At 50.8% G+C, this 70,678-nt stretch overlaps 2 protein-coding genes and 1 pseudogene across 2 annotated transcripts; all 3 read right to left on the minus strand.

Moving 5' to 3' along the window:
- Nucleotides 1-5,466: 5,466 nt before the first annotated feature.
- LOC124226632 (SEC14-like protein 3) lies at nt 5,467-16,473 on the minus strand. Its single transcript, XM_046640117.1, has 12 exons — nt 16,318-16,473; nt 15,267-15,342; nt 14,970-15,013; nt 14,774-14,833; nt 13,560-13,748; nt 12,073-12,168; nt 11,375-11,435; nt 10,102-10,185; nt 8,016-8,122; nt 7,477-7,616; nt 7,211-7,380; nt 5,467-6,386 (listed from the first exon to the last, which is right to left on the minus strand). Exons 1-12 carry the CDS (start codon nt 16,369-16,371, stop codon nt 6,265-6,267), a joined length of 1,203 nt encoding a protein of 400 aa, XP_046496073.1. The 5' UTR covers nt 16,372-16,473; the 3' UTR covers nt 5,467-6,264.
- Nucleotides 16,474-28,578: 12,105 nt separating this feature from the next.
- Nucleotides 28,579-44,081, minus strand: LOC124226834 (SEC14-like protein 4). Its single transcript, XM_046640588.1, is given in 12 exon segments — nt 28,579-30,596; nt 31,733-31,902; nt 31,977-32,116; nt 32,194-32,300; nt 32,620-32,703; nt 33,610-33,670; nt 33,969-34,064; nt 35,502-35,690; nt 35,824-35,883; nt 36,136-36,179; nt 41,340-41,415; nt 43,988-44,081. Coding segments are annotated over 12 exon segments (1,221 nt in total). The 5' UTR covers nt 44,042-44,081; the 3' UTR covers nt 28,579-30,456.
- A 12,485-nt stretch (nt 44,082-56,566) lies between these two features.
- Nucleotides 56,567-63,363, minus strand: LOC124227155 (putative SEC14-like protein 6; annotated as a pseudogene).
- Between the last annotated feature and the right edge of the window lie 7,315 nt (nt 63,364-70,678).

Consider the following 70,678-nt stretch of genomic DNA (forward strand, 5'->3'; position numbering starts at 1 on the left):
TCACACCCAGGGGTCGGGAAGATGCACCTACACCTGAGAGATCTTGATCGATGTGTTTATGGGTGGGGGACCCTGGGCCCCATGGCCTCAGTCCCTCTGGATGCTGAAAGCCTGGGGCTCCTTGAAGCTCCCCTTCTTTGCAGTAAGATACTGTCCTCACAAGAAATACCGACCTATGAAAGATGACTAGCGTGGCTTGGAGATTTTCCCAAGATGGCGCTAGAGTTTCTTAAGCCTGCAGGTCTCTTCATAGGAGCCACATGCTGCACTTGACCCTGCTTCCTTTTAGGAGCTCTTCTCGATGCTCCTTGTTAATTCATGTATAGAACAGAAAGCGAAACTCCTGAAACCCTGAGATCACCAATACTTAGATGCTACGTTAGTGTTTGATAAGCCAGGCTTCTGCGTGTTATCATAGAAGCTGTTTTCCCCCTACTTAATATCAAGCACATTTCTCTGCAGAGGAGAAACTATTTTCCTATGCAAGTTACTAGCTACATAGAACCCACTGTCTGGCCAAGTTGTAACTTCACCAGCGCCCTTTTGCAGACACTACCCAAGGGTTCCAGTCTGTTCCTCTTCTGAACCAGGGTTGCAGTGAGGAAATACTCATGGGTAAGGGAAAATCAGAGTTTTCTCTCCAAGGGCCTAACATGTGCAGGGGCTGGGCTGGCTTCCTCCCTGTGTTGGTGGTAGATAATGAGGCATAATGTAGTTCATTATGGTTCATTATGGTACAACATGGTGGCTGTGTTGGGGGCCCTGGAAGCCCAGGAGGAGCCCTCTCACCTGGGGCTGGGGTCCCAAGGTCTTTCTTGGTCTTTCTTTTCAGGTGTATATCACCTGTTGGACGAGCGTCTCGAGTTGGATGGGACCCTTTAGGCCTGGCCGGAAGTCCTGTTTTTATAACACCTCCTAGTACAGGTAAGCATTTCCTGTTTCAAGTTGTGGAACATGGGGCAAACTCCTTCCCCATTTTGGGCCTCAGGGGCCCCCATCTCTGAAATGAAAACATTGGCCACCGTGATGTGTGGGCCCTGGGTTCTGGAAGCTGGGCAATGGGGACAGGTGAGAGGCCTCAGCTGGCTCTGTCCCAGGATGCTTCACCCACACCACGGGAAGTCCTTATCCCGGAAATGTGGATGGCCTCTCCTTGGTACAGGCAAACTAGGGAAAGGAAGTTCCAGAGAGGCCAAGTGACTGCCCACTGTCACACAGCTAATATGGCCATACTGTGACTGGGATTCGGGGCAGGCCCTCTCCCCCTGGGAAGACTGTGACCCTCTTACCCTCCTGCCTGGCATGTCTTTCCATCTGGGCTGTTGGCAGCTGGCAGCTTGCAGATGATAAGTGGGAAAGCTCGATGTGTGACTGCTGTGACTTTGGCTGTTCCCACCCAAAGACAGGTCGGCACCATGGTCAGGCAGGCAGGACCAGGTCAGGGGGCCACTGGGGGCCTTCGGCGTGTGTGGGCTGATGGATGTCACTGAATCTGTCATGGGCTCAGGCTCTGGGCTGGGAGGTGGGGGCCGTGAAGGGATCATGGCTCGGGTGGAGTCAGCTGTGGGCTGGCCGGTGACCTCCAGCTGCCTCTCCTGTCCCATGGGTGCTTTGAGGAAGAAGCTCTCTCTGCTCAGTGCCGGGGCCTCTGATGGGAGGTGCTAATAACTTATTCCCCCTATAACCATCCCAGACACTTCAGATTCTTCAAAAAGATATAATCCTATAATTCAGACCATCCCTCTCTAACATCTTAGTGTATCATATCCAGATGGCTTTGGTTATTTATACATGTGAGTATAAGGGTCCAGTCTTTGAGATATTCTATGACATGCTTCTATAATACTCTGCGACAACTCTATAGGTCAGATCTCCCTTTTACGTTTATGACGTTGTAATAATCTATGGAATTGGAGGTTCTAGAACTGAACCCATACCGTGTGGCTGGATATTTGTATTCTTCAGTTATTGTCTCTTAAACCCTGCTAGGTTGACCCCTCACTGCTCCCTGTCCCTATTTAGCAGATGAACACACACATGCTTGGGGTGTAGCCCAGCTCTGGGCCTCTGCCCAGAGGGGTTGGGGTTGGGTGGGAGGAAGATGCCAGGGCTAACAGCTTCCCCTCCACAGAGTTCCCGGGGGAAGAGACACCTATATGGTGGTCACGGGGCTGCAGAAAGTCAAGAAGCCACCAGTGTTGTAGTTTACAGGTAAGTGCAGGGCTGGGCCGCAGCCTAGGCCCTAAAAGGACTGGTTCCTCCACCACCATCCAGGTTCATGGACACTTGTTCTTGGTCCTGTCCCCCCTTCCCAGTCCATCCCAAGCCACACCCCGCTTCCCTTCAAGCTTCTGGCTTTTCTTTTTCCACTGCGGTAAGGAACTCTGGGCTCATAATCAGCTCAGGCTAGGCGGCCACACCTCTGGGCAGTCCTGCAGCATCCTTGGCCCCAGCCTCCTGCAGGACACTGAAGGACCTGCTAGTGGTGCTGCTGGCTTTCAGCAGTGTCACCGCTGCTGATCCTGTTCCTGCTGACCCTGAAGGTGCTCAAGACCTTCCAGCTGTCCTCCCGGCTGCCGGGGACCACATTGAGGGAGGCCCTGGCCAATCTGGATGCCCAGGAGATGGGTCCAGTGGTCAGGGCAATGGAAAGATTCTCTTCTGAGGAGGAGATTGACTCGATGTCCCAGTCTGCCGTCGAGGAAAGCTGGGAGGCAGCGGGCCCTTCAGAAAACTAAACAACCCTTTTATGTACGTACAATAAAGTTTTCTATTTCTCTAGGGCTGATCTTGCCTTAACTCTCTCTGGCACTCGTGTGTTGGTACTATGTGTTGGGGGGCAAACGTGACCTCTGAACCGTGTGATGTGGAAGTGGATTCTCTGGAGAGGCTGCCGCAGTGGTGGGTCCCTGGGGAAGGCGGCATCTGGTAGCTAGTTAGCCCCAGCACAGAGCTGGCTTACTCTCCGCCCATGGCTTGCCCTGGCCTGGGGTCTGCATGGTAAGTGGTCCAGACTTTCGGCCTCAGCTGCCAACCTTGACCGCTCTTATGGGAAACGGCCTGCGGCTACCACCTTTGCCTCCCAAGGGCAGCTGAGGCCCTCCTTTCCCCAGCACTTCTGGGGTGTGGGAACTGGAACTTCACTTCACACACAGTGGGGAGTCTGCAGGCCTTGCTCTTCCTGCCCTTATGTTGCTTGCTGACCACTGCTGGAATGGGCGTGCCCATTGGCCAAGGCTGCCAAGTAGGGGTCTCGTTCCCTCCTCCACACCTCCTCCTGGACATTCAGAAATGGAGCTAAGTGTCTGGCCCCTGAGGGAGACTGGAGGCCGGAGGCTGGGAGCCAGGCAGAGCTGCTGCCCCTGACTGTGGGTATCAGGTGGGAAGCTGAAGAAAGGAACCTCACTTGAAATGGAGTCCGGGGGCCAGAACGGGGAGTGCTCCCACCTTACTACCTGTCATCAGTTTCAGACCCCAACAGAACCTAGGCCAGGGCTTCCCAAAGAAGCACACCTTGCATTTTCCAACAGAAAGAGGCCTATCTCACTACCCCAGCAGGAGGAAGGTTTTCTCCTGCCCAGCAACAGCCCAGCCAATGAGAAGCGGCTACACTCTGAACTCCCAGTTTCCTCCAACGGACTCTTGGTTTATAACAGCCTCCCCCAACGCCTCCCTTTTTCCTCTATAAAGGAATGTTTCCCTCCTTTGTTCTTTGGACTTGCCTGAGTTCCCCATGAGTTGCATGTCCTGAATTGCAATTCCTCTGCTATTCTCGAATAAACCCACTTTACTGGTAAAATAGCTGGCTGTCTTATTTTAAAGGTTGACGGGAGTGGGAGCTGGTTTGCCATGGCTGGGCATCAGCAGATGCCAAGGGACACTTTTTGGTTCTTAGCTCCAGCCCTGGCCTAGGCTCTGTGAGCTGCCCCTGCCTCCTGGTAGCAAGTCCCCTGTCTGCTCAAAGTGGGGTCTGTGAGCTGCAGTAGAGGAGCTCAGACAAATGTGGGTGGGTATCCAACAGCACGCCTCACAGCAGCCTTAGTCCCAGGGGCTCAAAGTCCACCATGCTCCAACACTGTTGCAGTGTGAGGGCCTTTCTCTCACTGGGCAAGGCTGAGACCACCCTGTCTCTCTACCTTGCCCCACCAATGCTGAGCCATCCTCTCCCAAGGGCTCTATGACATCCTGGGCCCAAATTGCAGGTGCTGCCACCATGTTCCAAAAGAACGAGCCCATCCCCTTTTTCCCTGCCTCCCATCCCCCCCATTCTCCCTCATCCCTCATTTCTAGGGTGGCCAAATAAAAACAAGATGCCCAGTTATTTTAACTTCAGATAAATAATAAATTTTAAGAATATCCCAAATATTGCTTTTTTTTCTCCTAAATCTGACAACCCCCTCTTATCCTCCTGCCTCCCCTTCCCCAGCCTCCCCCAACACCAAGCTCAGAGGGTTGGCAGACTTGTCCTGTTCTGGCAAGTTGCTACAGTAACGTGAATTAGTGGTGGGAGCGAGCAGGTGGCGGGAGGGCGGTTTTAGCTCCAGTCCTATTCCTGCCACCCACGGGCTAAAGGAAACAAGGCCAGTGCCTTTTGGGAGCTGATTCTCATCTATAAAATGGAGATAAGATCGTGTGCCCGTAAGCGCAGATGGAAAGTGCTAGCCACCGCCGGACGTTTACTTGATCAGTCTTGGAGTCAGGCCGTGGGTGGGCTCCTCCTTTGCCCACGGGTGGGCTCACCCCAGAAGGGCTGGCCCTCAGCTTGTTCCCAAGGAGCCTCTCGTCGCACCAGCCAAGCCCTTTGGTTCCTACTCACCCACATACTCCAGGTAATTTGGCTTCTCCCGGCCAGAGTTTTGTCAGGCCCTGGGGCTCAAGTCAGTGTCTCCATGTCCCTGACTTGGAACAGGAGTGCCTCGGAGCCCGAGAGTCTCCCCGGTCACCCAGGGTCATGGTGGGTGTCAAGGGCTTTCCAGAGGCCCTGTGAGCAGTGGACCAGATGCTCGGCTTTGGAGCACAAGCCCTGCCCGCTCTGCTGTGAGTTTCCTTAGACCAGCCGCTTAAGCATTGTGGGTCTCCATCCTCAGATGCCCAGTGGGCATCACATCTCCGCCCACAAACTGGGATTGGAGAGGGTGACTTCCAGGACACTTTTACTGGAGGATCTAGGACAAACAAGTCATTCCTTCTCTCCTTCTTTGTAAACATGGGGTCTTAGGAGTGATATTACGGGACGATTAAGAGCAACGTCTTGGAGTAAAGAAAAAAAAAAAAAAACCTTGGGTCTTGGATCTGCCACTAAGAGCTGTATGGTGTTGGGTGAATGACTTCACCTCTCCGAGCCTTAGTTTCTTTCTCCATACGGTGGCCATAACAAGTGGCCTCAGGGAAGGCGTGAGAATGAAATGGGCTAAACTCACAGAGCACTTGGCACCGTGTGTGGGACACAGAGAGCACTCACCAAAGGACAGCTGTGGGATTTTTATTATTATCGCCAGGCAGCAGCGAGAGCCAGATGTGACTTCCTTTGCTTCCAGGAAAGTTCCTTCAATTGCTTAAAACGTAAGCCGGGGGTTCCAAGGGAAGGAGATAGGGGTAGGTGTGATGGGTTAGGGAAGCTGTGGACCCTGAGTCAGGCAAAGCATTATGGAGGCATCTCCGACCTCCCCAGTGGGCAGCCACTGCCAGAAATCTGGGGGCTGGATCACCTGGGTCTCCAGGAGAGTCCACCCCCTCCATGGCCCTGTCCAAGGTGTTGAAATCTGCCCCAGGTAGGCTCCTCCTCATCACGCACACCCATGAATCACCTGCTCCCTACCTCCATGCAACTTCACAAGTGTACCCTGAGCATCTACTACATAAGGGGTAGAAGTAAAAAGAATTTAGAGGCATCTCCAACCCAACTGGCTCATAGCTCATAGGGAAGGAACTCAAGCACACAGAAATGCCTTAGGAGCAGAGAGGTCCAAGGCTGGGGGATTCATTTTCCTATTTCTTGGGTTTCAGTGACATCCACCTCTTGCGTCTACCTTTGCTTCTTCCTCTTGTGCAACCTGGGCATCCTCCAAGTCTGTGCCTCTCATACCTTTCCTGATCTGACCACGGCATATGAGTCTTCCCTGAGGCAGCTCTTTCTCTACTCACTAATGTCACAGAGTCAAGAGGACTAATGACCAATTTCTTAGGGGGCAGGGTGGAGAGGAAGGGTAGGATATATAGAGAGAAAGCAGAGGGCCAGGGGTCTCTGTGAAGTGGAGGAGCTGCCTAGACAGGGGTGAGCTCCTTGTCGTATTTCTGCATGCCCTCGTCCGGGAGCAGCACCTCCACTGTGAAGCTGACCTTCTTGGTGTGGACAAAGCTATAGGTGTTGTCGAAGCGCAGGACATCTGGGGAGACAGATGGACAGACGGGTAGTTGGGCCTGGCTTCACGCTCCTTGTGTCCCTGCCCTGGTCACAGGGGAGGACAGGCTATGTTCCCACCTGCTGTGTTTGCCACGCTGGGCCAAGTTCCCACCGCTCCTCTTCCCTTCCCCATGGGAACTGCCACCCCTGAGTGGGGCCTGTAAACAGACACTGACCTCCTCCTGGCACATGCCCAGCTTGGCTTTAGTTGCACCAACTGGCAACGAGAACAATGGCCACTGCATCCCATTGTCTCTACACCTGGATACTCGCACAATGTGGGTGGGAGGGGGCAGTTGGAAACTCAGAGGCCTCACAGCCCCCTTGAATGGACCCTGCCTCCTCACACACCCCCCCCCCCCCCCCCCCGAGAAGCAGGGCTTGTAACCTCGGCTTCACAGGTAACCAAGCCAAGGGCCCAGAGTGGTAAGACTTTTGTCCAGGGTTACACAGCGACGCTTAGGCTGACGTGGGACCCTGGCACCACACTTAGCTATGTGGCTCTGGACAGCTTAACTCACTTCTCAGAGCCCCAGTTTCCTCCTGGGGAAAGTTGTACCTGCCCTATTGTCCCTTGCCTGTGTCCTGTGGCCCGAGTGCTCTCAGCCCCCCAGAGCCTGTGTGTCTCTGGCTCTTGGTGCACAGTAGATGCTCGCGAGTGTAGACTGAATGAGCAACTGTGTGAATGAATGGTGCTAACCTGGGCTGTGTGTCCCTGGGAGGTCACTGCCCCTCTGTTTCCTCCTCTAAACCATTGGACACGTGGCTCCAGCTTTCCAGAGCTGGGGCTGGCCAGAACAAACTTACAGACACCGGCTTCTGAGCAGGTGAGGCTGCCGTCCTCTGGTACCATGTGAGCGTTGTAGCGCTGGCTGGCCACCACCTCCGTCATCTCCCCTGCCCGCTGCCGCTCCCCCATCTTGGTCTTCAGGAAAACCCCAAAGCCGATGTCAGCACCATCAGATGAGAACTGCCACCTGTTAGGGAGGTAGGGGGGCAGGTTGCTCCTCAGTCTGACGGGCCCCCCAGGGGCTGGGGCCCAGCCAGGGGTGGGGTGGTGGCCTGTCCCTTACCTGAGGACACAGCCTGGGAATAGGATCTCATACTCCACCTGGTGCGAGGAGCCGCGGCTGATCTGCACTGAGTGTTCATACTGAGTCTTCACCTGGTCCCGCACGTACATGGACTTGGGGATCTCCCCACCGTAGTTGATCTGCAGTCAGAGGATGGGCTGGGCTTGCTCTCCTCTTCCCGCCGTGGCATTGTTTATGCTGTCGCTCCTGTCTGAGGCGCCTTCACCATCTCCTGGAACTATTCTGCTCATTCTGTTCTCCCTCCCCCCCGACCCCAGAGTGCCTTCCCTGACCCCCAGGCTGGGTCAGGGCCTCCTCTGGGAACTTCCCCTTCCGGTTCATCCCTTTGGGTCAGAATGTCCTCCATCCTTGTTTGATGTCACAGCTGCTGGAAGCCCAGTGGGGACACAGCTGGGACTGTCTAGCCCAACACCTGGCTCCCAGGGGTCTCTCTACAGACATTTGTGGAATGAATGAGCAGATGAGAAAGGAGCCCAGCTCTACTCCTCTCGCCTCCCCTGTCCTGAGGCTCTTCATACCTTAGTTAAACATTTGGGGTTCCCATCAGGGTCGGTCAGGGTCCCCCCAAAATGGGCAGGCAGTTCCTCAGGACTGATGAGTTTCAGCAAACCTTCCTTCCAGTTGTCTGTGGCAGAGGCATTGAAGGGTGGTTATCAGGCATGGAGGGGACCCATCAGCCCCTCATTCCCACCCTGAGCTTGGGGAGAAGCCTTATAGGAGCTGGGCTTCTCCCCAAGGACTAATTCCACAGCCTCTCAGGCCTCCAGCCGCAGGATGTATCTTCCAGTGTCATGTTGCTATGGAAACATGTTTCCCCCTGGCTGATGGGTTCGGACATTTTTGAGGGTCTCTCAGTCATAAGTAGTGAAGACAAGAGTTGTCTGATCGTCTGAAAGAGACTTTAAAGCCTGATGAGGTCAAGGACCTTGTTGGGGGCCCACACAGTGTGTAAGTGGCATATTCAAGTCAGACCTCTCAGTGGGGAATGGACACCCGTGGGCCTTTGAAAGGACCTTCTGCCTCTCCACTCCTTAATCACTGCAACCATAATGCCCATTCCTGTGCTTCATGCCCTTTGCAAAGCTCTAAGTGTTCTAGGTCTTGGGGTGTCACCATGGCTCCGGCCCTGAGACCAATCCAGGCTATCCCCCTGCATGGCCATGAGAGATTCGCTGCCACCAGTGGGAGTAAAGACCACAATGCCTTGCACACCAGGGCCAAATGCACAGAGCCTCATGTGGGACCAAGTGGGCACCACCAAGTGGGACAGAGGCTGGACTTGGGCCTCTGTTCCAGGATTTGGGGGTCCACCCTGCAATCCACCAGCTCCCTATCCCAGTGGAATTGGGCAGAGGCGAAACTCAGGTACCAGGAAGAGAGAGAAAGCAGGAATTTGTAAGATCCCCACCCCCCAACCTCAGCTCTCCTGCTTTGATGATCTGACCACTCTGCCTGTGAGAAGTTATCCTCCAAGTTCAGGGTCATTGGTTTGAGTGTAAGAACCATTTCTCTTCTATCTTTCTTTCTCTTTCCCTATCATTTTAAAAAATAACAATTTTTCCTACTTATAAAAGTAATATATGGGGGCCGGCCTGGTGGTGCAGTGGGTAAGTTCCCGTGCTCCACTTCGGTGGCCTGGGGTTTGTGGGTTTGGATCCTGGGTGCGGACCTGCACACTGCTCATCAGGCCATGCTGTGGTGGCGTCCCATATACAAAGTGGAGGAAGACTGGCACAGATGTTACCTCAGGGACAATCATCCTCAAGCGGAAAGAAGAGGATTGGCAATGGATGTTAGCTCAGGGCCAAACTTCTTCCCGCACACAAAAATTCCATCATGCTAAAGTGGAATTGACTAGTAATTGTAAGGGCAAATACAAATTATAAATAAAAGGCTTAATTCTCCCGTTGAAAATAAAAGAAGAGACTTCCTTCCATTTTTTTAAAAAAAGTAATGTGTTATTATAAAAATTTAGAAAATACAGAAAAATACAAAAAATAAAATTCAAAACCACCTGGTTTCTTGCCATCCACAAATAAACATTTTATTGTATTTCCTTCGAGAAATATTTTTGTTTTCACAAAAAATAAGATCGAACTATCCCTACCACTTTGTAACCTACCTTTTTTTTTTTTTAACTTAATGACATATCCTATGACATCAAATCATTTTTCATGGCTGCCCAATAATTCCTCAAATGGATGCAGTGTTATTTACTTATCCAGTCCCTTCTTGTCGAGCCTCCCTTCATGAACCATGTCTCCTCTCCTGCTCTTCTTCCTCATCCTTGTCAGCCCAAACTGCCTTTAGAAGCACTGAGGTGATGAGTGCTAAAGGAAACTGAGACCCATAGCCCAGGGGTTGACTAGCAACCAAACTGAAATCGATAAGGAGGAAGGTGTGGAGGCCTCAGTCCCCAGCGAGGGATGGCAGGGGATAAGGCAGAGGTAACTGGGTAGACTCTATAGTGTAAGACCTACCACACTTTTGAGAAGGAGGACCCTATGACTCTAGAGGATGTGTGGATCCCTGGTTGGGGGGATGGACCAACCTCATTCCAAACCTCATGCACAGAGCTCACGGGCTGGAGGTGGAATTACTTACTTCCCATCACTACAATTTTTCTGCGAGTCTCCTCACTCAGGAAGGGCTTCATGAGATTGTAGCCCACGGGGAACAATTTGGTGGCTGGAGAGATACAAGCAAGTATAATGGGGAGAAAATAACTCCACTGGACCACTCTCTCCATAAATCATAGCCAGCAATATGGAGGAATCTCAAATTACCTTGGCAAGTTCCAATGTCCTGCACCTGACAAACCATCCAACCAACTGGTCAACCAACCAACAAGCAGCCAACTAACCACCCATCCAATCTATCAAACAGCCAAAAAACCAGCCAACAAATAGCCAATCAATTCACCTTCTAACCAGCATGTCACTCAGCCTACCAACCAATCAGCTAACCTACCATATAGTCAAACAACCAATCAATACATTAGCCAATCAGCAAACCAATCAGACAATTAAACAACCAGCCAACTGCCCAACCAACTACCCTCTCCAGCCAGTCAACCACTCAAACAACCAACAAGCCAACCATTCCAACAACCAGCAGTCAACCATCCAAGATCCAGCCAAATAACAAACCAGCCAGCCAACTAACCAGTCTGCCAACTAGCCGCTCACCCACCCACCCAACCAAAATGCCAAATAGTCACTCAATCAGTCAACTAACAACTATCCAACCAACCAACCAACTATCCCACCAACCACCAGTCAGTCAACTAGCCAGTCAACTACTGGCCAGTCAACTAGACAACCAACTAAACAACTAATCAACCAACGAATCAATCAACCAATCAACTAACCAACCATCAAACATACATCCATCCTTCCATCCACTCCCCCATCCACCCAAACAACAGCCACCCAAACACCCATTGAGCATCCACATGGCCGCAGGCCAGTGAGAGATACAATAGAAGTGGAGAATCATTGGTCCAGGCTTCAAGGAGCAGATAACTGCAAGGAAAACAGGATGAATGCACACAAGACAGCTGACAGGGCTTGGAAGGGAGCAGACAAGAAAGGCCAGACTGGGCTGCACCAGCTGCCAGTGCCAGGGGCAGTTTCGGGAGGGAGACATCAACATGGCCAGAGAAGTGAGGGGATTTCTGGAAGAGCTGGGGTTGGAGCTGCCTCCTCTTGCAGTAAGATCAGCCACAGAAGTTACCATTTATGGAGCACTGACTCTGTTCCAGACAGTCTAAGTAATTTGCACGCAGCCAAGCAACCAACTGCCTCCCTACTGCCCAGGGAAGAAGGCTCAGAAATGGAAATGGAGGCACAGCGAAGTGAAGTCACTTGCCACACACCTTTCACAATGAGCATGAACTTCAGGGTCTCTGGATAATTCTCTTCAAGGAGGCCGAAGAACTGTGGAACCAAGAAAGAAGCCATCAGAGCCCATACCTCCTTCTGCTACCCCATCGCCTTTGCGATCTCCCTCTGGAGGGTTCAGAGGGCTGTGGAGGGTTTCCCTTCTTTCCATCACCTCCTCAGGCCCCTGGAGGGGACCTTCTCAGCTTAGACTATGGCAACCACACCCTGACAATAATTACATAGTAATAAGCATTTTTAGAGTAAATGTTATAGTATAGTAATAATAATGATTACTGTTTATTAAACGTTCACTATTTGCCAAGCATTGTGTATACACCTTACATATCAACTCACTGAAGTAAGCTTGCATCCCTTTGAAATGCAGACTTTTGGTATCCCCATTTTGTAGATGAGGAAACCAGAGCATGGAGGGGTGAAGCAGAGCTGGGGATGACAGGGCTGGGAAGGGTTGGGTGGAAGCTGGTCCCTATGGTTTCAGCATAGTGTTGTCCCTGAAGCCTGTTCTGTGGAATCTTCCAGGAAATATATCTTTGGGTCTTGAGTTGCAGTGATGCGGCCCAGGAAGGCCACTATCTTTTACCAAATCTTGGCTCTGAGTGAGCAGCCAGGTGACAGCAGGCCATGCTGGTCGTTAAAGCAAGCGGGGCGCGCCCAGGGGCCTTCTCCTCACCTCCTGGTACACGTCCACCAGAGGTTTCCAGAAATGCTTCAGTCCCAGGCCCTCACAGTCAAATATCATGATGATGGTTTCAATCTTCCTCCCCAGCTGCGAGGATGAGAGCAAGGCCCAGTTCCAAGGATCAGGGTGCAGGCTCAGAACCTGGGACATGGTGACCCTAACACATGACCCCTCAGGGCTTCTCCCAGCCCCCTACTCTGTCCTCAGAGGAAAGAGTGGACAAAACAGTGAACGCTTCTACCCACCCCTCCCTCCACCACAGCCAGACTTGGTGGTCTAGGGGTTAAGATTCAGCACTTTCACCGCCACAGCCCAGGTTCGTTTCCTGGTCAGGGAACCACACCGCCCATCTGTCAGTTGTCATACTGTGGGGCTGTGTGTTGCTGTGATGCTGAAAGCTATGCCACCGGTATTTCAAATACCAGCAGGGTCATCCATGGTGGACAGGTTTCAGCGGAACTTCCTGACTAAGACAGACTAGGAAGAAGGACCCGGCCCCTCCCTCCAAAAGCACTGGCCATGAAAATTCTGCGTATAGCAGCAGAGCATTGTCTGACACAGCGTTAAAAGATGCGAAGATGGCACAAAAAGACCAGGCAGGGTTCTGCTCTGTTGTACACAGGGCTGCTGGGAGTCGGAATCAACTTAACAGCGCTAAAAACAACCATCCACCACATCCAGCATCCATTATCCAGTCATCATCCGTCCATCCATCTATCCATTAACTGACCCACCCATTCATCTCTTTGCCCATCCATCCATTCCTACTGCCATTCCTTCATCCATCCATCCTTCCATTTGTCCAACTGATATTTATTAAGCACCTATTTTGTGCCAGACACTGAGAGCGTAACATTCTATGTTGTGCTCAACAGTCCACAGTTCTTGTCCTCAAAGACTTCATGGTCTGGCTGGGGAGAGGGACAAGCAACCGGGGCCCTAAGATGAGTCCCGAGATGAGTGTGGTGACAGGACAGCACAGGAGCTGCGGGAACACACGTTAACTGGGATGGGGGTGACATCTAAGTTTGAGACCTGAATGATAGACAGGAGAGAGCCAAGGGAAGTGTGGGTGGTAGGTGGGTCTGCTGGGAACAGGGTTATCCAGACAGACGGAAGAGCAGGGCCATAACAATATGAGAATTGTTGTAACAATACCAATAACAGAAGGAATGACAGTAATTAACAATGTTGAGAAATGTGTATCAGGCCCTGTGTGCTGGGCCACAGACTTGCATTATCTCATTTAATCTTTGCAACCAGTATTTACTATTATCTCCGTTTTGTAGGTGAGGAGACAGACTCAGAGAGGCGAGGTGACTTTCCAAGTTTGCGCAGCTGGGAAGTGGCAGAGCTGGTGTTTGACTCCAGAGCCCTCTGACTGTGACAGTAGAGAGCACAGGGGTGTCCCGGGACTATGTCCCCTGGCAGCCTCACCAGCGCCCCTAGTCGCCCGACCCGCTCAGCCTGGGCCTCACCCGCTCTGTCTGCAGGTCACACTCATGCAGGATGCGCTCACAGTCCCTCATCTTGGTCTTGAGCAGGTCCTGCTTGGTGACCGAGAAGAGCAGGCCCTTGGGGTCAAGCGGCCCTATGATGTCGTACCACACGGGGCAGCCGTCACGGTCATGGCCACACAGGCCGCCAGGCATGTACTTCTGGACCACCTGGGCGTGGAAAGATACGTGGAACTTGGCTTTACGCATCTCCCCCGAGATCCCTGGACCAGGCTGACCTGGTGGCCCACGCCCACACACACCATGGTACAAGCACTGTCCCTCCCCCAGAGGGCAATCCTATTGTCCAAATGAGAAAGCTGAGGGGGCTGCAGGGGAGGGCCTTGCTCACAGTGGGTACACAGCAAAGCCAGGCCTCAAAGCCTGGCTCAAGGGCTTTGGGCTCCTTAGTTCTGCCCCCGCATCTCCCATGTCCCTTTCCATAGAGAGGAGTTGGGCTTAGTGATGGAAAACATGGATTCTGAAGGTCAACAGACCTGGTTCAGATATACTCTACTGCTTCTCTGCTGTGCATCCTTGAGCAAGTGAAGCTACCTCTCTGAGCCCCATTCTACCTACAATGGTTCAGATAATCCCTCCCTCATGGGCCTGTTGGGGAAAGTCCCCAAGATTATGTAGGCAAAGCACAGTGCCTGGCCCTGAGCTCATACTCCACAAATGAAACTACCACCATTGCTTTACTAAGACGCCGGGGGTGGGACTGTTCTCCCCAACTCCTTGGTGGGCTAAGTTTCTTTCCCACCCAGACAGGATGCTTTGAGCAAGGCCCTAGGGGTGAGGCTCAGACGTACAAACTAACTGTGGTGGTGAAGATCCCAGGTTCAGAGGATAGACAGGCCTGAGCTCAAATCCCAGCTCCACCCTGGGGCTGTGGGACCTTGGGCAAGCTGCTTAGCCTCTGCTGGGCCTCAGTTTTCTCAGCTGTAAAATGGGGACAAAAGTACCCACCTCACAGGGTTGTGATGAACTCAGGCAGGTAAACTCTTAACTCAGGCCCAGACGGCATAAGCCCCCAGGAAACAGTCATAATTGTTACAGGAGAGGTGTCTGTAGATCCAGGGGGTTCCACAGGCCTCCCAGCCTTGCTACCCTTCACTCATGGTCCCCAGGGATCCAGAGGCTGCTTGGGAGGTATGTCTGTAAAAGACTGGGGTATGGGGGGCGGTTTGGCTCACCTCTGGGGGCTGCCAATCAAGGATGTGGTCAATGTCCATGGTCTTCCGGAACTCCATGTACTGAAAGGGAGGTGAGTGGTAAGGCCCCACCGGGCTCCCAGCACCCCTGAGGAGGAGGGGATGGAGGTAGGGGCTCGAGGTGTGGATTGCCCCCCACAAAGCCCCTCACCAAATCTCCAGAGGGGATGGGTCTCACCTTGCGGAGCATGGCCTCCGATTTCTGCAGGTCGAAATTCCGAGCTGTGGGAAGATGGGGAAAGGCGTGAGGTGGGAAGGACACTGCCTTGTCCTGGTCCTGGGCAGCAGGGACTATGGAGGGGCCCGAGGGCCTGGGTGGGGCCTTCCTTCCCTGCCCCCTCCCCTCTCTTGGACCTGAACACGTGAAGCAAGATGGTGTGGTCGGGTCCTGAGAGCCATGGGTTGTTCTGGAGCAGTTGGGACCAGGCCCCTCTCACTGCCCCCTCATCCTGACCTCCCCCATCTCTGCCCTCACCTCGGAGCCAGCGCAGAAGGAAATAGTCATCAGGATTGGGCAGGGCAGGCAGCACGTCCTGGACATTTTCTCGGAACTTGGAAGAGAGATGCTTGTTAAAGTGGTTTTCACACTGAGCATTGACCCCCAGACCAGTGATGGTTTTCATCATCCTTCCTTCTCTTCCACATGCAGACTGGCCCACAGTGATGGAAGGATGGGTGGGAAACAGAGAGAGGGAGAGATAGATCATTGAATAGGTGGGTGGACGGATGGACAGGGGAATGGAAGGAAGGATAGATGGGGAGTAAATGGATAAAAAGAAGAATGATTGGATGAATGGAAGGATGGATGAGGGGAGTAGATGGACGGAACAAAAATGGAAGGGGAAATCAATGAAGGGGTGGATGGACAGAAAGAGAGATGGGTGGGTGAATGGATAGAAGAAGAGAGGATAGATGGGTGGGTGGGGTGGGAGGGGGGATGGAAGAAGGATAAATGAGTGGGTGGGTGGGTAAGTGGATTGGAGTATGAATGTATTCTTAGTTCTTTCCAAGTGTTAGCCCACCAAGGCTTCTGCCATTTTTCATCCCATTTTCTGCAAAAACATGGTTAATGATTATGTGTCCTCTTCCCTGTTGACCTTGGGGATGACAACATAGCCTGCTCTTACAGACAGGTCATCTTTCAGGGTCCTGGGGAGGGAGGGGGAACAGAGTCAGAGGGCAGACCATGAGCATCCTTCAGCTCCCACCTAAGGGACCTGGGAGGGTGGGGGGAGGGGGCGGCTGTCAGATAAACTCTCTGGGTCTGGCTCCTGGATGAGAAGAAGGCAGGCTTGATCTGACATCCACACTACTGCCTGGAAGTGGTGCTCTGTCCCTCAACCCTTGCCCTGGACTGGGCTGATGTCGCTGGGCACTGTGGGACCTGACTCCTAGGAGAACTGACAGCCAAGAGACAATGTCAATGACACACTAGGCCAACAGAGCAGGGTAGGGTTCCAGCCACAGCCCCCACCGCCGCCCCTCAGACCTTTTTTCCTGGGGCTCCAGGGGACAGGCTCTCTTACCTTGGCCAGCGTCTCTGCCTGCCTGGGGCTCAGGTCTCCGACTCGGCCACTCATGGTGCTGGGTGAGGCTGGAGGTGTGGAGGCCACTGCAGGCAGAGGCCAAGCCTAGTCGTGTAGCTCTGACCCAGCAGGGGCCTTTTGCCCCCACTCCTGGGTGTGGCTTCAGGCCCCTCCCCCTTGGCTCACTGTTGGATCGCGCATTACATAATTGGGATTAAGTGAGGTCCCGTGTTTGGCTCTGGGACAGGTCTGGGGAGCAGGTGAGCACAGAAGGGCGTGCTAGAGGTCCCCTGCCAGGCGGAGGAGGCTGGGAGGGAATGAGGCGGGCCTCCCATGGCCTGGGAGCCCAGGCTGAGTGCCTGTGGGACCCCCATCGGTGCTCCCAGGCCTCCAGAGAAGGGGGCATTCCAAGGAGAGTGAGGACTGCTCCCTGAGGGACCCTTTCTCTCCGAGCCTCCTTCTCCCCATCTCACTAATGAAGAGACCCCACACCTAGGGTTCTCCAAAGGTCCTCCCACCCCATCTCTGACAGGAGGGGTCAGGGACTGGTCAGTCTAGCAAACACTTCATTTGCTTTGTTGGCTGAGAGGCTCATGTCCTTTCGCAACAAGCATCCATAGTCAAGAAGAGACAGGCTGGGGCAGAAGAACGGAACTCAGAAGTCCTTGCTGCAGGTCTGTTTCCTGCACAGGCCAACACTGCCTTTCCTGTCTTTCGAATCCTCCCTCGCAGTGCTGGCCCTGCACCTTCAGCACGGGGAACGGCTGAGCACCCACACCGGGCTGTCCCCTTCCCATCTCTGAGGTCAGAGGACACAAGGGGCTTTGTCCAGGATCCTGCATCCCCTAGGCCCTAAGGGAGAGTTGGGGTGGGGGGCATGCTGATGGCCTTGGAGTGGTGATAGCGTTTCTTGGGATTTTAAACATCTGATTAGTAAGGGGTGTTCACCATCTATGCAAGGTGATGAGGAAAGCCCAGAAGGTTCCCCTGTCCTTTGATTTCTGTCGTGCTGCCTGATGTTCCACCATCAGACGTGCCACAGGCCCGGCTCTGCTCCTTATGCCCCCATAAGACTCCCTTTTAAGATGACACCTCGGCTTGTCACTTGCCTCATTTACAGAATGGAGCTATGGATGCTTGCCCTGTCCTCCTTACAAGATTGGAAGGAAGATCTAATGAGACGTAGCGATTGTGGAGGGTCAGTGTGTTTAAGGGATTATCCTCCCCCAGCCGTCAGAAACTCTGAGAAGGCAGAGGCCACATTGTCACTGATCGTCTATAAAGAAACCAGGAGCGCCTCTGCTGGAGACCACAGCACAGCCATGTGGCCACATCTTCCAGGTCTTGAGGGGGTCCACATGGGCTGAAACTACCCGTGGGCCAGCCTCGGCCCCAACAGCTGGGCTAGCCCAAGCCACTCTGCCCAGGGCTCTCGCAGGTTCCCTGCCCCTAGGGCACCCTACACTCCACCCCTGGGCTATCTTGAGCCTCTGTTTTGGGCTATCTTGGGATCTTTTTAGCCTAGCTGAAGTGAGCTAGTGCTGTCGCCTCCCTTCTCTGGACTCCTGATAGAATGGGTCCAGAAGGAGAAGGGGGGCCATCTTTGGCCATCTCCCTCTATCTGGGGCGCCTGCCGCAGGCACTCAGCAGCAGTTAGGTAACTTTCCACACCCTAGTCCCACCCCACTTCACATTCTGGCCTTGTTCCGCAAAGGCCCGGTTGCCACCCACACCCACTTCCCGCCGGGCTGGTGGTATGTGGAGATTGGGTTCCTCCACGGCTCTTTCATTAGCCCCTAATCTGGCCCGTTTCTCACCAGTTTCCTTTCTCGCCCTAATCGCTCTAATGTCTTGCACCCCAGTTACTTCTGGGGACATCAGAGGCTGGGCAGGGAGGGCCAGGAGGAGGTGTGGGCCCTCAGAGACACCCCTAAGCACTTTTCCTGACCCGGACCACAAATAGACACAGAGCGCCTACAGTGTGCACATATCATCATTGTCCATAGTGCTGTCCAATAGAACTTTCTGTGATGATGGAAATGTTCTCTGTCTGGGCTGTCCTGTAGGACACGTTTGGTAGTGACTAATGACACGTGACATGTGGTTAGTGAGACTGAGGAACTCAAGTTTTATTTTAAATGAGTTTTGATTAATTGTAGTTCGAATTGGCCCATGTGGCTGTGGCTGCCGTATTGGACAGCTCTACCACATTCGTTGAAGGTTTATTACACGCCAGGCCCCTTTCTAAGCACATTATCTCATGTAAACCTCAGAACACCCCGTGGAGTAGGTGCCACCATTGACCCACTTTACAGACAAGCAAACTGAGGCATAGAGAAGTTAAGTGTCTTGTCCAGAGTTAAGCCCATGCAATTAGCCACTCTACTGTTGCACGGTTAGACTGGCCCACAGTCTCGGCTCCAGGAGCTTCCACCATAGTCTGGGAGAGGACCCGGGCACAGAAGTCACCCCAATGGGATGCAGGTGGCATTTGAGCCAGACCTTGAGGAAAGGGAGGCTGTCAATTAGTGGAGATTGGAGTGGAGGAAACAACCCTGCTAGTGGAGGGGATGGCATGGGTGAAGGTGTGGAGGTGGGAAAGTGAGAAGCGCATGGAGGGAGTGCTGTGGATATTACAGCAAACAAGATGGATTAGGTCCCCACCTGCGTGGAGCTCACAGGCCCCCATTTGTTGAGCATTTCCTCTGTGCTGAGAGCCTTACATCATTATCAAACCATTTGGAAACAGGTAGGGGAAGAAATGGAAGGTCAGAGAGATTAAGATGTTTTTCTGAGGTCACACAGCCAGGAAATGGGGAGCAAGGATTTGAACCCAAGCTGGCCTGACTCTGGAACCTTCACCAGAACCACCGCCCAGCCTTGCCTTCTCTCGGAGGGCCTCACGTTGTGCCTGGGATGTAGTAAGCGCTGAATAAATGGTCTAAATAATCAGTGGTGTTAGGAAGCCTGGACCCACCCCGCTCTGGCTGTGGGGCATCTTGAGGCCAGCAGAATTAACTTCCCTCCCTTGAAAGAAAGGCCCAGGCAAGGGGGAACCCTCAGCCCCACCCACAGTACACGTCTTCTCCAAGTAAGTGCCCAGACTGTGTTTATCTCCTAGTTTGCCAAGCTCTCAGGGGACCATGGCGACAACCAGGACATAAGCAAACAACTTCAAGGAGGTAAACAGGGCTGCCTGCGCCACACCCTGGAACCGCTCCTTCTAGGCCGTTACTAGGAAACGTGAAAGGGCTGTCCCTCTGGCCCCGAGCCGAGCACATGCCTGCTCCCACTCCTAGATGGGTGGTATTAGAACCAGTTGGGTGAGTACAGAGGGGCCCAGGAGGAGCGTCGCCGTGGGGTGAGGTGGACCACAGGGAGGTGAGGTGGGGCGGCCTAGGAAGGGTGGATGGAAAGAGAATCGGGGGTTTCACCGGAGTCCCAGTGGCGCTCTGGGCAGCACCTCAGGACAGTCTGCTTTCCATTTTTACTCTTGGGTAGTTTTGTCTCCTTTTTTAAATTAAAAAAATTTTAAGTGTGATATCATTCACATATCATAAATTCACCGTTCTTAAAGTGTACAATTCGGTGATTTTTAGTATATTCACAAGGTTGTGCAACTATCACCACTATCTAATTGCAGAACATTTTCATCACCCCAAAAACCCTGTACCTGTCAGCGGTCACCCCCCATCTCCTGTTCCCCTGCGCCAGCCTCTGCAACTACTAATCTGCTTTCCATCTCTGTAGATTTCCTTATTCTGGCTATTTCATATGAAGAGAATCATACAGGGTGTGGTCTTTGGCATCTGGCTTCTTTTACTCAGCATAATGTTTTCAAGGTCCATCCACATTGTAGCATGTGTCAGCACTTCATTTCTTTTTACGGCTAAATAATATTCTTTTGTATGGACATACCATATTTCCTTTATCCATTCATCACTTGTTGGAAATTTGGGGTTTCCACTTTTGGGCTATCATGAATAATGCTGCTATGAAATTTTTTTAATAACTAAGATTTTAATAAAGGAAAATATTCTTCATTTTTTCAACTGAAAACCATTATCTAGTTATCCCTAAGTCAATGACAAGATGGTGTTCTTGAATGCTTGGTACATTTGTTTTTTAATTATTTTATTGAGGTCATATTGGCTTATAATATTGTGTAAATTTCAGGTGTACATTATTGTATTTTAGTTTCTGTATGGACTGCATCGTGTTCACCACCAACAGTCTAACTTTTATCCATCACCATACATATGTGCCCCATTACCCCTTTTGCACTCCCTCCACCTCCTTCCCCTCTGGTAAGCACTAATTTGTTCTCCTTATCCATGTGTTTGTTTGTTTATCTTCCACATACGAGTGAAATCATGGGGTGTTTGTCTTTCTCTGACTTGTTTCGCTTAGCATAATACCCTCATGGCACAATTCTATCTTTTTTATGGCTGAGTAGTATTCCATTGCATATACCACATCGTCTTCATCTATTCATCTGTTGATGGGCACTTGGGTTGCTTCCACTTCATGGCTATTGTGAATATGCTGTGCTGAAGAGAGGGATGCATAAATCTCTTTGAATTATTTATTTCATGTTCTTTGGATAAATACCTGGTAGTGGAACAGCTGGATCATTTGGAATTTCTATTTTTAATTTTTTGAGGAATCTCCATATTGTTTTCCATAGTGGCTGCACCAGTTTGCATTCCTACCAGCTGTGTATGAGGGTCCCCTTTTCTCTACATCCTCTCTAACATTTGCTATCTCTTGTCTTGTTAATTATAGCCATTCTGATGGGTGTGAGGTGGTATCTCATTGTAGTTTTGATTTGCATTTCCCTGATAGCTAATGATGTTGAGCATCTTTTCATGTGTCTGTTGGCCACCTGTATATCTTCTTTGGAAAAATGTCTGTGCTATGAACAGTTTTTGTACGAGATTTTGTGGAAACATGTTTTCAAGTCTCTTGGGTATATCCTTAGGAGTGGAGTTGCTGGATCATATAGTAATTCTATGTTAACCTCTTGGGAAACCACCAAACTGTTTTCCATGGCTGCACCATTTTACATTCCCACTAGCAATGTGTGAGGGTTCCAATTTCTTCACACTCTCATGAACATGTATTTTCTGTTTTCTTTTAAAAATTCTTATAGCCGGGGCTGGCCCCGTGGCCGAGCGGTTAAGTTCGCGCGCTCCGCTGCAGGCGGCCCAGTGTTTCGTTGGTTCAAATCCTGGGCGCGGACATGACACTGCTCGTCGAACCACGCTGAGGCAGCGTCCCACATGCCACAACTAGAAGAACCCACAACAAAGAATATACAACTGTGTACTGGGGGGCTTTGGGGAGAAAAAGGAAAAAATAAAAAATCTTAAAAAAAAAAAAATTCCTATAGCCATCCTAGTGGATACCACTCATTGTGGTTTTGAATTGCATTTCTCCAATGACTGAAGATGTTAAGCATCTTTTCATGTGCATATTGGCTATTCGTCCATCTTCTATGGAGAAATGTTTATACAAATTTTAAAAACGTCTACCCGTTTTTAAATTGGGTTCTTTGTCTTTTTATTGCTGACTTGTAAGAATTCTTTATGTATTCTGGATATTAATCCCTTATCAGATACTGGACAACTTGCAAATATTTTCTTCCATAATGTGGGTTGTCTTTTCACTTGCTTTAGTGTCCTTTGATGCACAAAAGTTCTAAATTTTGATGAAGTCTGACTTACCTACTTTTTCTTTTGTTGCTTGTACTTTTGGCATGATAGCCGAGAAAGCACTGCCAAATCCAAGGTCATGAGGATTTACCTCCATGTTTTCTTCTAAGACATTTATATAAGGTTTTAGCTCTTATATTAAGGTCTTTGATCCTTTTTGGGTTTGTTTGTCTAATTTTTTATTGTGTTAAAATATATTTAACAAAATGTATCATTTTTAAGAGTACAGTTCCGTGGCAAAAAGTGCATTCACATTGTTACGCAACCATCACCGCCAAACATCTCCAGAACTTTTTCATCTTCCTCAACTGAAGCTCCGCACCATTAAAAACAAACTCCCCAGCCCCCTCCCCAGCCCCTGGCGACAACCATTCTGCTTTCTGTCTCTATGAATTCGACTACTCTAGGTCCCACATATAAGTGGGAACATACAGGATTTGTCCATTAGTGTCTGGCTTATTTTACTTAGTTTAATGTCTTCTAAAACTAAATGTCTTAGTTTAATGTTGTAGCACGTGTCAGAATTTCATTTCTTTTTAAGACTAAATAATATTCCATTATATATATATACCACATTTTGTTTACCCATTCATCTGTCAATGGACACTTGGGTTGTTTCTACCTTTTGGCTATTATGTATAGCCATGGCTATTATATTTGGCTATTTGAATGCAGTTATGAACACTGGTGTACAAGTATCTGTTCAAGACCCTGCTTTCTATTCTTTTGGGGATATACCCCAAAGTGGAATGGCTGGTAATTCTGTGGTTTATTCTAGCTAATTCTATGTTTAATTTTTTGGGGAGCTGCCATACTGTTTCCCACAGTGGCTGCACCATTTTACATTCCCAGTAACAACGCACAAGGGTTCCAGTTTCTCCTCATCCTCCCCAACACTTGCTATTTTCTGCTGTTTGATAGTAGCCATCCTCGGGGGTGTGAGGTTGTGCCTCATTGTGATTTTGACTTATAGTTCCCCGAGGATTAGTGATATTCAGCATCTTTTCATGTGCTATTGTCCATTTGTATATCTTCTTTGGAGAAATGTCTATTCAAGTCCTTTATCCATTTTTTAATCAGGTTGTTTGGTTTTTCATTATCGAATTGTAGGAGTTCTTTACATATTCAGGATGTTAATCTCTTATCAGATATATGATTTGCAAATTTTCTCTCCCATTCCATGGGTTTCTTTTTCACTCTATTGACAGTGTCCTTTAATGCACAAAAGTCTCAAATTTTGATGAAGTCCAATTCATCTATTGTTTCTTTTGTTACCTGTGCTTTTGGTGTCGTATCCAAGAAATCCTTGCCAAATCCAATATCAGGAAAATTTCCTCTTAGGTTTTCTTCTAAGAGTTTTATAGTTTTAGCTCTTAGGTTTAGGTCTTTCATCCATCTTGAGTTAATTTTTGTAAACTGTATATGGTAAGGGTCCAACTTCATTCTCTGGCATATGGATATCCAGTTTTTCTAGTATCATTTGTTCATGTCCTATCACTTATGGAATGGTCTTGACACTCCGCTCAAAAATCATTTGACCTTATATGCAGGGGTATATTTCTAGGGTCTCCATTCTATTCCATTAGTCTGTATGTCTGTCTTCATGCCAGTACCACACTGTTTTGATTACTGTAGCTTTGTAGTAAGTTTTGAAATCAGGAAACGACAGACCTCTAACTTTGTTCTTCTTTTGCAAGGTTGTTTTGGCTACTTGGGATCCCTGGAGATTCCACATGAATTTTTAAGATGGAGTGTTCTATTTCTACATAAAAGTCATTGGGATTTTGATAGAAAATACATTGAATCTGTAGACAGTGTTGGGTGGTATTGACAACCTAACAATGTTACATCTTCCAATCCTTGAACACGCAATTTCTTTCCAATTATTTATGTCTTCTTTAATTTCTTTCAACAATGTTTTGTAGTTGTAGTTTGGTAGACTTGTAAAAATACTTTTTACAAGTTTTTTGCATCCTTGATTAAGTTTATTCTTAAGTGGTTTTTTTGGTACTATTGTAAATGGAATTCTTTTCTTTTTTTTTTTTAAGATTTTATTTTTTTTCCTTTTTCTCCCCAAAGCCCCCCAGTACATAGTTGTATATTCTTCGTTGTGGGTCCTTCTAGTTGTGGCATGTGGGACGCTGCCTCAGCGTGGTTTGATGAGCAGTGCCATGTCCGCACCCAGGATTCGAACCAACGAAACACTGGGCCGCCTGCAGCGGAGCGCGTGAACTTAACCAGTCAGCCACGGGGTCAGCACCCTGGAATTGTTTTCTTTTTTTTTTTTTAGGTTTCTAGAACATTTTTTTTTCATTGAGTTAATGATAGGTTACAATCTTGTGAAATTTCAGTTGTACATTAATGTTTGTCAGTCGTGTTGCGGGTGCACCACTTCACCCTTTGTGCCCACCCCCCACCCCACCTGGAATTCTTTTCTTAATTTGATTTTCAGATTGTTCATTTTCATTACTGTGTAGAAACGCAGCTGATTTTTGTGTGTTGATTTTGTGTTCTGCAACTTTGCTGAATTCATTAATTCCAAAGCTTTTTGGCAGAATCTTTAGGGTTTTCTTCATTTAAGATCATTACACCTGTAAACAGAGATCATTTTACTTCTTCCTCTCCAATTTGGATGCAATTTATTATTTTCTTTTCTTGCCTAATTGCTCTGGCTAGAACTCCCAATACTACGTTGAATAGAAGTGACAAAAGTGGGCATCCTCATCTTGTTCCTGATTTTAGAGGAAAAACGCTCAGTCTTTCACCATTGAATATGATGTCAGATGTGAGTTTGATCCATCTTTAGTTGCTTTGTATATGATGTGATGTAAAGGTCCAACTTCATTCATTTGCATGTAGATATCCAGTTGTCCCAGCGCTATTTGTTGAAGAGACTGTTCTTTCCCCGTTGAATGGTCTTTGCACCCTTGCTGGATATCAGATGTTTTTGGGCCCGCAATTCTATTCCATTGATCTATATGTCTATCACTATGCCAGCATCACACTGTTTTGATTACAGTAGCTTTGTATTAAACTTTGAAATTGGGAAGTGTGAGTCCTACTTGACTTCATTTTACTTTTGCAGATTGTCTTGGCTATTCTGAGTCCCTTGCATTTCTGTATGAACTTTGGGATCAGCTTGTCCATTTCTGCAAAAAAGACAGTTGGGATTTTGGTAGGAATTGCATCGAATCTGCAGATCACTCTGGGGAGTATTGCCTCTTAACAATATTAAGTCTTCCAAAACATGAACATAGGTGTCTTTTCATTTATTTAAGTCTTTAATTTCATTCAACAATATTTTGTAGTTTTCCGTGTACATGTCTTGTACTTCTTTAAAGTTGTTCCTGAGTATTTTCTTCTTCCTTTTTTTTTTTTTTGAGGAAGATTAGCCCTGAGATAACATCTGCTGCCAATCCTTCTCATTTTGCTGAGGAAGCCTGGCCCTGAGCTAACATCTGTGCCCATCTTCCTCCACTTTATATGTGGGATGCCTGCCACAGCATGGCTTGCCGAGCGGTGCCATGTCTGCACCTGGGATCCAAACCTGCGAATCCCGGGCCGCTGAAGTGGAACGTGTGCACTTAACTGCTGCACCACGGAACCGGCCCCAATTCTTTTTGATGCTATTGTAAATGAAATTGTTTTCTTAATTTCATTTTGTGGGGTGTTCATTGTTACTGTATAGAAATGCAACTGATTTTTTTATATTATTCTTGTCTCCTGCAACCTTGCTGAAATTGTTTGTTAGCTCTAATATTTACCCTCCGTCCCTCGGGTGTGTATCTTCAATGTTTACTTTCATCTCCCTTTGTGATCAGAAAATAAATTCAAGTATGATAACGATGACAGTGATGTTGATTATCTGCTGCATCTGATGTCTGTGCCATGGAGTACCAAAAGCCATCAGGAAATCAAAACTCTCGCTTGAGGAGACCCCAAAGAACTCTGTTGGTGACAAAGCTCTTCCTTTCCTTCTCTCATGTGCTGCGTGCTATAGGAATGGGTTGCTGTGGTGATAGGAGCATAGGGGAGGACAGTGAAGGAGGCTGCAAGGTGGAGGAGCTTAGATACTGTCCAGGGCTGGAGCTGGCACATCCTTCCTATAATCCCTGGGGTCATCCTAAGGGCATGGAGTGTCCCAAGTTCTTCATGCCAAACTGGTCTCTGATTTCATTGCCATGCTTTGGGAACCTGGAGTGCCCAAGACTACTGTCGGGGAGGCTGGGTCTGGCGGTGACCACACGTGAACTGCTCACGCAGTTATACTTTCTCTCCCAACACTGAGGAAATAATTCCAAATAGTTCAGAAATGTCTGGTGCTGAAACATAGAGTTTGAATCGTGGCTTCACCTCCAATGTGCTGTGTGACCTGGAGGCTGTTTTCTTACCTGTAAATTGGGACCATTAACCTCCTCTTCTCATAGGTTTACTGAGATGGTTAGAAGAGGCCAGTAAAGTATCTTACCCACTGCCTGGCACATGGTAAGTGATCAATAGTAGTGGCTTCGATGGTTATTATTGGGCTGGTCACCCAGCCTGTCTTCAACTCCAAGACGAGGGTGCAGCTAGGCGAGCCCATTCTTTCTGGTTCCTATTCCACTGTTCTGTGACTGTCCCGCCCAACCCTCTACTCGGGGTTTTCCACACCGCTGAGTCATGCTGCCAGACTCTGCCCTTTGGCAGTGCTCCTGGTATGACCCAATCTCTGGGGTGGACAGGCGAGGAAGACCCACAGCTCTGGAGTCAGACATCCTGTATTCCAGTCCTGGTGCTACCACTGAGCAAATGACTGTGTCTTGGAGACTTACTTTCTTCCCTTGTACAATGGAGATGACTATATTTATTTCCCAAGGCTGCCATGAAGACTAAACAGGATAGCATAGGGGCAGCAGCCCTCATAGGTGCTCAGTAGATGGTATCTATAATTTTTTGCAAGGCTTTATCGAGCTTCTGGGGAGCACAGCCTGGACTGGTGGCTGGGTGAATAGGAGACAGACACGAGACAGATGGTGACTCTATTGCACGCTGAGCACTGGTTCTGTTGCTCTGAGAGCGTGGAGAAAGGACCATAACTCTGCTGGGGCTGGGCTGGGGAGAGGCCTAGGGAAGGTATTCAGAAAGAAGGCTCTAGGGGTCGTGAGGGTTCACAGAACGAGACTGGGGAGGGAGTCCTGGGCTGAGGGTACGGCATGAGCAGGGAGGCAGGAGGGAGCTCATGAATTGGTGAAGCTGGAACGGAGGTGTTGTGGCCAGGTCACAGAGGGCCTTGTAAGCCACCAGCGAGACTGACCTTTCCTGGGGGAAGTAGGAGCCAGAGAACAGCTTATGCAGGCAGTGATGTGATCAGATTTTCATTTCAGAAAGATTTTTCTGGCTGCCCTGTGGGGTCTGGATGGGAGGTGGTAGGAATGGGCACAGGGAGACTCAAGGACTCCTTTCTGGTAGTCCAAGCAAGAGAAGACAGACCCGACTGGGCCAGCGGCAGAGGGGAGGAAGATGGAGTCCAGAGGATTTAGAAAGCAAGCCCCCTAGTGGCAGAGCCAGGATGCCGACCCAGTGGGGAGAAAGGCTTGGCCCAGCGCCGCCCCCTAGTGGCTGAAGGCGGAGTTCACCATGGGTCACCTGAGTGCCGCTCAACTCAGGCCTGGCGTAGTGGCCTCTTCTGAAGTCACCGTGTGCTCATTAAGCTCCTGCACTGTCTGGACAGATGGATCCGGATTCACATCTTACCGCCTCCTGTTTATGTTGTGTGACAGGACGAGTGACTTCCTGCCCTGAGCCTCGTTCTCCTCAGCTCAGGCCTAGCACACGGTAGGCGTGGAGTGGAGCTGGCACCGTCACATCCCACCAAAAGGCACAAATGTCTGAGCAGTTTTCTCCAGACTCTGGGCCCTCCCCCACCCCAGGAACCCAGTGCCTTGCTCTGTCCACTGTGGGCCCCCTGCCCCAGGCTGGCCCTCCCTGGCAGAGGCCCACCTGCTACCCTGACCCTCTCCTCCCCTGAGAGTTAGGGCAGAGCCACTGCTGACAGCAAACCTGGGTGCTGGTCCACCTCTGCCATTGGATACTGGGCCCTTGGCTGAGGCATTCCACCTCGCTGAGCCTCAGTTTCCTTGCCTGTCAGATGGGGCCACAATCCCTGTCTGCTTCAGGGTTGCATGTGAAAGGGTTGTGCAAACTGTGGAGTGCTGTGCTGTGGGGCTCTGGTGAAGCCCTCTTCTGGGCAGCTGTGCCTATCCCACAGCCCTGTCCCCTCCGGCTGGGGCTGTTGGAAGTTGAGCTGGACTGGGGTGGAGATTTAGGGGGCAGGGGAGCCTTTCCAACTGCCCTCAAAAAGCCCCTATGGGTTGCCACCTGCATGGACCACAGCCCGCCCTGGAAGATTGGAGATGGGCCGGGAAGGGCAGGTCATGCCGCCCTTCCTCTGGACAGGTGAGCCTGGGTATTTCTAACCACCTCATTTTGAGCAAGAATTTTGATCCACAGCCTCTTGCCAAGATTTTTCCATTCTTTCCTGACAAACAACAAGCTCTGTTTTGTAACCTATGTTGTAAAATGGTTTTATTAACCACTAAGTGTACACACTTGCTCACAAAGAAATAGTAAACATCAGTCAACTGTCACCAGTGTCACCGAGAACTCTCCTCTGGCCTCAAACACCCCACGGCCACCCTTACCTGCTTCCTCGGTCTGGAAGGCTCGCCTGCACCTGGTCACCCCACACACGCTTCAGCTCTCCCTCCAGGGGTCATTTCCTCGGGAAAAGCACCTCTGACCCCCATCAGCTTTCTTTGCTGAATGTTCCCTCAGAATTCCGCTCCTCCCCTCCAAGCTCACGTGGTGACATGCCCGCTTGATAAGGGATCATCCAAGTCACTTCTGCCTCCCTCAATACAGGCAAGGTTCCTTCTAGCAGAGCTGGCTCAACTCAGTGGCCGTAGTGTCCCCAAGGCCTGCAGGACCTGGTGCTGGATGAAGAAACAAACTTTGGGAGAGCCAGCCCTTCTCTGGCCTGTTTCCTTTTTCTTTTCTTTTTTTTGAAGAAACTGACAGTATTGAGTCAAGGCCAGGGGTTGCTGAGAATGTGCCCCCTGTCTAGCTCCACAAGTATGCCTGCCCACCTTGCCAGGTAGGAGATTCTGTTGTCACCTCTGCAGGTGGCTGCTGCCCTCTCTGCTTAACACGAGGTGCACTCTGCCAGCTCTGGGATTCAGAGTCCCTGGTGCCACACTGGATGCCCTTGTTCCAGCCTGTATTTGTGTAAATTACCTGTGATCAGAGCCTCGGGAAACCCTGTGCATGGGGCAGAGCAATACTTGCTACCTGCAAGGAAACCAGGAGAGGCTGTGCTCATGGTGGGAAATAGGCTGTGGGCGGTTAGAAAGGCAAAAGTTAGGGTTCACATCCATGAACCCCTTGTTTTTAGGCCGGGGATGTGAAGGCTGAAATGAGGCATCATGAGCCCCTGTCATGACAACAGGTGGGCCCAGCGAAACCTGGCACAGGGTCCTCCTAACCCCAGTCAGCCCTGCCCTCCATAGCCTGCCGAGGGCAGTGGGAAAATGGCACTGGGACCCCTGGGGGCCTCAGGGGACTCCAGATGCTCCTGCATCTGGGGAGGCTGCATGGAGGGTGACCACGCAAGGCAACAGGGGCGGCGGGACAGCCTGTCACGTCTGGGATGCAGGGGCAGTCCTTGGACACAGGGATGTTCTGTGATTTTTGCCTGATGGCCCCAGGCTGTCTCCCGGGTTCTGGCACAGCAGTTTTCTTCCTTGCCAAACAACTCAAACACCGTTGGACCAGGAGCACCTCATGGCACTGGCTTTTGGCATTTCCTTTTGTTTAGTTGGTTTGCTTTTTACAGCAGGAAAGCCCCAGTTCAGACATTGTGTGCTAAACCATGAATGATGCAGCTGCCACAGGTGGAGGGGCTGGGGACCCCAAGGACCTCACATAGCTCACCTGAAGACCCCCCAAGCCTTATCATTTTCTTGCCCCAAACAGATCCTAGGAAATTGAGAAACCTCCTATTAATTGGAGAAAATGAAATCAGAATCTGAAGGTGGAAAGGGCCAGAGCCCGGCCCCTTGCCAGCAAGGCCCTTGGATAGTGTTTGCTAAGGCTTCCAGTCTCTGGGAAAGGCCTTGGCAGCCAGGATGCTGACACTTCACAATGAGGACCCCTTTTACAGGGATGTCTGAGCACTCATTCTCGGGGACATCTCCTGGGTAGACAGCACTCCTTTGCCCAGTGGGACAGCAGTACAGAAGGACAAACCCTAAGGAGCTCGGGGACAGGGATCCAGAGGCAAGGTCTTTGGAGATACGGGTGGCCACTGGCCTGGACCAGCTAGAGGGCAGGGGACAGGGTGGGGGTGCTAAGGGATTGGAGAGCACAGGCACAGAGACGGCCGGGGTCTTCATTGCGCTGGGGTGGGTCTCGTTGCCTCGATACCCTGAATCTTCTCCTCAGAGGCCTTGTCCGGGAGCAGCACCTCCACAGTGTAGCTGACCTTCCTGCTGTGCCTCAGGCTGTGGGTGTTGTCGAAGTGCAGGACGTCTGCGAGGATGGAGGAGCAATCAGGCGAAGCCAGCCCGAGTCCCTGCCTGCCTGCTGCCCTTGGGAATGGGTCGCCCGGGACTGGGGGTGGGGCTATAGGGTCAGGCACTGCCCAGCCCCCGGCCCATTGCTTGTGACCATCTCCTTGGATGGTACTTGTGCGAACTAACGGAATAATAATAGACCCCAGCATGCATCAGCCCCTCCTGTGTGCCAGGCATTACGTCAGCGCTTCACAGCTCGCTGGGTCCTCAGGGCAGCCTCACACGAAGGTACTGTCATCCCCATTTCATGGATGAGGAAACTGAGGCTTAGAGAAGTTGAGATGATTTTCCAACCGTTACAGAGCAAGGAAGGGGAGGGACCAGATTCCCCTCTCCCAATGCTCCCGCCCAGAGAGGAGCCCTGCGTTCCCCGGAGGAGAGGGCTGAGCTCCCTAAGCCACTTTCTCATCGAGCCTTTCATAGAAGACATTTCCTTCAAGGCCAAGGTCCAACGTGAACTCTGCGACATGATGAGTCATCCAGTGGGAAGTCCCCACCTTCCCAACTCTCTCTTTCCATACAGGTGCACTAGGTATTAAAGCATTAGCAGAACTCCTTCTCATTCTCCAGAGGAGTCAACCCTGGGGTCCCCCTATCCTGGCTCTGTTCTCAACAGAGGTGAGAGGGCAACGCTGCTTCTGGTAAAGCTGATCAGATGGCATCTGGCCTGGGCGGTCCGGGAAGGAAAGCTAAACACCTGGAAGAAGCCATCCCTTTGGGGGTCCCAGAGTGGGGTGGTCCATGCATGTGGGCAAGCTGGGATGCCCGAAGCTGAGCCCCTGGCTGTTTTTCCCTGTCTCTTAGACTGTCCAGCCCAGCGTGAGGCTTTCCAGGAGCTGGGGCCATTGTCCCCAGGCTGTATATCCCACTCTCCACAATGTGTCTCTGCTCTTGTACCCAAACCTGGGGCTGCTCATCAGATCCAACACGCTGAAGCCAATTGCCCTGACTCCTGTGGGATCTAGAAACTCACACACACCCCCACGTGCTCCCTGAGAGCTGGAATTAGTGGACAGAGAAGCCAGACTGGCAAGAGACCTCAGATCATTGCTCCCCATGAGGAGGAAAACACCTCCACTGAATGGCTCTTACAGACGCCGGGCTTGTCACAGCTGAGGCTCCCGTCCTGGGGCACCAGGTGGGCATTGTAGCGCTGGGTGGGCAGCACCTCCGTCATCTCCCCGGCCCGCTTCTGCTCTGCCTTCTTGGTCTTCAGAAAAACCCCAAAGCCGATGTCTGCCCCCTCTGATGCAAACTGCCACCTGCAGGGGATGGAGCCCCACTGATGACCACCTGATGGGCTCTGGGCCCCTCCCAGCTGTGCCGCCATCCCTACCTGAGAACACAGCCTGGGAACAGGATCTCAGTCTTCACCTGGACGAAAGAGTCGCGGCCCACGGTCGCTGTGTGCTCGTACTGCGTCCTCACCTGGTTGCGCAGGTAGTAGCTCTTGGGCACCTCGCCCCCGTAGTTGATCTGTGGGGGAGGGGTGGTGAGCGAGCACTGGACCACGGCCGTCTCCCCTCCCTCCCCATCCCCTGGGCACCCAGTACCTTGGTCAAGCACTTGGGGTTGCCGTCGGGGTCGGTCATGGTCCCCCCAAACTCCACGGGCTGCTGGTCGGGGCTGACAAACTTTTGCAGCTCCTGCTTCCAGTCGCCTGTGGAAGCAAGAGAGGGCCTCACGGGGCCTCAGGGAGGCTCGACAGAGGGGGCCAAGCCCAGGGAGGGGACCCGATATATCCTTGGCTTGCTCCCCTGGCGTCTAGTCCTGAGACCACCCAAGATCTTTACGTGGCCACCCAGGCTGGGGTCTAGGACCCAAAGCCTTGTCTGAGTGTGCAAAGGCCGACAAGTGTCAGGCCCAGGTCGGCACCTGAAGATAGAGGACGAACCAGGGAGAAATGGGGCCTTTCACATTGACCTCTGCTCCCCAGGCAGACATGGAGATGGGCACAGCCAGGAGGCCAAATCACTCACCTCCTAGAATCACTATCTTCTTTCTCGTTTCCTGGCTCATGAACAACTTGACCAAGTTGAAGGCCACGGGGAACAGCTTGGGGGCTGAAACGATGAAACTCCGTTGGGAAGCTGGACCAGAGAGGACTTGGATATACAAAGTCACAGCCAAGGGCATGAGCTGGACAACAGTCAGACCCAGGTAGATTCTGCCACTTCCTGCTGTGTGACCTTCACCCTCTCTGAGTCTCAGTGCTATTAACTGTAAAATGGAGATTAAATTAAGGTACGCATGACACTTGGCACAGTGCCTGGCTCTCAATAATTGGTTGCCTGCCCTGCTCAGCTGCAGGACTTTAGCAATGTTGATTCCCCACCGGTGCCTTTTCCTGTTCACACTCAGGCTTTCCCGGGGTTGCTCTGGAATCCTCTCGGGTGCAAGCATGTGCGTTAGACCTCACGTCCCGCCTGAATCGCTGATGCTCCCTGGGTACGTTCTGTGGGCCGGGCTCTGTGCCACGCCTTCTCCACAGACTGTCTCATATAACCTCACAGCTGTCTCATGGGGAAGGCGCCATTACAGTCCCATTTAACAGAATGGGAAAACTGAGGCTCAGTGAGGTTAAATAGACTTTCCCAAAGTCCCAGAACCAGCTAGATTGGAAGCCTCATAGTCTGACTCCAGAGCACACGTGGCCACCCCCTCAGTGTACGGCCGTCACAGACCAGGACCATTTCCCCTCAAAGTGTGTCCACCAACCAAGTGGTCCATGACCATCTGGTACCAGTCCATGCCCAGATAAGTAAAGAAAATAACAGCAGACATTTAGAAACCTATAACTTATTTGACAGTGCTATGCATGCTTTTGTACACTCCAAAAGTATCAATCTGGGAAGAAATGAACTCAAAAAACCTAATCTTCACAAAGGATGGTTTGAGAAGCCCCAAACTCGGTAGCTTGCCCACTGTGCCCCCCACTCCCCAGGAGGTCATCCCCGTCATGGGCTCACCTCGGATACCAATTAAATTCTTCAGCCTCTAGGGATAATTTGCTTCCAGGATGGCAAAAAACTGTGGAGTCAAGATGAATCTGGTCGAGGCCACACTGCAACACTCGCTCCCCCTGGATTTGGTGGCCTCTGATGCTGCTGTGACGAGAGCCCTCTCTCCCCCATCCCCGGCCCACCCCGTCTTCCCTGGGGGCGTGTACTTCATCCTCTGTGATGCTCTTGCTTTTCTTTCTCCTTGGAGGGGAGACCCCAGGCCAGCTTCACTGGTGGGCCCCTGAGGGGTGTCCCCCTCCCTCACGGACTGGAAGCTGGTGCGGGCAGTGGCTCCCTATTGGCCTCGAGCCAGCTGCCTGCCTCACCTGCTGGGAGACCTCCACAGCTGGCTTCCACAGGTGTTTCAGGCTCAGCCCCTCCAGGTCAAACACCAACACCATCGTCTCGATGTTCCTGCCCAGCTGCACCGGACAGCGCAGATATATGGGTCAGAAAACAGCTCCAGCTGGGAGATCCCAGCCAGAGAGACCTGGGCGCCCCTCCCAGCTTCCTGCCACCCACTCCCTTGGCTGCTCGAAGCATTTTCCAAACACATGGAGCCCATCTGGGGTCTGAGGAGACGCCACATCCGAACCCTGACACAGTGGCCCTTATCACATGATTTGCTCAACACTGTTGCCTGGAATTAGTTAACTGTGGAATTAAAGACATCACTCATTGCTCATTGGGCACCTTTATGTACAATAATATATTATATCCAACAGCGTCTGCAGTCCTGTGGCTGTTTCCAAGCCAGAGCTTCGCTGCTGGCAGGCTGTGTGGCCTTGGGAGGGTTTCTAACCCCTCTGAGCCTTACTTTCTTCCTCTGTAGAATGGGATAAGTCCAGGCTCTGAGAGAATTGCTGAGAGGATTCAACGAGCCCAGTACCTGGCATGTGGCTGGCCCCTGGTAAATTTTAGCAGATATTATTATTAGTGTCATCATCACCATAATTATTGCCTCCAATCGGGAACATGCATGAATGGCACTCTTCTGACCCAATCAGATGAGCAATCTTGTCTGACAGACACGTCCATTCAAACTAGGCACTAAATTTGCTGCTTTGCAATTCACTCATGCTTGTTACAAGTCTCTGTGGAGGGCCCACTGTGTGTCCAGCCCTGCGCCAGACGCTGGGGACGCAGGCCCTGTCCTCGTCACTGAGTCAGCCACTAGCCAAATTATCCCACAGTGACATAATGGCTCCCCCTGGGGTCTTCATCTGAGGCTCCTCTAGACACTTAGACTCACAAAACCAACCAGGACACACTTGCATTACAGTCACTCTGAAGGGGACGGGCCAGGAGACAGAGGTAGGGACGAGGAGGTCTACAGAGACGAGCGCGGGTCCTTCTCGGTTTGGAAGCCCCACACCCCCAGCTCTCAGTGTCTTTTTGTAGCAAGTGCGTAGTAGCTTCCAAGGACCCACAGGGATGTGCCTGGTTCCAAGGGTCACTGATCTCAGGGATGTCCAAGGCAATGCTCCCCTCTCAGGTGTTTATAGTCATGCAATTTACAACTAGGAGACATCTTTTCCAAAAGTAAAGCTGACCGCCTGCTGTTCCCAGGGTTCCGGGGGAACAGAGCTAGAGCATTCGCTGCACCCAAGGCCAGCATCTTACCCAAGGTCAGAGGGGAAAGGGCTCTGGTGACCCTTGGCTCACACTAGCAGAGGGTGCCATGCACATGTTACATGCTCGTGGCTGAGTGACTGTGGAAGCCTGTGTCCCACCAGAGCCTGGAGTGCCGAGGGCTGGGGCAAAGCAGGGTTAGGGTGCCTCGCCTCTCTGGTCCTGGGGCCACCCTCAAGACAGACTGGGCCCACCATGCGCCCCCTATCCCAGCCCTGAGAGCTCACCTTCTGACTCTGCAGCTCACACTGCTGCACAAGCATCTCGCAGACCCTGATGCGCTTGCGGATCAGCTCCTGCGGGGAGGCTGACAGGAGGAGACCCTTGGGGTCAAGCTTCCCGACGAGGTCAAACCACACAGGGCAGCCTTCGTAGTCATAGCCGCTCAGACCACCCGAGTCGTACAGCTGGATCACCTGGCCACGGGGGTGAGGTCCTGACTCAGACCAGTCCACCAGGCCACGTCCCTGCTCCGTCAGGTGGCGGGATGTGGCGGAAGGGTACAGGGGAGGGGATCAGATGGCCTGGGGGATGCTGCACGGGCCTCACCTCTGGGGGCTGCCACGTGAGGATGTTGTCCAGGGTCTGTTGCTTCCGGAACTCCATGTGCTGTGAAGACATGGCAGGACCTGAAGACTGCCCACCCCAAAGATCCCCAGAGCATGCCCAGGCTCTGCCGACACAGAACCGGGCACGGGGATGCCGGGTGGAGAGCTGTGGGGGACCCGGGTCTGATGCAGAAAGGGATCCGAGGAGGAACGAAGAAGAACCACGAAAACGGGCCAAGAGTCCCCACCGCTTGTTGCTAACCCCTGGGGTACAGCACGAGGAAGCAGGAGGCTCACGAGAATGGGGCCTCACCTTCCGGAGCATGTCCTCGGATTTCTGCAGGTCAAACTTCCGAGCTGCAAGAAAAGCCGAGGTAAGAGGAGGCTTGAGGGCGGGTGTAGAAGGCGCCATTCTCTGAAAGCTTGTGAGGAAGTAGCGGGGGTGCCCCCGACTTTTCCTGACACCCCAAGAATACATTGGAGGCCTGGAAAGTTTTTTTTAAAAGCAAGGATTTTTAATCCTCTAGAAGACTTTAGAGGGCCCTTGATTTTAGTTTCCAGGCCTTTTAAAATTGCTGGTTCTAGAGGCTGATCTAGCCTGTAATACTTGATGTCTCCCCGGGAGCAGAGGCTGCCTTGGTGTTAGGGGTGGTGAGGAGCACGGGCTTTGGAGTGAGACAGACTTGAGCTTGAATTCTAGTTTTGTCTTTTTATTTGCTGCGCAACCTTGAGCAACTCACTCACCTTCTCTGAGCCTTAGTTTTTTATTCTGTTAAATGGAAATAGTATCTTTTTCAGAGTTATTCAAAGGATGACCTAAGATAAAGTATATAAAGTGCTCGCACATTACCTTGCTCCCAGTTAGTTCTCAATAAACTGTAGCTATTATAATTACTAATTGTGTGTGTGTGAGTGTAAGGAAGATTGGCTCTGAGCTACCATCCGTTGGCAACCTTCCTCTTTTTGCTTGAGGAAGATTGTCACTGAGCTAACATCTGTGCCAGTCTTCCTCTATTTTATGTGGGGTGCCACCACAGCGTGGCTTGATGAGCAGCGCTAGGCCTGCACCTGGGGTCCGAACCTGTGAACTCCAGGCCACCAAAGCAGAGCCTGTGAACTTAACTGCTATGCCACTGGGCCGGCCCCTCTGATTACTAATTTTGAAGAAATAAATGTACCTTCATTGAAAAGATGATGCTCTATTTTAGAAATGCCATGACCATTGCTCTCTGAGACCACTGGTTACTAAGGAATTCATCCAGTGATCGGCCTTCGATAAGAAGCAAGGTCAGAGATTTTCAAATGGAAGGGATCTGAGCTGCTATCTAGGCTTCCTCTGCCCTGATCATAAGCCACCTCCAGAGAAAAACCACCAAGGCTGCCAGCTCTGCCTTGATTATCTCTTGTGATGGGGAGTTCACTCCCTCAGCAGGCAGCCCATTGCATTCCAAATCTGCCCCACAATGATTCCAGCCCCAATGTCAAGGTCGAAAGAACATATGTTGCTGTTTGTCAACATGGAAAATCTTCAAATATTTGAAGACAGGCATCAAGTTCACCTGCCCAATCATTTCTTGGGGCTATACATTTATTAAAATCATCTTCTGTATCAGTGTGCTCCAGCAGAACTTTCTGTGAGGATAGAAGTGTCCTATATCTTAACAGTTCAAGTGCATGTGGCTCCTGAGCACTTGAAAGGTGGCTGGTGTGACTGAGGAACTGAAGCTTTAATTTAATTTAATTTAATTTTAATCATTAAATGTGGCTCGTGGCTGTTGACCTGAACAGTTCTAGAGTTTTTCTGTTGATCCTGTTGGTTTTCAAGGGAGATAAGCAAACATTATAACTCTTCTCTTCAAGCCTTTACACCACTGATTATTTTTTCTTTCCTTATAACGTTGGCAAAGGTCTCCGGTTCTGTGTTGAAACAGTAACGTTGATTGACATCATCCTTTCCTTGTTCCTGCTCTTAAAGAAAATCCATCTAAAATTTCTCCTTAAGCATAACATTTCTTGGAAGATTTTTGCTACATAACCGTTACCAAGCCAAGGATATTCCATTCCATTCCTAGTTTAGTAAAACTTTTATTTTGTTTTTTCTTATAAATAGAATTTGAACATTTTCAAAGGTTTTGTCTGCATTGGGATAGCCACGTAATTTTTCATTTTTAATCTATTAATGTGTTCAATGACACTGGTAGATTTCTGATGCTGAATTCTTCTTGCATACCTAAGAGAAGGTCTCCTTGATTGTGCTGTATAATTTTAACACCCTATTGGATTCTATTGTGTAATATCGTATTTAGACTTTTTTACGTCAATATTAATAAGTGAAACGAGCCTAGAATTTTCTTTTCTTTTATTATCCTGATCTAGCTTTGGAATCAAACTTACGCAGGCCTTATAAGGTAACTTTACTCTTTCATATATTTTAAAACAACTTGAAAATTTTGTATAAGTAGGAATTAGCTGGACCTAAAACTTTGGAGGAGTCTACCTTTAAAACCATCGGGGTTTGAGTTTTAATGGAGGGGAGGTTTTTATTACCATTTAAATGTCTTTAATATTTATAGGTCTGTTGAGACCTCCTATTTCTTCTTTCTGGATTTTGGCCTTATATATATTTTAAAGGAATGTGTCAATTTCATTTAGATTTTTAAATTTGTGCGTGCATAATTGTACATAATGTTCTTTTATCAGCTTTTTAAAAATCTCTGTGTCTATAGGAGATTTTTCTACTGAGAACCAGAGTGAGGTTTCTCGTCCGGTAGATAGTGGTTTGGATGCTGCTCATGGGTCCTCATAGCTTTTTCAGTAACACCTACTATGTGCCAGGCTGGGAGGCTGGGGCAGGCACAGTCCCTGTGATCACGGAGCTAGCGTCCAGGTAGGAGAGATGGACGTGGATGTGGGATGGAGATCAAGAAAAACAAAGGGACGTGACTTCAGAGGGAAGGTCGTGGAAAGTCCCTCTGCATCCTGCCTGACAGAGGAACCTCCGAGAAGTTCGGTCGCAGCGATCGCCCTCTCTTCTGCCTGTGTCTTGAGTTTGTGAGGCAGGGAGTGGCTGCAGAGCTGAGTGGAAGTGGACTGGGCCGTGTCAGTAGGTCACAGCATAAAGCAAGAGGCATCAGGAGGCCTGGCACCCTCGCCCAATCTTAGACCCTGTTCCTTTCCCATGACCCAGCAGCCTACAGTCTCCGTGATTTCACTCCTTTATCAAAGACACACCAGGGACCTGAAAAGCTGGTTTTTAAACCCAAAAGGACTTCAAAGGAGGAGAGAGTTCTGATGCTGCATCAAGGGGTTTCAAGAAATCTCCTTTCCCAACTTTTTCTTTAGCCCAGGTGGAGGAAAATGACATGAAAATGACTAATTAAAAATGGAACAGAGGGGCCAACCCAGTGGCATAGTGGTTGGGTTTGCACGCTCCACTTCGGTGACCTGGGGTTCGCAGGTTCGGATCTCAGGCACAGACCTAGCACTGCTCATCAAGCCACACTGTGGTGGTGCCCCATACAAAATAGAGGAAGATTGGCACAGATGTTAGCTCAGCGACAATCTTCCTCAAGCAAAAAGAAGAAGACTGGCAACCGATGTTAGTTCAGGGTCAATCTTCCCCACCAAAAAAAAATTTTTAAAAAAAGGAATAAAGAGCCAGCCCTGATGGCCTAGTGGTTAAAGTTCAGTGCTCTCTGCTTCAGCTGCCCAGGTTTGGGTCCTGGGTGCAGAACCACACCACTCATCTGTCAGTAGCCATGCCGAGGTGGCGTCCCACATAGAAGAACTAGAAGGACCTATGACTAGAACATACAACTATGTACTAGGGCCTTGGGGAGGGGAAAAAAAAAGAGGAAGATTGAGATGTTAACAGATGTTAGCTCAGGGCCAATCTTTCCCAGTTAAAAAAAAAAGAATGGAAAGAGCCACAGCCAAGAAAGCCCAAGGAGTCACGACAACTAAAGGCAATGTGGTGTCCTGGATGGGACCCTGGGACAGAAAAACTAAGGAAATCTAAAAAAAAGTATGGATTTTAGTTAATAATCATGTATCAATATTTGTTCATTAATTATGACAGATGTGCCAGAAGCATATAAATGTTAGTGATGGGTAAATGATGTATATGGTAGCTTTCTGTACTATCTTCACAACTTTTCTTAAATCTAAAACTGCTCTCAAAAATAAAGTTTGTAGGGGCCGACCCCGTGGCTGAGTGGCTGTCTGCTCGCTCTGCTTCAGCAGCCCAGGGTTTCGCCAGTTCGAATCCTGGGTGCTGACGTGGCACCGCTCATCAAGCCATGCTGAGGCGGCATCCCACATGCCACAACTAGAAGGACCCACAACTAAAAATACACAACTATGTACTGGGGGGCTTTGGGAGAAAAAGGAAAAAAAAAAAAAATTTTGTAGGGGCCAGCCCCATGGCCAAGTGGTTAAGTTCATGTGCTCTGCTCCAGTGGCCCAGGGTTTTGCTGGTTCAGATCCTGGGCACAGAGATGGCACCGCTCATTGTGTCATGCTGAGGTGGCATCCCACATGCCACAACTAAAATATACAACTATGTACTGGGGAGATTTGGGAAGAAAAAGTAGAAAAGAAAAAAAAGATTGGCAACAGTTGTTAGCTCAGGTGCCAATCTTTAAAAAAAAAAGTTTGTAAAAAATAGTAATTATAAAAAATAACCAAACAGAATAGAACAGAAGGGTGGACTTCCTCCGTGCAGGCAGGTAGGGCCTAATATTACACCCATTACACAGAAGAAGAAAGTGAGGCCGAGAGAGACAGCACGTGGCTTGTCCTGGGCACACTGTTAGCATGTGGCAGAGCTGGAATCGATCGCAGGTTTGCCTGATTCCGAGGCTGGTGTTTTCACGGCAGCCTGGCTTCTGACTTCTCTCCTGGTTTGAGTTTAAAACCCATCGCATGGAGTGTGTCGAGTTGAACTGAATTTCTCCCTAAGCCCTGGGGTGGTGTCTGTTCTTCTAATAATTTTACAAGGCTGCCCCAATTGCTAGAAGAAACTTCTCTAATTTTAGTTAAATCCACTTCCTGACGTATCACGGGGCACGAGCTCGGTGCCAGGTTCTCTGAGGGGACGACACAGGCCTGTCTTCAAGGAACCGGAGACAGACCTAATGCAAGTCCTGAAGACCATGTTCAGCGATGTCTGACTCAAGGCCTTGCCAGGCCTGTCATCCTGAGAACTTCCTGGTATGAACTTTAACCTCACCTCGACCCTGTGCCCACCTGGTGCCAGGTCCCACACCCTCTCACTAACACAACAGTCCATGGGGAGGTGGCCTCACCCCCACTTTGCAGATGAAGAAACTGAGGCTCGGTGGGGCATTTGTACCGTGCTGGTCTGAAGAGGAGCTCAGATGCTAGCCCAAAGCAGGCTGATTCCAGAGCCCAGTTCGCTACCACTCTGTAGCGCTGTCCCCCTTGTCTCCCACCCCTTCCCCTGAGACCCTCCCAGCCTCCCCCCGCCTCTGCCACCCCCAACCCCGCCAGCCTCACCTCGGAGCCAGCGCAGGAGGAAGTAATCATCAGGATTGCGCAGGGTGGGCAGCAGGTCCTGGACGTTCTCCCGGAACTGAGGGGGAGATATGAGGGTCAGAGGGGCTCCCAGGACCCCTGGACCCCAAACCCCATCCCTGACCCTGCTTCCCCTCAGCCTGCATCAGCCCTGCTCAGGGACCCACGCAGTTAGCAGCAGCTGGGAATGGGGCACCCCCAGCTCAACATGGCAGGAAGAGTTGGGTCCTTCTCAAACTTTGGGGCTTCTTTGCCACGCCAGGCCCTCAACTGTAGGTCCTAGGTGGGGCCCTGCCATCCCTGTTTTTACAAAGATCTCCGGTGAATCTGATGCAGGCCGACCAGAACATTTTAGGACCGTTGCCCCTCGTACTGCAGCTTGAGGGTCTGAATTTGGAAGCAAATTATTTAACCTCTTTGAGCCTCAGTTTCCCCAACTGTGAAATGGCGATAATGATAAACTTGTGCCAATCCAAGGAGTTTATGCAGGTAAAGCATTTCGCATCAGGCTTAGCTTGCAGCAGGTGCCAGATAAACGTGGGTGCTCAGCAAACGTGGTCGGCCTGGGGCCCCGAGCAGTGGAGTCTTTGTGGAAACAACCCAGGCCAAGGTCAGCAGGGAGGGACAGAAAGAGAGGCCAGGGATGCCTCATCCGGGGCTGGGGCAGAGGAGGGGCCTGGTCCGCTGGGGGTGCCTTTTCCTACTGGCCGAGTTTGGGGAAGTGTCGGGGGGTTTGGGTTTGGGACTAAGGCTCAGCTCTGAGAGGAGACCCCACTTCCATGGGGACTGAGGGAGCTGAAGACAAGGCCCAGAGGGCTGGGTTTGCAGGGGAACCTGTGACTGAGAATCTGGGGTTAGCCACAGATGCCAGCAAAGCCATAGGAAGCTGTCTTGACAGCCACCCACCAAACCACCTTTAGCTTTTTAAGAACGGATTCAGTACTGCTCACGGAATTAGAAGTGAATCATCACGTTAAACCTCTCCAGTGTTAACAAGCTGAGCGACAGCATCTCCTATAACAGTCCCCAGCCCGGACAGGCACCCGGAATGCAGGTCTGTGCACACTGAGCAGCTGCAGCCTCTGGGCTCCTAAGGGGCCATTTTTGGGGACGGGGGAGAGTACCCCCCCTGAGAAGCAATAATTCCTCACCCCGCAGCCCCTCCAGGTAACCAGATTTCCTCCTTTGAACCTCAGGGTGTGCCCTGAGGCAGGAGGGGCAAAGGTCACACGTCTATGTTGCAAATGAGGAAACTGAGGCTGGGCTGGCGGAGGCAGGGTCTTCCCCAGGGGAGTGAGGAAGCTGCAGGGCCAGGAGGAGGTCACACCTTCCAGTCTCCAGGCCACTCCCCTCTTGGAAGGCATGTCAGTAAAAGAGAAAGCCACTAGGCAGGTGCTGACAAAAGTCTGGAATAACTTGGGAAAAAACTTTATCATATGACGATGCCAAATGGAGAAAGGAGCATCAGGCCGTGTGACCACAGGTGGTCAAAACTAGGCTTAGGAAAACGCTAGAAGGAAATGCTCCTAGGTGTGGTTGTCTGAGCCTCTGGGACCACGGGTGACCTCTTCTCTTTCTTCCTACTTTTCTCTTTTTGTCTAATTTTAAAAATAACGAGCTTTCATTTCTTTGAAATAATGGAAAAAATAAGAATAAACTCTTTTTCCCTTGTTTAAAGCTCTTTAGCCCACAGGCCACCCCCAAAGGCCAGGCGGCGAGTCCCTCCTATGAGCCTAGTGTCTGGGGCTTCCCTAAGGCTTTCACCAGTGGGGAGACAGAGGGGTCACCAGGGGACTCCCCCCACTTCCCCTGCGGACCCCTCCTTCATCTGGAGACCCTCTGCTCCTAGAACCTCCTCCTCTACCTGGGAATCCACGCAGGGCCCTCATCCTTCACCTGGGGCCCCTCTCTTCTTCACTAGGAATTCACGGGGGGCCCCCCATTCACCCAAGGTCCTCATTCTTCCCTGGAGGATCCTCAGGTCCCCCCCAGGGCAGGAGCTGCGGAAGAAATTTCTCTCCACAATTCGGCAGCTGCTCTTTCACAGGCCTAAAGTACGAGCCAGGGTTTGGAACCCCCAACACCGAAATCAGCGTTTCCAGTCCCTGGCCCTCTGCAAACAGAATTAATGCTGTGGCACTGAGACCTGGATATGCTCCCCTTTCCCCATGGCCGTGACACTACAGGTGAAATCACCCCAAACCCCTCCATTTCCCTTTAATGAAAACATAGCGAGAAGGCTTGGGCCCTGGGGAGTCAGACAGCCTCGAAGAAAAACCAACAAATGTTGCAATCTGGGCAGGGGATCCAGGAGTCTGTCTGCCCAAGGCTGCCCAGAAGCCTGATGGCAGTGCCCCCGACGCCCTCAATCAGGGAACAAGGGCCAGGGCTCAGTGATAGAGAGCCAGCAGGGGTGGAAAGCTTGATTTGGCCCAGAGTGGCCCAGACAAAGACTCCTGCCTGGGGTCCCGCACACAGCTGCCTCAGCGACTGTGCACTGGGGCCGGCAGGCTGGACAGAGGTGCCTCCAAGATCCTTCTCCAGGCTGCACAGGGGGCAGTCCAGGGGTGTGGGCAGCATCAGGCTGCTGGGGCCCCTCCCTAAGCCTCCCAGCCCGCGAAGCTCCTCACCCTGGCCAGCGCCTCCTGCTGCTGGGGGCTCAGGTCTCCAACTCGGCCGCTCATGGTGTCCACGGGCAGCACAGAGTGCGCGGGGTGCAAGCGGGCAGGATGAGTCTGCCAGCGGGCCTCCTGGCCTCGCAGCCTGGTTTTGACAGATACTGGTCCCGCCCCAATGGGAGAGCACCAGTCCTGCCCTGCCCCATTCAGTTCTCACCTACTCTTGATTTTTTGTTTTTTTTTTTTGCCAGTCTCCAAGATGCATCCTACCCAAGGTAGGGAGGTGACCTGTCCCGAGAGGGGTCCCAGAACACAGACTTGAGTTGGCGGTAGCAGGCAACCCCCCCTCACCTCCAGACCCCCTCATCCTAGGGGCTCCTACAGGTTCCCCCATGGCAGGGAAGGGGGAGCGCATTAAGGACCCTTGAGCAAGTTTCAGGGAACACCTTGAGATCCCCTTCCGAGCAAAATGGAGGAAATTTTTATAAACCTGGCTCAACCCTCTAGGTGGTCCCCAGGTCTTTCTGCCCAGCCCCCCTCCCCTGTTCTTGAATGCAGGCTGCGCCCTGTCAGTGCTCACAAGCTGATAGCAGAGCCCTTATGTGCAAAATGGTTCCAGCCTTCAGGATGGCTGGGAGGATTAGATAAGATGAGCCGCCATGGGTTAGCCTGGCACTGCACCCAGTAAGTGTGTGATGTTAGGAATATGGTCTCATAATTATTATTATGGATGCTGTCACCAGAGCAGTGAGTTGCAGGGGTGGAGATCCTGGGGATGCCCCATGGTGAGCCCCTAGGTAGGAGCCACAGCTCAAAGGCCGGAGAGTGGGAGGTGACAGTGGACAGATGGAAGCCTTGGTGGGGTGACAGAAGGTTTGGGATGCCAAGAGGTGGTGGGTGGCTGACACAGGTGTCCAGGATGGCATCTGAGAGCCAGGCAGAGGTCACAGCCTGAAATGTTGTGCTGCCCATCCGTGTGTACATAAATGTGATGACATAGTGTGCGTGGTAATTTTTTACCTTTAACTCTGCTCATGATCATCTAAGGTGACTGAAAAGAACTTTGGAAGCAAAATCTGTTCTGCTTTCAAATTTTGGAAACAACATTTCCCAGGTCAACTGGGGGAAGGTGAGAAAAAGCAAGTTGGCTAGGCAGGAATTTTCGAGAGATAGGAGCAGGTGAGAGGTGAGGATGAAGGGTCTTAAATCCAGCCAGCAAAACCTTCTCCCTCTGCCCTCCCTTGGGATCAAACCAAGTTCTAGGCGTGCACTGACCAATCTGGTGGCCACGAGCCACATGTGGCTGTTGAGTGTTGGGAATGTGGCTTGTCACAAGCATGAATGGAGATGTGCTGTAAGTCTAAAATACACACCAAGTAATGAAGACTTAGTACCCCTCTAATTTAAATATTTCATTAATTAATTTCTTATATTGATTACATGTTGAAAAGATAATATTTTTGGATATATTGAGATAAATAAGATATATTATTAAAATTAATTTCACCTATTTCTTTTTTTTTTTAAAGATTTTATTTTTTCCTTTTTCTCCCCAAAGCCCCCCAGTACATAGTTGTATATTCTTCGTTGTGGGTCCTTCTAGTTGTAGCACGTGGGACGCTGCCTCAGCGTGGTTTGATGAGCAGTGCCATGTCCGTGCCCAGGATTCGAACCAACGAAACACTGGGCCACCTGCAGCGGAGCGCACAGACTTAACCACTCGGCCACGGGGCCAGCACCCAATTTCACCTATTTCTTGTTATTTTTTTTATAATTTAGAGTTTTTTTAAATTAACAAACTTTTTTTTTGGCGAGGAAGATTGGCCCTGAGCTAACATCTGTTGCCAGTCTTCCTCTTTTGGCTTGAGGAAGACTGTCACTAAACTGACATCTGTGCCAATCTTCCTCTATTTTGTATGTGGGACGCCACCACAGCATGGCTTGATGAGCAGTGTATAGGCCCTCGCCCAGGATCTGAACCCACAAACCCTGGGCCACCGAAGTGGAGTGTGCAAACTCAACCACTATGCCACCGGGCCGGCCCCAACGAACTTTATTTTGACAACAGTTTTAGGCTCATAGCAAAATTGAGCAGAAAGTACAGAGAGCTCCCATACAGCTTCTGTCCCTTCACATGCACAGCCTGCCCCACTGTGGACATCCCCACCAGAGGGGTACAATTGTTACAATCGATGAACCTACATGGACACGTCATTATCACCCACGTCCGTAGTTCACACTAGGGTTCACTCCCGGTGTTGTCTGTTCGATGGGTTTGGACAAATACGTAATGACACGGAGTCACCATGGTGGTGTCATACAGAATAGTTTCATAGTCCTAAAAATCCTCTGTGCTCCATCTATTCTTTTTAATTTTTAAAGATGTGGCTGCCAGAAAATTTAAAGTTATCTGTGAGGCTCACATTTATGGTTTGCACTATATTCCACTTGGACAGGACTGATCTCGAGGGATTTTAAGTCAAAAAAAGAAAAGAAAAGAATCACAAAAAGCTAAAAGAATGTAAGAGTGACGCTCATCACCTCTCTGGAGGAGCATGGTCTGTGCTTAAAAGCGATGACAGAATCGCAAAGGGACAATCAATTGATTTGGCTACATAAAAATGCAAAAATATGCTAAACAGGAGACAGAATTAAGGCATTAAGTCAATATTTGCTGATGTGAATTTGGGGAAATAAAATGTATGAAAATTGGTATCTTTATCAAGAGTGCATACAAATTGATAAGAAAAATAGTAAGGCAGTAAAAAACGGGCAAAGGACTCAAAACACTGATTTTCAGAAGAGGAAATACACAGGGGAAATAAAAAAATGCATAAATACTCAACCTCCAGGTCATCAAAGAAACGGGTGTACGAGCAAGGAGACGCTTTTTCCTCCAGCAAGTCAGTGACAAAACACAACAAAAAACACACACACGCACGAAACCTTTTTTAAAAACATGATAATAAAGTTAGGTAGAAGTTGGTGAAATGGAGACATTCAGACATTGCTGGCAGGACTGGAAATTGGTTCAGCTTTTCTAGAAAACTAGTGGACAATATTCATTAGGATCCCTCAATAGTTTACCACATTGCCCAATAATAATCCTAAGTAGCAGAAAATATTTTCAGCTGAAAGCAGTCTGTGTATTGTTAATAGGAACATTGGAAACGATTTTTCAGGAAACCACGGTGCTTAATGTGATAGGTGAAGGGTTTACAACAACATGGAAAAAATACCACAAAACCATTTGGAAAAGACAGAAGCACATGATATATGCCCTATAGATACAAAAGAAGATCCAGACACGAAAAGAAATTTGTCCCCAACATTTTGCAGTCTCGGAGGAACGGAAAAAGTCATTATTTTTAAAATGCTGCAAGTAACAAGTCACCTGCAAAGAGAAGCCTTTATTTAACCAGCGCTTACGGCCGTTTTCCGTGGGCCAGGCCCCCTTCAGAGGGCTTTGCAAATATTTGCTCAGTGCTGTCTGATAGACAGATAATGGGAGCCATAGAGGGAACTTTAAATTCTCTAGTGGCCTCATTAAAAAATTTGACTTTAATAATATATTGTAGTTAACGTAGTGCATCCAAAATATTATCATTTCAGCATGTAATCAATATGATCAATAAAAGAGATAAGTTAATGGGGCCAGCCCCGTGGCTGAGTGGTTAAGTTCACGTGCTCCACTTCAGTGGCCTGGGGTTTGCCAGTTCAGATCCTGGGAGCAGACATGGCATGGCTCATCAAGCCATGCTGTGGTGGCATCCCACATAGAAGAACTAGAATGACCTACAACTAGGATATACAACTATCTACTGGGGCTTTGGGGAGAAGAGGAAAAAGAAAAAAACAGAAGATTGACAACGGATCTTGGCTCAGGACCAATCTTCCTCACCAAAAAAGAATTGAATGCCTCAAACTCCTTTAAAAAAACAAAAAGAGGTATGTTAATTCTCATTAATAATTAATAATGAGATATGTTACATGCTTTTTTTCTGTACCAAGGCTTTGAAATCCTGTGTGCATTTAGTATATCATATTTCACTTCTAACCAGCCACATTTCAAACGCTCAATAAGCCCCATGTGGTGTTGTGGGTTGAATTTTGTCCCCCACCCCCGAATTCATATGTTGAGGTCCTAACCCCCAGTACCTCAGAATGTGGCCTCTCTTGGATACAGTGTCGTTGCAGGTGTCATTAGTTAAGATGAGGTTGTAGTGGATCGGGTGGGCCTCTAATGCAATACGACTGGTGTCCTTATAAAAGGGGAAATTTGGATACAAACATACACACAGGGAGAACGCGTGTGAAGACGAAGGCAGAGATTGGGGTGACGCTTCTACAAGCCAAGAAATGCCCAAGATTGCCTGTAAACCATCAGAAGCTGGGGGAGAGGCGTGGAACAGATTCTTCCTCACAGCCCTTGGAAGGAACCAACCCTACCGACACCCTGACCTTGGACTTCTAGCCTCCAGAACTGGGAGAGAATAAATTTTGTTGTTTACAACTCTCCGTTTGGAGTACTTTTGTTACGCCAGCCCTTGCAAACTAATAAAGGTGGTCAGTTGCCCTATTGGACAGGGCAGGGTTAGCTCATTTCATCCTCCGGACACATTCTGAGGTGGGCGCCATCGTCATCGTTGTGCATTGACCAGGAAACTGAAGCTCCAGGAGCGTCCCGAGGTCTCAGGCAGCAAAGCTGGGATGGGAAGCCGGGCAGGCTGGTGCTGGTCCAGGTGTGTCCTTCTGCCTGCCAGGCTCCGTGGTTCCAGGTCATCTCAAGTCCCTGTCTTTCCAGCCCAGGGCACATGTCCACCCCTGAGCCTGCAGCACCCCGCCGCCTCCTCAAGCGGCAGCTATTGCTGGGCGTGCAGGACCTTCGTTCTAACTCTCTGGGTGCCAGTGGTTTGGAAGACAGACGACTCCCCTCTTCCACGGTGCGCCATCTCCTCCTACCTTCCGAAAGTGGCTCTTTCCCTTGGTCCCCCTGACCTGTGGGCTGAGAAGCTGGACTGGGAGGATGGTGTTGTCTTGGTCCGGAACCCCAGTCCCACACCTTCCTGCCCACCTACCACGCTGCCTCTCCCTCCCACCTTCCAGATGCTTCTACAACTCCTGGCAGCGCTCAGTGGCCACAGGTGTCCTGCTTGCTGTCCTAATTCTGCCCCCACATCATGACTAAGTCAGTCCCAACCTGTGGCTGGACAGAAGCCACTGGATGCCCCTCCAAAGGCTTGGGTTACCCTGGGCAGAGGGTTTGGGAGAGGGTGTGTGCCTGACACAGGTGCCCAGGATGGTGGTGGCCTCACACCTGGGCCTGCTTGGGAGGAGGGGACTAGGATCAAGGGCAGCCAGGGGAGGGTTTCCTTGGCTCCTCCCACCAACCCATGGCGACCAAGGTAAGGGCGGAGCTTGATGTGGCCACATCCCCCTAGTCTCTGCTCCCAAGGAAAGGAGATAGCCACAGGGTCTGGGAGAGAGACGGGTGAGCAAGGGGAGCCTGACCAACTACCCTAAAGACCTGGGGCCAGGGAAAGAGGTGGGTTAGGGGTCTGGGGCCACAGTTGGATTTCTTTCTTTCTTCCTCTACAAAACCAGGAGGTCCCTGGCCTTCCCAAGCCACACAGCACCAGGAGGGGCATGTGAGGGGCCATCTATCAGCCCTTGCTGCTCCCTCCTACCACAGGGCCTTTGCACATGCTATTCCCTCTGACTTGCACACTGTTCCCTCACCCCCTCCTTCCACACTGCCTTGTTAGTGCCTCCTCGCCTCCTCTGATCCCCCAGGTAAATGCTCAAACAGAACCCTACTCCTCCTTTCCAGAGTATTATTCTCTTTAGACATTGTTTGTTTTGGCTATTTGACACACCCCCTTAACTGTCAGCCTCATGAGGGCATGGGCCACATTTACTGTGCTCACCATTGTGCCCATTTTACATGTGTGGGGACTGAGCTTCAGAGGCTGGTAAGGTTTGAACCCTTGTCTCTCTTCACCCAAGGCCTGGATCCTTCACCACTACCTCTCCTGGCTCCCTGAAAATGGAGTGTTCTAGCAGAGGTCTAAGCAAGAGCACTGAGCTGGGAGGTCCGGGAATGTCCCCCAGAGGAGATGGTATTTGAGCTGAGCCTCCAAGGTGGGAACAGGAGGAAGACATCCTAGGCGGAGGTGACCGCTGAAGACACTCCCAGAGGTGAGAGGAAAGAGAGATGCCACGAGGGCAGGAGGCTTGAAAAGACTGCGGTCAGGTCGTGAAGGAACTGCAGGCAGTGCTGGGACTCTGGGCCATGCCCTATCAGGGTGTGGAGACTTTGAAGCTTTCAGAGGAAGAGACGGATGCAGCTCCACTGTGCCAAGGACATAACTCTGCGTCTGACATAACTCTTCTGTCTGAAGGACATAACTCTTCTGTCTGAAGAATGACTTGGAGGCAGCAGGCATTCAGAGAAGGAAATCGGTCAGGAGTCTATTGCGTAAGTTCATGGTGGATGTGGAAGGGGCACGCAGTGAGCAGGGACAGGTCAGAGCGTCACCTCTGTCCCAAATTGGAGCTGTCGGCAAACCTGTTTGGGGAACATTGAGGATCTGGATGTTGCTTGGTGCCTGGTCTGTGGGAGTGACACTCTGCTTGTAGGTTACAAATTCATGCACGCTGATGGTTTTGAGCACTTCAAATACCTTGAACAGCCAACGCAGAACTCCAGGGATTCCCAAAATTATTACCGTGATACTTAGCTTGTCCCTAAACATCCCACCTGAAATTAATTTGTTTATTGATTATTTTTATACTTGTTTTTATACCTTCCTAGTGTAACTACAGGCCCATTTAGACCCAGTTCGAACAGACCGCATCTCTTATCAACAGAGTGATTAAGGATTGTGTTTCAGAAAAACTGCAAACTCACGTAGCCAGGGTATGTGCAAAAGAAGAAACAGTGACCTGAAGTGACCTCGGAACCAAAGATCCTGCCTCCCACTGAACCCAAGGACCGGGATAGGGCTGGATCTTGGAAGTCAGACTCTTATCAGAAGCAAGGATTCCCTCATTCAGGAAGATGGTGTTAGAATTCCTTTCCCACCTCATCAAAAATGTTTAGAACCCCATCATAAAAGTTTAGAACTTCATCATAAATGTTTAGAACCCTGTCATAAACGTTTAAAACCTCACCATAAATGCTTGAAGCCCACCGGTCAAGACCTGCCTGCCAGCATTTCCGTGTGCCAGTCTCTTCTCCCTAACCTCTTAAATTTTGCCCCAGGCCCTGAATCGGGGAGACAGATCTGAGGCACACGCCACCTGTCTCCCTGCAGATCCATCTCACAGAATAAAGCTGATTTCTCCCCCAAAAGCTGACGCTGTAATTAATTAGCTTCTTTATGCACATTGGGCAAACGAACCCCAATTTTGTGTGGTAACACTACGGTGTAGCCAGAGGGTTACAACTGTATATTTTGACATCTTCTTTGAGTTTCAATATTAGTTTTTTACTAGTTTGCTGGAGTTGTGATCTGAATAGACCCAAATGAAAAAGTAAAATTGTTATTAGATATTTCTTGGTGTTACCACTCTGAGTTATTGACCAGTTAGCTCTGGAGTGGGGGGCGTGGAGCTGGGGCCTTCTCCCAACTTGATTAGAGCCTGACTGGTGGTTCTCAGGCAGAATTTATGGTTTTTAGTTAAACCTCATTTGTTACTTCAATCAGACTTTTTTAAAGTTCACACCTTTCGTGCAGGGTTGGTTGGTTTGTTTGTTTATGACAAAATGCCCCATGCCTTGTCCAAAACCTCTCTTTCTGCTTTATATTACTAGGCATCATTGGTCTGACATGCTTGTTCAATATTCTGCCTCATTGACGGGCTCTTTGGAGGCATCATCTCCAGGAGATGAAGGACCAGTCTGGCTCAAGTGACCTCTCTTTGGAAGATCTGATGATGTCATCACATTGCACAGCACTGTCCAGTAGAACTTTCCACAGTGATGGACACAGCCTACATCTACCCTGTCCAATTTGGTGGGGTCAAAGATAAACAAAGCTGAACACCAGTGAAAGGCGACAAAGACGGATTTTATTCGGTAATCACTACTGCAATAGGGAAGACAGCCAGGTGTGAAGTGAACTCAATTCCCTGAAACAAAAGGCAGGAGCTGGTTTAAATGCTGGGATGCGCTAAAGGAAGGGCCCGAATGGCCTTACAGGGCATTGGTCCATGTGAGGAGGCCGTCTGGGTTTGCTAATTGGCACTTATCTGGAAGAAACACAAACTTCTTGTATTTTTATGACAGGAGGTAGTTAGTGGTGCAAATGGGAGCAAGGTGCCCACGGAAGGTGAGCCCTCACCCTCCCATGGAATCGGGAGTGAGAGCTGAAGTGATGGCCTTGAGTGCTGGAATTTCAGAGACAGCCCTCAGGTCCTTGAGGAGACAGCTTTGGGTGGTAGAAGATTTCCGTCTCAAAGGGACAGAGAAAGGACTTGTAATTGCAAGCTTTCTTAGGGTCATTTTAAGGGGGTCTAGGTCATCCTAGGGACACGGGCATAAATGCTAGAAGCCCTCTGAAGTTTGGTCAAGGAGTCTTTGCCAGTAGCCCCTGACCACATGTGGCTTTTGAGCACTTGCAATGTGGTTAATGGACAGAAGAACTGAACTTTCAAATTTTAGTTATTTACATTTAAATAGTGGCCAATGCCCACTGCAGTGGACAGCACAGTCTTGGAACACACTATTGACGCATCCTTTTTCTTGGTTATTGTGTGCGGCTCCTGGTTCATTCTTGGAGCCCCTTCTTCCCTGTTTATAAAGCATCACTTTATAACGTTGGTCAGTCCTTCTGTTCCTTGTGTAGTTCTTTAGTTTCCATGACTATGTCGCCAACTCATATTTCTCTGTGGATTTTATTTCTTCACGCGTGTATTACTTTTATTCTGGGGGTGAAGGAATCCATAAATGTTATTTTAAAAAATTTCTTATTGGGGTAAAATCCACGTAACATAAAATTCACCATTTTAAAATGTACCATCCAGTGGCATTTAGCACTTTCACAACATTGTGCAACCATGACCTCTACCTAGTTCCAAAACATTTTCATCACCTGAAGGAGACCCCCTCATTAGGCAGTCTATCTCCCTGCCCTCAGCCTCTCGCAGCCACCATTCTGCTTTCTGCCACTATGGATTTATCTGTCCTGGATAATTTATACAAAAGGTGTCATACAATATGTGACCTTCTGAGCCTGGCTTCGTTCACTTAGCATAATGTGCTCAAGGTTCATCCACGTGGTAACCTGTATCAGTTCTTCACTCCTTTTCATGGGTGAATAATATTCTAACATGTGGATAAACCACATCATGTTGATCCACTCATCTGTTGATGGACTCTTGGGTTGTTCTCACCTTTTGGCGGTTGTGAATAGTGCTGCTATGAACACTGGTGTACAAGTTTTGCTTGAATCCCTGTTTTCAATTCTTTTGGGTATGTACCTTGGAGTAGAATTGTTGGATCCTGTGGCAATTCTATGTTTAACTTTTGAGGAATGCAATTTTTTTTCGAAGGCAAAAGTGCAGACAAAGAGCCCGGGACTTCGGAGTCCCTGTCTCCCCCTACCCCAGGTCACCCGGCTGGGACAGTGTCAGCACATAGACCCTGAGGGGCCTGGCCAGCACCTCTGGACAGGACACACTCAGTGATGAGGCACAGAGACAGGAAGAAAGGGGCCTTGGAATACAGGGTTAGGCCCAGGTGTGGGCCAGGGTTGAGGAGGGAAAGGGAGAGACAAGGGGCTGGAAGGGACCTGTTAGAGGAGGCAGGAGCCGTGGAATGAGCTTCGGGGCCCCAGGAGAGCCCTGTGGGCTGAGCCACACCACGTCTCCCCTGCTCTGGTGATGGGGCTGGTCTGGGATCTGCCACTTGCTGTGTTCGGGCTGCAAGATGTGAGTGGCTCCCTCTCACAGAGGCTGCTCCTGGCTGCCAGCCTGAGCCCCAGGCCCAGGCGACTGTGGGTCAAACAGGGGACCCTAGGGTTGTGGTGACAAAGACGAACCTCTTAGCAGAGTATCCCAGCAATTCATCAGAGCCCTACACTCAGCAGAGGAGGAGGAATTTGGCATCACTGATTCACTCACTCATTCATTCACTCATTCGTTTAATAGGCAGCTGCTCCATTCCGTGCGCTGGCCCAGATCTGGAGGCTGTCAGCAGAAAACTCTGGGAGGGAAATGTTGGGAGCTCCTGTGTGAACTGCTAATTTCTCAGCTACATACAAGAGGCCTTTAGGCCAGGGGCCCACCCAGCTCCGGGCCAAGGGTCCATCTGTGCTCCCAGAGCAGGATCTCAGCCCTCCCACCCGCTCAGTACCTAAGGTCCACTAGAAGCCTCTGATGTGGCTGCAGGGTAGGGTTATCTTGCAGACTTGGGGTGAGAGGGTGCCCCCAGGACTGGCCAGGGTGGCAGGAAGGCAAGTGCCACTGAGCTGGATGTTTACTGCACGAGGGGCTGCTGGCCTGCTGCTGGAACCGTTGCCACCATGGCTGAGGCTGTGCTGACCCTCAGAATAGGGGATGTCCTGCGGGCTGGAGACGGTTTACACGCCTAATGCCCAACGTCCAGGTCTCCAGTGGGCGGCTGTCGTTTGCTACCTCTCCATGATGTTTATTGAACTGGGATGGATACAAAACCATTTAATACAATGACTCTCCCAGGTCTGAAGGGGCACTCACCACTCCAAGGAAAGAGTCCATGGAAAGATATAGAAGTTCACAAACTAATGGCAGTGGATGCAATGGACGCTGAACTGGCATAGGCAGGACAAAGACCACAGAGAACAGAAGGCACATGCCCCGGATCCGGCCCCGGGGTCCCTGCAGGATGGGATGGGGGGATGACTCTCACGCGGCCTGGGGAGAGCAGATGCTCTGAGCTGTCTGCTAAATTAAGAGAAGAAAATCCAGCAACAGGGCAAAAGGGAAGGTCAAATTAGGGGGCAGGTGTAAAGGGGTTACTGAGGCAAAAGATCAGGGGTGGGGTTGGCCCAAGCTGGGAGTGGAGCCAGAAGCCAGCTGGGGGAGCAGGTGGGGAGCATCAGACCCAGAGCACCTCTGGAGATCAGAGCTGGAGGAGCTGACAGAGGGGCCTGGGGGGCAGCCAGGGCGAGCTCAGCAGGTGAGATGAAGCTGCCTGGGCCAGGTGTGTGGGTCCAGTGTGGGTGGGTCTCTGGTAGGTTCCAACATGGTTATTGGCTCCCAATAGCAGCTGCCTTTCCCTGTGTGCTCGCTGTGTACCTCATTTATCCTCATTTATCTTTACAGCAATGACTCTATGAGGCATATACCGTTATCTTCCCCATTTGCCAGCAAGGAAACGGAGGCTCCGAGAGATCTGATCAAAGCCACACAGTAAGTGCCAGAAACAGGACTTGAACTCGGGTCTGTTTCATCTCACAGAGCATGCCCTGTTCACAAAAGATGCTCAACATGACTAGTCATTAGGAAAATGTAAATTAAAACCACAAAGAGAGACAACCACATACCTATCAGAATGGCTAACATCAAAGTAACAGGATACCAAGGCAAGGACGTGGAGCAACTGAAATGCTCATACACTGCTGGTGGGAACGCAAATGGCGCACCCCCTCTCTGCGAAGCAGTTTGGTGGTTTCCAATAACATTAGACAAACCCTTCCCGTGACTCAGCAGCAATCCTGCTCTTGGGTATTTACCCTGGAGAAATGAAAACAGGACCACACAAAAACCTATACACGAATGCTTACAGCAGCTTTGTTAGTAATTGCCCCCAACTGGAAACAGCACAACTAGCCTTCAACTGGGGAACCAATAAGCAGAGTGTGGTACAGCCATGCCGTGGAATACTACTCAGCCACAAAAAAGAACCAACCATCGACACATGCAATGACACGGATGCATCTCAGAGGCGTTATGCCGTGTGGAGAAAGCCAGACTCAAAAGGCTACATCCTGTCTGATTCCATTTATGGAGCATTCTGGAAGAGTCAAAACTGTAGGGATGGAGAACGGATCAGCAGGTGTCAGGGCTAGGGGTGGGGGAGGGCTTGACGACAAAGGGGCAGCAGGAGGGAATTTGGGCAGTGATGGAGGTGCTCTGTGCCCTGATTGTGGTGGTGGCTACAGGAACGTTTGTGAGAGCTCCCAGAATTGTACAATAAAAAGGGAGAATCTCACGGGTATAAATTACACGCCAAGCGCATGCCCTAACTCTGGTTCAGCCTGCCTGCTGCAGGGAAAATCTGGACAGAGAGGAGAAAGGCAGGCCTTCTAGGAGGGGGACAACTTGAGCAAAGACAGAGGGTTGGGGCAGGGCAGGGTGAGCCTGGGGTGGATGCTCTGAGCAGTAGGAGGGGGAGAGGAGGCAGGTGGAGCCAGCTGTGGACACTGCCATTAGCTGGCCGGTGGCTCTGGCCTTTAGCCTGTTGCCAGGTAGACTGTGGCGAAGGCGATGTTGGAAGTGGATGGGTGGTGAGTGGGATGGAGCAGCTCATGGGACCAAGGGACCAGAGCCAGGGAGACCCCTCTGTCCTCACCTTGGCTCCCTGGTGCCCTCCCCTGCCCCACTGGGCTACAGCTCATGTGGCATTTCTCCAGCTACCTCCGTCATCTCCTTGGTGCCATCTGGGCAGGAGAACATGGCAGAATCATGGAGAATGAGAGGAACCAGCTGATGGATTTCGGAATGAGTTGAATAAACTTGCTATCAAAATTCTGGAGTAGATTATTGAGTAGGGTTGAATGGCGAGCCCTTAAAAATGAAGGCAGTGAGTCCTGGGAGCCAGTGTGGGCTCACCAAGATCAAGACATGCTGAATGCAAAGTGGCCAATGAGGGCAAAAGTGTCAGTGTCAGGTGGGGCTACTGCATTGACAGCAAGCTGGGGCAATGTGTGCAAATGGGGAGGTGCTCAGGCACAATCTCTGCTGACAGCACAGCCAGACCCAGCGGGCTGACCAGAGGCCCATGTCATCCTAGTGGGGCTGCGGGGCCTGAGGCCAGCGCAGTGAAAGGCTGTGTCTGAAATCTTAATCGGGAGCTTGGCTGGAGACCCAGACAGGGAACAAATTCTCAGATGTCCTAACACTGGGAAGGAAAGTGTGTGTGTAGAAGACAGAATCAAGAGTCAAATGCTCTTCTAGACGCGAGCTTGAATTTTTGTTCAGAGCAGCAATTGCACACCGGCTTCCTGGGCCTCTCTATGAGCCCTGACTTCTGTTTTCTGTATTCTGACACTTCGAGCGTGGGGCCTTCTGACCCTGGAGGGACTGCCTCTCCAGGGGATAGCCAGTTCCTAGAGATGGAAAACAACTCACCCAGGAGTGTGCTTTTCACATTCAAAGCAACCAGTTCAGATCTCACATTCCAACCACCTCCAGGATCAGGCTCTCACACTCAGGGCCACTATCCCCCCACCCCATTCCCCTCAGGGCCGGGTACCAGACCACGGGGCAACCCAAATGCCCCAGAAATTATTCAAACCAGCCCATCCTAAAGCTGCTTACCCTGCCTCACCCACTCCTTCCTGTGGAAACCATAATAAAGTCTCCTGCCCGCAATTCCTCCCTCTCCCCCCACCTCATGCCCAATCCTGGTGCTTCCCTGTGTGGCCCACCCCCGAGCATGGCTTGCTCCCTCCTCTTGGGAGCTGTGAGCAATAAATGACCTTTTCAATGGAAATCATTTCCTGATCTGTTGGTCTTACTGTACCTCAAATTTTCTATTAACACCGTATATTTCAGAACCGTAATTCATGACTTGATATTGGTTCATAGAAAAAGGCCTAGAGTTTTTGCTGAACTTGAGGTCACAGGAGGTAATAACGGGGATTGAGTGTTTCTGTTGCTTTGCTGTGGTCATCCGGCCACCACAGGGACACTGTCCCAGCAGTTCCTAAGGTGCAGACCCACTGTGACTGATGGGCTGGGACTGGCTGTTGTAGGATCCTCATCCCTGGGGAGGTTGGGGGGGGTCTGGCCAGGGAAGGCTGTGAACTCACTGTGGACCCAGAGATCAGAGGATGGTGTGGGAGCCACAAGGCTCGCCTCAAGTGTCTCCATCTTCTCCACGAAGTTTTGATCTGAGAGCAGCACCTCCATACTGTGGCTGATGCGTTTGGAATGAACCAGGTTGTAGGTGTGGTTGAACATCAGAACTTCAGCATTGAGGGACAGACGTTCAGACAGGACGCCCCACCCAGGACCTGGCCTCCATGATGGTAAATTCCTGTGTAGGTACCCAGACCAGGGTGCCGGAGCCACACCTGAGAGCCCAGAGCCAGCCATACACTGTGCCTACCGGAGCCTGAGGCCCCCACCTGCCTGGCGGGACCTGGATGTAGTTCAAAGCAGCTGCCCCTCAACACCCAGCTCCAGGTGGAGCTGTTCTCTGCCAGCGCTTACAGACACCAGCCTTGAGGCAGGTGAGCCTTCTGTCCTTGGGCACTATGTGGGCACCAGCTGGCAGCACCTCCGTCATCTCCCCCGCTAGCTGCTGCTCTCCCTGCTTGGTTTTCGGGGAACTGCCACTTGCAGGGGACCGAGCCCCACTGACGACCACCTCCCTGGGCTCCAGGCCCCTCCCAGCTGTGCCCACGGGTGGAGTGGCAATCATCCTTACCTGAGCATGCAGCCCAGGAACAGGATCCGGGTCTCCACGTGCAGGTAGGAGTCGCAGCCCACAGTCGCCGTGTTCTCGTACTGTGTGCGTCCTCACCTGGTTGCGCAGGTTGTAGCTCCTGGGCACCTCGCCCCTGTAGTTGATCTGTCGGGGAGGGGTGGTGAGCGAGCACTGGACCACGGCCGTCTCCCCTCCCTCCCCGCCCATCCCCTGGGCACACTGTACCTTGGTCAGCCACTTGGGCTTGCCGTCGGGGTCGGTCATGGTCCCCCCAAACTCCACGTACAGCTGGTGAGGGCTGATGAACTTTGGCAGCTCCTACTTCCAGTCATGGTGGAAGCAAGAGGGGGCCTCCACGGGGGCTCAGGGAGGCTCCACAGAGGGGGCAAGCCCAGGGCTGTCCTGTGGCCTGCTGCTCCCCCTCCTGGAGCCCCCAGGGATGGAAGCCAAGAGGCTCTAGGTGTAGCTCTGGAACTCAGCGTATGTTCCTGTGTCGACCAGTGTCTGCGCTCAGACCTGCCCCCGGGGCTGCCTCTCCAGGCCCAGTACCCTGCCCTCGTCCGTCCAGGTGTCAGCACATTGGCCATCTCGGTAGGGGTGAGGACAGGCTGGGTCAGACCTGGGCTTCCCTTTCCCTTGGACGCTGAAGTCAACTCTTGCCCTCAGCTCCTGGAGCTCCAGCACCCGTAGAACTGGGGGGCAAGTTTGTGTTCAGTTTCCCCCCTCAAGCTGCTCTGAGATAGCCAAGGGTGGTCCACAGACAAAGGAATAAGGGCATTGCAGGAACAAAGTAGGGGAAAGTAGAGGTGAACACCCAGTGTACCCTAGGATGGGGTATGTTAAGCATAAAAGCAACAGAGAATTCAAAAGTAAAGCCCCCCAAATGTGACAACATAACACTAAGTCAAAAAGCAAAGATAACAGGCAAACTACCAACTCAGGAAAATGTTTGCCACAAATATGACAGAAAAGGTCAATGTGCTTAATATGTAAAGAGCACTTATAAATCAAAAAGAAAAACACTTTTCTAGAAAATGGGCAAGAGATACCAGGAGGCACTAAACAAACAAAACATTAAAATAGCCAATTAGCATAAAAAAGTTCTAATCTCGCCAGTGATAAAAGAAATCCAATGTAAAACATAATAAATATTTTCCATTAAAAAGATGGCAAGAGTCTTTTAAATTATTAATGGCCAATGTTGCAAGAATGTGGGGAAATGGACACATTCATCCACAGCTGGTGGAGTTAAATTCTGACCTTGAGGAGCACTTACACTATAAAAGGAATCAGAAGACGCAACACACGCCTTCTCCTTTAGGAAAAAACCTCCATTTCTAGAATTTTATCCTATGGAAAAGATTGTGGGTGTATACAAAGATTTATTTATAAAGAGCTTCATGGGGCCGGCCTGGTGGTACAGCGGTTAAGTGTGCATGTTCCGCTTTGGCGGCCCGGGGTTCGCCAGTTTGGATCCTGGTGCGGACATGGCACCGCTTGGCAAGCCATGCTCTGGCAGGCGTCCCACATATAAAGTAGAGGAAGATGGGCATGGATGTTAGCTCAGGGCCAGGCTTCCTCAGCAAAAAGAGGAGGACTGGCAGCAGTTAGCTCAGGGCCAATCTTCCTCTAAATAAATAAATAAATTAATTAATTAATTAAAATAATAATAATAATAAGATCTTCACTACTGACTTCTTCCTAATGCTATGAATATTACAAACAACCTAAATTCAGAACTTTACCAAAATGGGAAAATATTTATCACATGATAAGTGAATAAGGTAGGTTACAAAAGGGTATATATATGGTATAAACCCATTTTTATTTATTTTTTAATGTATTTCTCTGAAGAGACAGTAAATATTAACAGTAGTTCTCTGGGTGACAGGATTTTTTCCTCCTTCTTAACACATTTCTATATTTTCCAAATTTCCAAGCTGTATCAGTTGTGTAATTTGGAAAACCTGGATGTTATTCTCCCCATTTTACAGATGAGGAAACTGAGACCCAGACAGGGCAAGTTACTCAGCCCACTTGTGGCTAACAACTGGCAAAGCCAACCTTCAAATCCACATCTCCCAACCCCAAATTGGGGTCCCTCACTCGTGCTGCCTCTGGGGGGTCTCTCAGATCCCCCTTGGCCCCTCTGCCTTTTGGCATGTGGGCACATTGGCCTCAACAGTTGATGCCACAAAGCAGCGGGGTCCTCCACACTAGGTGGGTCCCAGAGCCGGCTGCCCTCGGGTGCAGGAGCTGTCAGGTCTGTAGAGGGTCAGCCTCCAGCTCAGGCTCTGGGCTGGAGAGGAGACCCAAGGTGGCCCACTCACCTCTCAGAATCACCACCTTCCCGCACATCTCCTCACCTAGCACGACTTGACCAGGTTGCAAGCCATGGGGCACATCTTGGGGGCTGAAACAGGCCCAGAGCTGCTGAGGCAGCACGGTCTTCTGGGGTCTCAGATCCCACCCTGTCACCTCCACGTCCCCTGCACCCCACACATGCATATCCTGGTTGCCTCACCTCTCGCGATTAAACTCTTCAAAATCTCGGCATCATTTGCCTCAAGTGCTGTGAGAAACTGTGCAGCCAAACTCATGTCAATGCACAAGCTACAGGTGTCTAAATACTGCTCCCGCGTCCCCTCCTTCCTCACCCTCCAGGCCCCCAAGGGCGAGCCCTGGTCTCTGCCACCAGCCATCCAAGGTGTCAATGCAGGAGGCGCCCCACACCCAGAACCCACCCAGGCCAAAGCAGCCGCCGTTTTCCAGTTTATTGGTTCCTAGTCACAGACCCTCCTTGAAGCAACTAGTGTAGATTCTTGACAGGTTGCAGGGGGATGACCCCACCCACTCCAGGCCAGAAAAATCCCACTCAGGACTCTGGAAGTTTCCCTGCCAAGTGGTTTAGACAGTAGCTCAGCTTCAGGAAAGACGCCAACTTTTCTTTTTGCATAATAAAGATTCCAAGTTGCACAGCATGGCTTTTAAAACAGAGATATAACTATATAGCAGAAATGTCACCCTTTCAAAGTGTGCAATTCAGTGGCTTTTATTATATTCACAGAGTTGTGCAACCATCACCACTATCTGGTTCCAGAAGATTTTCATCACCCTGAAAGGAAACCCTGTACCCATTAGCTGTCACTCCCCACTCTTCCTTCCTTCAGGCCCTGGTAGCCACTAATCTGCTTTCTGTCTCTCTGAATTTGCTTCTTCTGGACATTTCATGTCAATGGAATAGTACTATATGTGACCTTTTGTGTCTGGCTTCTTTAGTATAATATTTTGTGGCACTAGCCTGGCTTACCCCAGCTCCGCCTGGCATGGAGGTTTCATCTTGTGCCAGAAGGGGCCGTCTCAAGGGGCACCCTCCCCACGTCTGTCCATGGAAAGGCAAGTCACTGTGCCTCAGTTTCCTCCTCCGTCCACTGGGGCTGAAATACCTGACTCCTTCCATCCAATGAGGCCATACAGGGCAACGTGGCCCAGTGGGTTGAGCCGGGTTTTTGGGCCAGTCAAGGCGGGAGTGTGCTGGGGGTGATGGCCTCTCTGAGTCTGCGTTCACGCCTCTGTGCTAGGAGGAGCAAAAGAGCTCAGGGAGGTGGGTTCTGGGTGTGATGCTCAGCAGAGTGCCCAGTGCCAGAGGGCAGCCTTGGAGGGGGCAGGGCTGTGGCTGCCCAGGGCGGTGGGCTCGGAGGGTCCCCAGGTAGCCTCACCTCCTGCCTCAGCTGCTCACACGCCTGCAGAAGCAGCTCACAGCTCTGGAACCCGTCTCTGAGCAGCTCCTGGCTGGACACTGAGAGGAGGCCCTTGGGGTCCTCGCCTCTGATAACGTGGTACCAGACAGGGCTGCTTTCACTGCCACGGCCACAGATGCCATTGGCATCTTACAACCTGACCACCTGGACACACAAGAGAGAGGGACTGGGGAGTGGGGTCGGGTTCGAGGGAGAACCAGAGCCCCAGTGGGGAGGCCAGTGAGAGCAGAGGAGGTATACTAAATCATGTATTCTAGGCATTTCTGTGTTATTGTATTCTTTATATTACATATATATTTCTGCATGTATACATTCAAATGCGTTGAAAAAAGTCTGCAAGATACACACAGACTGGTGACAACAGTTACTTTTGGGGGTTCAGGAGGCTTCAATGTTATCAATAAAGTTTTAATTTTTTACAATGAGGATATGTTCAGATGTTCCTTATAGAATTAAATTTTTTAAAAAATGGCATAACCATGGAGCTCTTCACCACCGCCGGCCACTCTTCAACCCTCAGATCTGTAATTCAACTGCTTCACAGAGCAGATGGCGCCGGCTCTGTCCAACAGAGAAAGGGCTGCCCGACGAGGGCATTTCAATCAACTGCATAAAGTCAGCCCTCTGGAACATTCCACAGCCTTCCGACTACACAGAGAAGAAGAAATTTTTTAATGACTTGAGGAACTCTGTCCGAAATTATCACTGAACAAAACAGTATATAATATAGAAGCTCGATTGGGTTAAAAAAAATTATATGTAAAGTTACCTCGCAGTGGTGGTGGGATTATGGAGGATTTCTGTAACTTTTTGCACTTTTCTGTTTCTATACTCTCCGGATTTTTTATGATAAATGTGCCCTAATATTATAATCAGATAAACACCCACTCGGTGTTACCAACAAGTGGGAGTGAGGTCCTACCTGGCAGTCGCCGTAGGCTGTCAACACAGTCCTTTGCCCCGAGGCCAGCCCCGGCTACCCGGGCCATTCCCGGGCTCTCCCAGAGCTGGCCTTGTCCCTCTCGGCTCGCTTCTGACCTGCTTCAGCAGCACTTGGGCTAAGTGCCCCTGGCTGGCGAGAACGAGTGGTTTCACTTGGACCCCAGGACTGGTCCCCACACTGACTTCCTTTGGCCAGGGAGACAGTCTACTTCCCCATAACCAGATGAGGAAACTGAGGCCCAAAGGTTGGGGCCCACCTGCCCCAGGTTCCATCCAGCTAGTAAGAGGCACAGGTGGGATTAGACCAGGTCTTTGGGACTCCAGTCGGATTCTTTTCTGGTTTGGTGGCAGTTCGAAGGGCATCCTGAGTGGAGGGAATGGCCTGAGCAAACACTTTGAGCTGGGAAAGTGTTGTGACATATAAACTACACACCCCGCACAGAGGCAAGTGGCCCTCGCAAGTTTACAAAGGCTGCTCCTCACATGTGAAAGGTTCTGGGCTCTGCACATTCAGGGATGCACCCCTGGGGACGCTGCAATAGTTGGGGTAGGTGTATAATCAACACAGCTTTATAGTGGTTTCTTCACAGCAGCCAAAATCAATCCCAGCCCGACCCTGTCGGGAAGGAGGCTGAGCGTGGGAACTGCAGCCACATTCTAGGGCCGCGGAGAAGGGGTCTCCTGTCACGTGCATTCGACTTCTGGGATACCAACATTTATCTAGAGAACAAGCCTCTTCCCTATCCTTGTCCCCAAACTCTTTGTCTGAGAAGAGTGACTTTAGTCAAGTGCTTTGACCTCTCTGAGCCAGTTTCCTCCAAGGCAAAATGCGGCTGATAATAGGACCTACCTCACCAGGTTGTTGTGCCGAAAAAAAAAAGACAATAATAAACAAAAATTGATTTACCCAGTGCCTGGCACAGAATAAGTGCTCAAAAGACAGAAGTTATTATTATTATTCCTAGCTACCTCCAAGATGCCCCCAAAGATCCTCATTTAGTCATGCCCTCGTTTAGTCACCTCCCATAGTAAGCAGGGCTGACCTGTGTAACTAACAGGATATTGCAGAAATGACGAGATATGACTTACAAGGCTTGGTTGTAAAGACCTTGCTGCTTCCTCCTCGCTCTCTTGGACCACTTGCTCTGGGGAAGCCAGCCGCCATGTTGTAAGGACGCTCAAGCAGGCCTCTGGAGGAGGAACTGAGACCTCCTGCCAACAGCTAGCACTGACTTGCCAGGTACATAAGCTATCTGAGGAGCAGGTCCTCCAGCCCCAGTCAAGCCTTCAGATGAGTGCAGCCCTGACTGACAGCTTGACTGGAGCCTCATAAGAGACCCTGAGCCAGAACCAGGCAGCTACGCCATGCCATAATTCCTGACCACAGAAACTGGGAGATAATAAATGTTTATGGTTGTTTTAAATGGCTATGTTTTGGAGTAATTTGTTACACAGCAGTAGATACCCAATACATTCCTCTTTTGTGCCCTTGACCTTCATCCAACTCTACCCTCTATCCTCACTCAGAGCCAGCATAGGAGGAAGTAGTCATCGGGGCTGGGCAGGACGGACAGCACATCCTGGATGTTCTCCCAGAGCTAAGGACAGAGTGGGGAGAGACCTGGGTCAGAGTGGCTCCAGAGTTCCCCCTGCAATCAGGGGATTGGCTAGCCACCCTCAGGCCTGAAGATCTCGCCTGCCCTTAGGAAAGGGGACGTCTGAGTGCAGAGGGCCCTCCAGTGCTGGGGGAGCCAAGGCCTGGGTCAAATCACAGCAGTTCCCTTTCTCCCTCTGGGAAATGACACAGTAATGAGCCAGCTGCACAAATCTTCAGAAAGGATGAAATGTGGATTAAATGAGATTTGTGAGCCTGACTCTTCCCTCAGGCCTGTAGGGGGTGGGGGCCTATTCAGAACCCTGATCTCCATCCTCAGAGAGCCTCCAGGCCAGCGCACGTGGGAGGGTAAGCAACCTGCAGTCTGAGGCTCAGAGAGGTTAAGCAATTTGCCCAGCATCACACAGCCAGCAAGTGTTAGAGCTGGGAGGCAAATCATGCATCTGATCCTGAGCCCATCATCTCAGGCCCAAGTGAGGGGTGGCTTGGCCCAGCCTGGGAGAGCAGCCTCCACAGACAGGCCCCAGGAGTTGGTCAGGGCAGTTTGGCTGGCCCCCAGCCCACCCTGGAAGGGCTAAGGGCTGAGGGTGCCACTCCTGCATGGATGTCGCTGACTGTGGGCCAAAGCCAGCCTTTTCAATATCGATGAGTCTGGTGGAGGAAAGAGCACTGGACAAGGAGTCGGCAGTCCCAGTGTGGCCCAGCCTGAGTCACTTGCCCTCTCTGTGTGTCTCTTGGTCTCCTCAGCCTCCAGATGGGGGCTCAAAGGACTGGCTCTGGTCCCCACCCCAAACAAGCTGATAACCTCTGTCTTCAGGAACATGAGGGATACATTTCAACACAAAAATCCAACAACCTGATTGAAACATGAGCACAAGATCTGAACAGACATTTCTCCAAAGATATACGGATGGCCTACAGGCACATGAAAAGATGCTCAGCATCATTAGCTATCAGGGAAATGCAAATCAAAACCACAGTGAGAGATCCTCTCACTCTGGTCAGAATGGCTGTAATTAACAAGACAGGAAACAACAAATGTTGGAGAGGATGTGGAGAGAAGGGAACCCTCGTACACTGCTGGTGGGAGTGCAAACTGGTGCAGCCACTACGGAAAGCAGTATGGAGTACCCCCAGAAAATTAAGAATAGATCTACCATAGGATCCAGCTATCCCACTGCTGGGTATTTACCCAAAGAACACGAAAACACAAATGTGTAAACATACACGCACCCCTATGTTCACTGCTGCATTATTCCCAATAGCCAAGACTTGGAAGCAACCCAGGTGCCCATCAAGGGATGAATGGATAAAGAAGATGTGGTATATATACACAATGGAATACTACTCAGCCATAAGAAATGATGAAATCCGGCCATTTGTGACAACATGGATGGAACTTGAGGGTGTTATGCTGAATGAAATAAGTCAAAAGGAAAAAGCCAAATACTGTGTGATCTCACTCATAAGTAGAAGATAAAAACAACGACAAACATGTAGAAACAGAGACAGGGCTGGTGGTTACCAGAGGGGAAAGGGGGTGGGGGGAGGGCAAAAGAGGTGACTAGGCACATGTGTGTGGTGATGGATGGTAATTAGTCTTTGGGTGGTGAACATGGTGTAATCTACACAGAAATCAAAATATATAAAGATGTACACCTGAAATTTATATAATGTTGTAAACCAACGTTACCACAATAAAAATGAAAAAAAAGGAACACGAGGGAGTGTTTGGCTCTGGGCTAAGCATTAAACCAATCCTGATACGACACTGCTATTACACCTGTTCTCCAGCTGAGAAAACTGAGGCTCGAACTAGTGATGTGACTTGCTCAGCAGAGATCTTGACCCCAGTTGTCTCGTAAAAGGACTTACTCCCGGCCTGGGGGGAACACGCAGAACCCTTTGAGGGCAGGACTCCGGGCCTCCAGGGCCCAGTCGCTCCCTCCATGATCATGGAAGTGGGTGAATCTCCCTGGAGCCCACACTTGCAGTGTGCAACCACGAGGAAAGAGCCTTCGGACCCTGTAAGGAGCTCCTTACAGACTGGAGAGGAAAACCCAGGCTTGCTCCTGCCTCCCCGACGTAGGGCCGTGGCCTGCCATGCCAGCCTCCCCCACAGGGCCAGCAGCCCTCACCTGCACTGTCTGACATGGTAGCCACTAGCGGTTAAAACGTGGCTAGTCTGAAGTGAGATCCACTGTAAGTATGAAATACACACAGATTCCAAGGACTTCACACACACAAAAATCTAAATCACAATTTTAACATTGATTACATGTTAAAATGGTAATACTTTGGCTATATCAGGTTAAATAAAATATATTATTAAAATTGATCTCCCTTTTTACTTTTTTAAGGTGGCTACTAGAAAATTTGAAATGACATAGGTAGCTTGCATCTGTGGGTTGCGTTATATTTGTACTGCATAGCACAGGTGTACCCTCTGGCCACCAGGACCCTCAGAGATGGGAAGAGACCCAGCTCTGCCTCTCCTGGGTGCTGCCTCTCCTGGGGCAGAAGGAGAAACTGAGGCCAGTGTAGGGGTCTCTCCCTTGACTCACCTGAGCCAGCATCTCCTCCCGCAATGGGTTCCGGTCGCCCTCTTGTCTGCTCACGTGCCCACGGTGGTGGGGGTGGGGTCCACTTGCCCCAGTTCTGCGGCTCTTTCCAGGCCTCCTCCTTTTGCCCAGCTGGCAGCCCCACCCACACCTACCTCTGCCCAGAAGCCCCACCCCCTCCCACCCAGGGTGACTGGTGGGGGCCCAATCCGTGTTGGTGTCTGAGGCACTGGCCCCTAGACTGACTGTCCTGGGTTCAAATCCTATTTGTAAACTGAGGACAGTGGTGTTTGCCCCACAGCGTTGAAAGTGCTGTTGAAAGTGACACCACCTGTTGTCTCACACACACACACACACACACACACACACTCACACTCACACTCACACAGGGGCTGCTCTTCACCCTGCCTCTCAGTCCCCCACCGTCTACTCCATCAGATGCCTCCTTGAGCCAGGCAGGCTGCCGCTCGCCCCCAACAGAGACCTGGAGCCCACTGTCCTTGTGCCCCAACATGTCCAGGCTCCAAATACCACCCCGTGTGTCTGGAGCAACTGCCCTGGATTCATCAAAGGTGTTAAGGCACGTGACTTCGGGGTAAGGAGAGATTTCTGAGGCCCAGACCCAAGAGGAGGATGTGCACCCCTGAGGGGCCACACCTGGCCTGGGGGTAGGGGTGACAGGGGACTCCAGGCTACAGTCTGCCCCACCTCCACCCCCTGGACAAGCAGAAAACCAGAGCCCAAGACAAGGACACATGAGATGATGCTGTGTGCATGAGCCTAGCACACAGTAGGTGCTTGTCTCAGCTTCATTCACCCAGAGGCAGACTCTGAGACCAGGACTCCAGTGCAGAGTTTATTCTGGAGGTGATCCCAGGAAACACAAGCAGGGCAGTGGGGAAGTGGGGCAGAGGAGGGGAGGCAGCTGTGCAGCGAGAGTAACCAAGGAAGGAAGGAGGGGCTCCATCCCAGAGGGACTAGCAGGAGACAGCGTGGAACATGCACCTCAGAGTTCCTGCCTGAGGGGCGAGGGAGCTGCGGTATTTATACCCCAGCTCCACACAGTCTGGTTGAGGGCTGCCCCAGATTCTGCTGGCTCTCTGGTGGCTGTTCGGGGCTCTGGAGGCTGGAGGAAGGCCTCAGGCAGAGCAAGGCAGGTGCTACAGCTGGGAGCTGGTGAGGTTGAGGGATACAGGCAGGGAACTAGCAGCTTCAGCTGGGTTCTAGGCCAAAGGCTTTCACATGCTCTTAGCCCCAGGCTGTTCCTCCCCCTCATCAGAGCCTGGAAGAGGGGAGCAGAGTGCCCGAGGCTGCGCAGCAGCTGAGCAGTTGACAATCAAGATTGCCTGAACCTGGCGCTGACTCAGGACACTGTAACCCATGTGCCTGGCACCAGGCAGAGCACACACCTGGGCGGCCTCACTGAGCCCGTGATGGTCTCCCCTTGGCCTTGCACAGGGTTAGCTGGAGTGGATCTGCCTGTCCCGCAGAACGGAGCCTCCCCAGCACCCCACAGACCCACAGGCTAGAGCTTTAGCCACAAGAGGCAAATGCAGACCACCCCTGCCTGCTCCTTTCCCAGCCAGGGCCCCTGCTCCTTCCCCCTGGCTCCCCTCCCCCAGCACCTCAGGCCCATCTTCTGGAAGCCTGCCTCTAGTAGGTTCCGCCCCTGCTCCAAAGCCCCCCTTAGCTCCTTGCTGCCTTTGGAGAAACTGCAGACCCCTTAGCCTGAGCGTGGGGCCCTTGGGGTCCTTCCCGAGCTGATTTACCCTGCTTTCCTTATTCTGGGCCCCTTGCCTCTCCACCATTCCGTGTCCAGCTTTTCTTATGCTGTTCCCTCTCCCTCGAATGCCCTTCCTTGCAGCACCCTGTATGAAATCCCTGCCTCCCTCACGGCCTATTTCAAAGGCCTCCACTTCTGCAAGGTCTTTTCTAATATGTCTTACTTGCTGGCAACTGAGTCTCCCCTCATTAACACCCCACTGTCATCTTCCATCTGCCCAGCTATTGTGAGCACCTCACAGGTCCACACCTTGAGCTCCTCGAGGGCCTGCTTCATTTGGTATATTCCCACCCCAGCACCCGCCGTGGCCCATTGTACACAGTAGGTGCTCAATAAGAGTTTACCAAAGATGTGATGGCAAGGGGAGCTGCGGAGGGCCACCTCGGCTTTTTTAGTTTCTCTACCGCTCTCTGGTGCCCCCAGGTTGTCCCTAGCCTGCCCAGGGGTCTGCCCACTCTCCAGAGCAAGCCTTCCCCAGCCCCCTGTCTCCAACCACCCCTGTCAAAACGCGCTGACCTGTGTCCCACCCCAGTGTCACGTGAGTTTTCACCTAATGAGCTCATTCCTGCACTTGCGTGCATTGGCTAATGTATACCATTCCTGAGAATAGGGGCCTGGTCACGTAGGGGTCACGTAGGGCAAGTTCGCTCTGGAAGGCCATCGTGGGGGAACTACCTGCTTCTCTCCTGTCCTACTCTCACCTTCCCTTTGCTGCTACCTCCCTCCCTGCCTCCGCTCTCTCGCCCCTCCCTTCCTTCCTCCCTCCTCCCTTCTTTCTTCTCTTCCTTCCTTCTTTTCTCCCTCCCTATTTCTTTTCTTCCTTTCCTCTGTCTTTCACCATTTATTAAGCACCTACTGTGTGCCAGGCGTTGGCCTGGGCTCTGGAGGCCGATTGTGTCAGTCAGACCCAGTCCCTGTCCCGGAGGAGCCCGCCATCAGGGCCTTACAGACCAGCCAATCCACAGTTCTGGCCATGGGTGAGCACTGCTGAGATGGGGGAGCCCTGAGGCCCTAAACCAGCCTGGGCTGTCGGGGAAGGATGCCCAGACGATGCGGCAAAGCTTCTTTGAAAACACGCAGCAGTGTTAGGCCTGCAAAGGGAAGGGGGCCTCACAGTAGAGGGAACAGCATGGGCGAAGCCGCAGAGGCGTTCAGCTTCTCCCCAGGGGTGACGGGGACCATGCAGGGCTTGGAGCAGAGGACGGCCCCCAGCTGCAGGTGGAGGGTGGCTGGTAGGGGTGAGCCTGGGAGAGGAAGGAGAGGAAGGGGGCCAGGTGAGGGGCAGAGGCCCGACCCAGGGCAGGGACAGGGCATGGAGAGTGTGCAAGTGTCCTGGGGCTGCTGTAACAAAGTACCACAAACTGAGTGGTTTAAAACAACAGAAGTTTATTCTTTCACAGTTC

Source organism: Equus quagga, chromosome 15, assembly GCF_021613505.1.
Source record: "Equus quagga isolate Etosha38 chromosome 15, UCLA_HA_Equagga_1.0, whole genome shotgun sequence".
In the NCBI taxonomy this organism is placed as follows: domain Eukaryota; kingdom Metazoa; phylum Chordata; class Mammalia; order Perissodactyla; family Equidae; genus Equus; species Equus quagga.

Excerpts from the sequence above, each read along its gene's own strand:
- LOC124226632 (XM_046640117.1), bottom strand. The coding sequence starts at position 16,371 with ATGAGTGGCCGAGTCGGAGACCTGAGCCCCAGGCAGGCAGAGACGCTG. Across the intron at positions 10,186-11,374 it reads GTTCATGCTCATTGTGAAAG|CCACCAAATTGTTCCCCGTG; the intron begins GTGTGTGGCAAG and ends GTATCTCTCCAG. Across the intron at positions 6,387-7,210 it reads CTGCTCAGAAGCCGGTGTCT|ATGTCCTGCGCTTCGACAAC; the intron begins GTAAGTTTGTTC and ends CTGTCTCCCCAG.